This window comes from Cyprinodon tularosa, unplaced genomic scaffold (genome assembly GCF_016077235.1).
Source record: "Cyprinodon tularosa strain WSP-4 unplaced genomic scaffold, ASM1607723v1 ctg810, whole genome shotgun sequence".
Classification (NCBI taxonomy): Eukaryota; Metazoa; Chordata; class Actinopteri; order Cyprinodontiformes; family Cyprinodontidae; genus Cyprinodon; species Cyprinodon tularosa.
Genome location: NW_024039575.1, coordinates 70,134 through 131,081, shown reverse-complemented (window position 1 = coordinate 131,081; position 60,948 = coordinate 70,134). Strand labels below are relative to the sequence as shown.

At 39.4% G+C, this 60,948-nt stretch overlaps 1 pseudogene; it reads left to right on the top strand.

The window, feature by feature from the left end:
* The first annotated feature begins 1,995 nt into the window (after positions 1-1,995).
* On the top strand, positions 1,996-53,254 carry LOC119774414 (annotated as a pseudogene).
* Positions 53,255-60,948: the final 7,694 nt, after the last annotated feature.

The following is a 60,948-nucleotide window of genomic DNA, read 5'->3' as shown; positions in this document are numbered from 1 at the left end:
CTATGGAGAAGGCAAAAAAATAAACGCTTCTCTCTTCAGCATTATAACTTTCATCACAGCAAGTGTTCCTTCAACTTTGTCTCTAGCTGCTGCAAAGCAGAACCAATGACTTACTAACTGCAGACCAATTGAGCTGGATCTGCAAGTGAGGTCCTGAACAATGCCAATTCACCTTTCCCTTTCACCTTTCCCAGAGGTGTAAGTTAAAGATTTAGCAAAGAAAGACCTCCACCACATGTTCCTGTGACTACATGTTTTGGTTTATCAGGTCTGGAGTGCTGAAAGCACTGTTTGAAAAAACTCTGAATAATACTTTCACAAATAAATGAATCTGTAAACAGTTTTGTTTTGAAATGAATCCAAGTTCTTACTCAAGCTGGAATGCTAGCTTTATTGTTGTTTCTTATCCCAAAATACAACTACTAAACCGTTCTTCTATAACCAGAAAGCAATATTTGTTACCCTTCTTTTGACTTTGTGCCCTATACAACAAAAACTTACTTCCTGAATAAACTGAAGAACTTCAGGTTTGAGGCACTAAACAGCACTCCAGCAGTGAGAGCTGTTCCACACCAGGGCAAGGAGGCACTAAGCCTGTATGTAGCTAAAGTGAGGAAAACTCTGAGAAGGGTCAAACCAGGGCTTTCCTTGGTTTGAAGGTGTATGATAACATACACCTTGGCGGATGTACAAGGAGTGTGCAGATCAGCTGGTTGGTGTCCTCACAAACATTTTTAACACCTTGTTTCACCGATCTGTAGTGCAAGCATGCTTCAAGTCTGTCACCATGATTCCGGTCCCTAAGAAGCCTCAGGTCACCTCACTAAATGATTACTGGCCTGTCGCACTCGCACTGTCGACTCCTATCATGATGAAGTGCTTTGAAAGGCACTCTGTTGCCAACATTCGATCCATTCCAGTTCGCCTACCAACAGAACCGCTCCACTGAGGATACTGTACCATATCTGCTGCTTTCCCCCTGAGCATGACACTACAGCGCCTCAGACTGGAAGAAGGTGAGAACAGCAGAGAGGATCATCAGTGCTCCTGTTCCCTCCATTAAGGACATTTCATCCCAGCGCTGCGTGTCCCAAGCCTGTGACATTATAAATGACACCTCACACCCAACCATGTACTGTTCTCCCTGCTGCCCTCTGGAAAGAGACTTCAAAGCATCCAATGCAGGTCCAGCAGTTTCTTTTTGCTTACCATCCAGGAAGTTTTTTCAAATCAAAAACCCTTCCTGCATGGGAAGCAAAACCCCTTCAAACTTGGAAAAAAAGTTTAGTGGATTGTTTTTACCTTCTTTGGAATGACTATGACCTGGATGACTGAGAATCTTCACCACATACAATAATTTTGGAAAAACATAGTTGGGTTAGACATTTCTGCACACAATACGGCAAACTACTCAAAGATGGTGTTGCCACAAATGTCAGAATAAGTGGAACACCCCCCGCCCCATATCAAAGTAGTACGGAAATATAGACAGAAAAGTTTCCCTTTGAGCTAAAATATGGTAGAGATCACAGAAGCAATGCTGCAGTAGATCATCTTAAAAATAGATTTTGAGTAAACAAATTCCTGAAATTGGCTGTTGGAAAGACTGTATCTGTTTGGCTGAAACTCCTTGCAGCCTTTTGGAGACTATAAAAATGTTGTTGCTCTCTATTCTTTTAACTGACAAGGATGTTTATCAACACACATTATATTCTAATGTTGCTCACCCTGACTTTTCATATATCTTTTATGAATGTTGTATCAGCTGCTGATGAAGTACTGTTTTTGATAATGGACCTGCCTTTGCATTACACTTGAGCTTAAGAGGGGACACAGAGACAGAATAAAATGTGTGGCAGAGACCAAGAGGGAGGAGACAGTTTTCACAGAAAGTTCCCACTTTTTTCTCTTGCGGTGAGTGTAATTTTGAAGCTTCCTCTCCTAACCCCCCCGAACAGTAGTAGCATAAAAGGGAGGGAGAAAGTACAAGAGGGAAGGGACGTTGAGTTATCATGAGCATAGGCGTTGTGTGTGATCGTGTGTGTGTGGTTTTTTTGAATGTAGAGAGGCAAACCCCTCTCTCCTTTCCTCTTTCCTTGTTCTTTAAGGGCTTTACCACTACAGCCAACATCCTTAAGCAGGCCACTCACCACAATACCTCAGCTCTTTTGTTTCCTCTAAGATCAGCGCCAGGACTCCAGCGGCTTCAAAGGACTTCTCTGAGAGAAGAAGAGTGATCAATGTTTGGAGTTTGCTCTTGGCTTTCTGCTCAGACATAAATGTGCTGGCTGAGTACTGGAGTTACTACATGGAGCAATCCTCTGTTTATGTTTTCTTTCTGCCTTCACTCAAAAAAACAGGAGGATAAATTTATCCCAAGAAGTCTCTGGATGCAAAAGGAAAGAGGACTGGCCAGATAAGGAGAAGTAAAAGTTATAAAATAGAAGCTGGTGCAACAGGATTTGAAATCAGAAGAAGGTAAAAGAGAAGAGAGAATATACCAAAGTGTAGAACAAATTTTAATAAAAAAAAATACAAGAAAGAAAGGTTGACTAACTCAACCACCTGACCACGTATTGAAACTTCCCAATTCCTGCTTCCATTTACCCTTCTTTTGTGACATGGGTCACCTCCTGTCTCTGACTCTTGTCTACCTGGCCTACCTGCTGACTACAGTGATTGCCTCCCAGCGTCAGCAGCACATCGTGCAGCACGGCGCCTGCACATACACCTTCATCCTTCCCGAGGTGGAGCATTGTAAGCCCTTAAAAGATTTCCAGGTAACAAATACCCTGCAGCGAGACTCACCACCAGAGGATGAGCCAAACAAGAGCCATTCCAAGGACAGTCTAAACCAAGAGAAAAGGCCTTCATGGCAGCAGCAGAAGCTGGAGACTCTGGAAAGCACCATGGAGAATAACACTCAATGGCTTCAAAAGGTAAGATCTCAGAACTCTTGAGCAGAAAGCAAAAAACTTAGTTAACCTGTGAAACACCTATTTTCATAACACATTATTGCATTGTCTGTTTGGTAGATAACAATTTAAGGTGAATTGCCCAATTTTCCTTTTTAAACATCAATTAAAGGAAGTAATGATAAGTAGAACTAAAGGGCTGAAATCCAGCAAACTTTTGCGTCTATGTGCAATTGAGCTCTTCAACTTTTTGTAATACATGTCAAAAGCTCTAACAGACACATTCTTTCAGCACTCCTTAAATGAGTTCCCCTTAAACAGAAGATTTCCTTCTACTCCTTTTCTCCTATTTTTCATTTCATATGTCTGAGTGTTGACATTCAATCTAAATATAGTAAATCAAAGAATCCCAGAACATTGGTGACAGACCTTCATTATTGATGAGCCTGGGCTTTCCTGAATGCTTCCTGTCTTCTTAGTAGACTCCATCCCAATGGCTGGCGATGCATCAATTGGTCTCAACATTTAAAACTCCCAAAATCTTTCTTTGCATGCAACAGGATTTTGTGAATATCTAGTACTGCCAAAAATGTCTAGCACAGTTCAATTCTCTAAATAAGGCAACAAGTAAACATAATTTTTTTTTTTGTGTCCCTACAGGCCAAGGTCAGGCTGAATCTTTTCCAAACTCATTTTACATAATACTATGACATGTCATGGAAAAAGCTGCTTATCTGAGGGAGACACATTTGTGTATGTCGCCTTACTGGACATTTGGCATTTGCAGTTCTACTTAGCTCAGATTAAAGCTGAATTAACTGAAATGATGAGATTAGAAGCGTTGCACAATAGTGGGTGAACAGCTAAGGTCAAAGAATCAGTGTTTTGGGCAATGTAGATTATGCTGTCGGAAGAGCTTATGGTCTCCACTCGTCTTTCTATTATTATCTACACTCTTTACAGAATATTTATGGGGTACACTAACTCTCTGGATGACTGTATATGTGAAGAAGGTGTTGAGGTATAATAACTTTGGGCAAAAATAATGATTTCATGAAATTATTTGAAAATGGGAGAAATTAGCAGAGAAGCAAAAATACAAATTTTAGATAGTTAGACTCGAATTGTATACATTTACGTAATCCCTTATGCCTGATCTTCAAAGAATCCAAACAAAGACTGTAACATTGCTTGGGGAAGAAAAAGAAAAAAGTAAATTCTGTGAGAAATAAGTGCGTGTGTTGGAGGTGGTAGGATTTTTTTCTTCTGACTGATAAGACTAGTGAACCGGCTTGGTTCTGCCACATTTTTAAAAAAAAATTGCATATGCCACTGGCAGTTGGAGAATGGCTTGAAAGAAAGATGAAGTTATAAACACTGGAGATTCAGGTAATTATGATAATTAAAAACTAATGACTACAATGATAATGATAAACATTATTTATAGCACATAGTACAGTACACCATACCTCAATTTGCTACAAGCAAAAGTTAAAAATATCTTTACATGAACACACTCTGATGACATCTTCTGTGACCTTACAAATCCATTCTTTGTGTCAAACATTGCCTCAGAATGTTTGAATATGTTTTAAGCAGACATTCACACCTACTAAATATAGATACAGAAACAGCACCTGCAATCGCTTTCAGGTTTTATTTATTATTTATATAAATCTCAGTCATAAATGTGTTTGTTTCATACATGCAAATCCCTTTTCAGATTTTTGGAAGATCTGTTCTGCAGGTGCAATCAAGTTTGTACTTGTTTTATTACATGTAAACCTTTTAAGGATAAGGCCCATTCATGCAAATTTTAAATGCATGTTTCTTGAAATGTTGTTGTTTATGGTGCAATGATATCTGTTGTAGCATGACTGACTACTTTTCACACATGCTTCTAATAATTATGTTCAATATTATGCACTAAGGGAGGAGTCAGCTAAGGTGGCTGAGACATCTTTTCTGTACAGTTTGCGAGGTGTTCCAGGCAAGACCCACAGGGATGAGGCCAAGGGGTAGTGTCAAGTCTCACTGTTACAATAAAGCCTCAAAAAATATAGAAACAAGCAGAAGCATTAAGTACTCCAATATCGGATGGCAATTGGCTGTGATAACTAACCTGGCATAGCTAGATTGATATGTACAGAACTGAGTTGGTTTCTATGTTATCAGTTTGGGATGGCTGCCATTTAGTCTGTCCTCGAAAAGGAGGGACGTTTTATACAACACTTCGAGCTGACTGGGTGACATGCCAGCTAGTACCCGCCTTCCATAAAATACTTTCAGCCAATCACAGCAGCAAATTGTGACGTTTCTTAAGCTGATAAATCAAACCTTTTCTGAAGGGTTCCAAAAATGTTTGTAATGCCCCAGCAAGGCCCTCCTCACTGTCATCATTCCTACATGTCCCGCTGCAAAAAACACTGCTATATATATATATATATATATATATATATATATATATATATATATATATATATATATATATATATATATATATAGCAGTGTTTTTTGCAGCGGGACATGAAGGAAGGTTATATATATATATATATATATATATATGAGATATGTGTTGTCAATTGGTGTTATATTGGTGTTGTTTTTTTAGATATAAGTTTTCAAACTGCCAGAAAAAGTAGTGCAAGTCAATTGTGCAGTTGACATAATACTGATCAATCAGGTGAGCAAAGAGAACACAATCACAACACATTCTAAATTAAAAGGACAATACAGATATGTCTAGATTTTGTGCCCAAATTTCACTCTCCAGTCTCTGTAACCTTGATTATGAAAATGAATGGAAACCTCAGATCATTGAAAAGAGGGGTTTTAACTTAATACCAGTCCAGTTTTGTTTCTCCTCAGTCCGGGTAAGATGCTCAAAGTCGGTCCTCCAGGGCCGATGTCCTAGAGAATTTGCTGCTTCAGCACATCCTATTCTGATATGTAACAAACTATTAATAGAAAACACAAAACCTCTAAAACATACAGGACAGCAGCCCTCAAGGACCAACTTTGGGCATGCCTGCTTTAAGTCTAGGATTTATTGATGTTATGTTTTGGCAGTTATAACCTTCATCAGACTGATGAGAGCCATACAGTGTGCAGGAACATTTCTTTGAATTTAAAGAACAAATAAAAAAAAGAAGCTAAATATTGTTGCTTGATGTTTTAGACTATATTCACCCTGCAGGTTGATTGAAAAAGAAACCTAGTCCTTGTTTGTACCCCCAAATTGTACAAGAAAATCACCACTCAACCTGTGGCAGTATTTTGTGTATACTGTTTTCATTCAACAAATACACAATAACAACATAGCATTCAACAAAACTATGATCCTTGTAGTTTCTAGGCCACTTGATGTCAAACTTGTTGAGGGAGGGCAACTTTAAATAAACCAGTTTGGAATGAGGCTGCTGTGCGCAGTTGGCGCCAAGTTACAAAAAATTGGAAGTCCACAACCTCACGAACAGGCAGGCGCAGGGTTCACCACAGGGGCGGGGTCAACATGGTACAATGTTATGTGGGCAACACAAAATCTAACATAAATTAATGTTACTAACATTAAGTTGAGTAAACATGCAAACTAAACTACGATTATTCCGCAAGCCACCTTTGTTCTAATTTCACTAAACAAGCACAGAACTTTAGACTTGCGATGAGATTTCTTATAGAACTTCCAAAATGAAGAATTATAATTTGGTGTGGGAATGTTTCCAAGATTGTCCTGGTGTCATGCTATATACTGTAGATGGTTTTAGTAAGTAAACCCTCATACCATAATAGTGAATCATATATCACATTCATCATCCACACACCATGGCAACATGTCACAGTACTTTTTTTCCCAATTATCTTTTAGCTTTTCTTGTGGGGTAGCATTTTTGACATGATGATTTGAAGAGTCTTATAAGTAGCTTAAATGAGATCCAGTTTAAATGTCCTCCAAACCACATAAAAATATCTCTGGACAAATAATCCTTTGCAGACAACCTAATCCACCTAACATCTGGAATGAACACAAGGATTCAAGCCTATCATCATGTTCCCCCACTAAGCCAAAGCGATGCATAATTGATCACACTTTAGGTGGGATTTCCACATAAACATTGCATGACCCCTGAGAGGCTCTTTTAGTTATGCACGAGAGTATTTTGACTTTTGACCCCAGACAGCAAAGCCTTTTCAGCACCTCGTGAGGCTCATTAAGCTTATCTGCATTAGAGCCCTGGGAGAACTGGATAAATTGTATGTGGAAGGATTTTTTTCACATATGTGTGTCCGTCTATGTGTGTCTGTGTGTTAATGTCTCCATGAGGCTTTGCATGGTTCTCATTCAAAGCTCCCCTGGGGGCCACTAGGACCCTCTCTACTCTGTGAGCATTCTGTCCAAGCCCTTTGAAAGGAAACATACCTCCACAGATGCAAAATTAGGACCTCCCACACTAATCCACCATCTTCGGCTCAGAAATCTCTGTGGACTGTATTTATGCTCCAGATTCTTTCTCTTGTATTTCCAAGGAAAGACCCATGCTCCTTTTCCTCAGGCTTAAACCCCAACCTCCTGCCCCCTGTCTTGTCCCCTAGGCATTTTTGTGCCCTAAGGAGTTTTAAATAGAATGTGGTCTGTGTATGTTAGAGTTTATAAGAGGCTGTATAAATTATGCTATTTCAGAAAGCTTGCAATTACAATTAAGTGTTTTTAATATATATATCTTGGATATTTCACCTCCTACATTCAAGTTTTTCATCTGCTTACATTGAAAAAGTGTTAAAAACTACAACAATGCAATGTGTCTTGTTTGGTTTGCCAAAAGTCAAACATCTATAATTGTTCATTTACATATTTCTACTAACATAAATCTCAAATAGCCAACAATTTATGATGCAAAAAGACTTTACAAAATAATTTTTCACCTAAACCTTTCATGTCTTAAATGATCCCGACATACCATTTATGGTAGACAGAATCCAGAGTCATTCCAGCCAACTTTTGTCTGATTGTCATCCAAATGGTTGTAACGGCTTCCACCTACAGTATGTAGTCTGGAGTTTCTGACAAAGCAAATCAGACTCAATTTTATATAAATGGACTTGATAAATCAAAGGACATGATCTTTACAGTGATATCTTCCATTTTTAGATATCAATGCATTTCCTAAGGCAGCTGTGTTATAGTACATTCAACTCTAACTCCATTGTTTGCAGGATGAAACAAAATAATTTTCAAACATAAACGGGAAAAAAATAACAAAAGCCAAAACATTAACAGAATTATGTAGAGTTGGGTACAAAAATGTCCTTAAATGTGAAGTCTAAAATAAAAATTCAATTCATCTAGTACGCAAAACTAAATTAAACAGTTTAAGCTGATTGAATAGAATTTTAGGTTTTTTCAGGGCAACAATTCTATATGCATTGATGATTGATGGGTAAGTTGTGATTTTAAAACAAACTATTAACTGTAGCAAAGCTTGGATTGATTACTTTCAATTTGATATCAGCATACTCAGCTATTCTATGTTCTTTTGGGCCAATGTGATTAACAACGGAAAAGTCACTCTCCTATATCTGCAGCCTTTACTGGTCTTTATTGGTTTGGACACATTTCAGTTGACAATAAAATGAGAGGTAGCTTTTGATATGTATTTTTGTAACCAATGTAATACATTTACTTTCACATCTTTTGTTTCTGAAGACCATATAACCTTATTGAACGTTTTTTTTTTTTTTTTTTTTTTCAGATTCTAATGTTAAAAGTGCTGTCAGGCCTCTTTTTTTTTTGTTTTTTTTTTTTGTATTTTGCATTAATGATCTTTATAAGATAATTGTCTCTCCCAAATGTTTTTGCTAAAGATTTGCATATTTTATAGGTATAGGTATTTTTTCCTCATTTATGTAACTATCATTTTAGGCCAACTTAGAATTATGGAAACCCAATATATGCAGTGATTAATAAAGAAAAGCATTTTTTCCCTGTATAAGAAAAATTTGCAGAACCTTTACATTTTGAGGGTTGATAGGTTCTTGTGGGGACAAATGTACAGTCTCCATGATGAAAAGGAATGCGGGTCATGTTTATGACTAAACTGTGAATTGAGTTTAGGTTGGAATTAGGGTTAGGTAAGAAACCTTGGTTAGGTTTAGTGTTAGGGTCAAGGTGAAGCTGTAGAAATCAATGTAAAAGTCCCAAAAATATTGTGAGACAAATTGGTATCCTACTGTTAATGTTGGTGTTTTCATTTTTATTGTGGACATCTGAACGTTGCAATAGGGGAATGTAACACACTCATTGTAATGCAGTGAAAATAGGGCAGTTTCTTGATGTGGGGAGTAACGTGACGTGACGCTCGGCCAAGGAGGGAGAGCGTCAGGTGTAGAGAGAGAGTGGAGATGCGGAGCAGAAGAAGGATGGAGGGGGAATTCCGACCGGGCAGCGGACGCCGGAGGGGGAATTCCGACCGGGCAGCGGACGCCTACAGCCAGAGGAGTTTGGTGCAGTGAAGATATATGCCTGCAAGTAAACTTGTCTTAAGAAAAGTTCGGGTGTTGGAACCGTGCGAGTGGTGACAGCTGGCGAGCCGCGGCGAGAAGACGGCGCTGGGGTCCATGAACGTTGGTTCGCTCCGATCCGAACAGGTCGAACATTCCTTTCTCTACCCTCTCCCTTCTTCTCTTCTATGGAACTGTGAGTATACCCTGCCACCTGACTTCACCGAAGGCAGCATTGCTTTAAGGAGCCTTTTGCACCTTGGGGGCCCAAAACTTTTGTGCGGGCTGCGGGGGGGGGGGTCTAAACCGAAGGAAATAACCGGTATAGTTTTCCAAGGAACTGTGCTTCAGTTGTGTTGGGGGGACATTCGGGACGCCGTGACGTTATTCCCTATATTTTTTTTGCTGTATGTTTGTGATGATTTTTTCCCCCAAGAGGCTGGGGTAACACTTGATGTTTACTTTATGTGGGAAAATTTGGGGGTTGGGTCTCACCCGGTTTGCTTTTTTAAAATGGGTTACTTTTAAAAATGATCCCAAGAAATTTCATTTTTATTTAAGGGGGGGGGGGGCCCCCCGGGGGACATTTTTGATAGTTTTGGGGGTTTTTTTTTTTTTTTAAATTTCATTCAAAAAAAAGGATTTGGGTTCATAATGAAGGGTTTGGGCATTTAATGCCTTAAAGGCTTTTTGGGTGACAAAATTTTTCTTTTGGGATTACTCCGGGGCCAATTTTTTTTTATGGTCCCGATTGTTTCGTTAAAAAAAAAAAAGCAATTTATTTATTCCCTTTTTCCTTTTTTATCGGGTTTCCCTTAGTTTGGGAAGCTCTAAAAAATAAATTTTTTTACCCAAAAACCGGGGGTTTTTTAAACTAATTTGGGGGGGGGGGGAAGAAAATCAACATATCACACTCTCAAGGGCCTATTTTAAAAAAAATTCTCCCTTTCTTAACCTAAACTAGAGTATTAAGTGATACAATAGAAATTCTCTTTAAAGTTCGGGGCGCTTACTTGCCGTACCAAAACGCCCCGAATATCGGGTGTTGTTATTAGCAAGCCCATTTTAAAAATGTCAAAACCCAGAAGAAGGGAAATCAGCTCCCCGGGGCGCAGTTTGGGAAGAACCCCAAAGAAAAGGTTTCAAAAAACAATCCTGGGAATATAAAAGGGAACAAACACCCACTACTTGAACAGGCCAAAAAAGATCAAAAAAAAGGCTATGGAAAAGGGGGCAAAAGTGGGGGGCTTAAAAGAAAAAAAAACCCCTACTGTTTTATGTAAGAGAGATGGGAAAGTGCACGGGATTTCACAGGCAAAAAAGGAAGTGATGAGCAAGTATAGAAGAGTGGATTGCTTCAATTAAATCAAAATTTTTTAAAGTATGTAAAAACCCCTAAAGAGGAAAAGGGGGAAACCCTAATAAAGCAACCCCATGAAAGGAGACAAAAAATTTAAAACTTTTTAACCCTATGCTGGGGAGAGTACCCCCCACAAAATGTTTGAGGCGGGTGTTTAAGGGCCCCTTGAGGGGGTGTAAGGGGGAAAAAGTCCCTGTGGGGCAAAAGGCAAAAGAGAGTTCTTGACTGAAAGGGGCAAGTAGCTTGTGAAAAAAATTGGGGTTTTTTGCTTATGATCTCAGGAGAAACTTAGTCGTTTAAAAAAGGCCTGAACGAAAAGCGTTTTCCAAGACCCCGTTTTAGGTTCCATGGACCCGTTTGTGTTTGGGGGGCTTTTGGGAAAACCCGTTCCCTTTAAACGCAGAGGGGATGAAGGGGCAAAAAGGGGGGGAGGGAATTTTAAAAATTTCTGTGAGCTCATGCGGGCCCGCCATTGACTGGTGGGGAAGGAAAGGAAAAATGTTTCTGTTCAGTAGTCCAGAAAAAACCCCCCAAGGGGCACTGTAAGCGCTCTTCTGCTGAAAGAAACTTTTGTTGGCGGGCCTGTAACTGCGGGCCGGCTGCCCGAATCCCATAAAAAAACTTGCGGGCAAGACAGGATAAAATTTTTTTACTGCACCAAAGAGTGGGGCAGGGGCAATACCCCCCCAAGGGGAAAAGGGAAAGGAAGCCCCCTCTCCCCGAGCCCAGGGGGCCCGGCCCCTGATCTGCTATACCTTTGTGGTAAACCCGGGGACTTACAACCCCGTAACTGCCCAAGAGAAAGGGGGCCCTGCCCCAAGTTTTTGCTTCAGTTTACTGACCCAAAGAAACCGGGAAAAAACCCAAAGCAAAAAAAGGGGCCAGCCACTGCAAAACCCACCCCGGGGTTCCCCCGATCGGGTTGGGGGAAAGGGAAGTTTTTGGGGACCCCGCAAAATCCCTTTCCCGGCCCAACTTTTTTTACAAAAGTGTCTGTTAGTTTGGGAGTGGGGAAACCTGCGGCTTGCTAATACGGGGCCTCAAAAGTACTACTTTTTTTGGAGGCTAAACTTTAAAAAGGCAGTTTGAGGGAAAGCCCCGCACTGGGGGAAAAAAAACTTTGGGGGTTTTTCATTTAAAAAAAAAAACTTTTTTTTTTTTTTTTTTGCCCAACGGTTTTTGGACTTTCCCCATAATTGGGTGTCTGATTGCTGATGTTGAGTGCCTGGGGAAAGAAGCTTCCAGGGGAAATTGTGTTGGTTTTTTTGGCTTCGCGACGAGACTGAAAGCAAAAGGTGGGGCCTCGGGGCATACGGGGAAAAAAGGTGCTCGGCAAATCTTGACCAAATTTGCTGGCCAAAAGGAGGGGGTTGAAGCAGTTAGAGAGGCAGGGGCCACGCGGAGGGGGGTGCGACCCCCATTGTGCCCCTTTTGTGGAAATGGGCAAGGGGGGAGCAGGGGGTTTGGATGAAATTTGGGAAAGGGGAATTGGCTTTGTCAAAAGTTGGGGGTTGGGGGGCTGTCATAAATCCCCCCCCCAGTGAAAAAGTCATTGAAGGCGCTGCGGGGTGTTTCCAAAAAAAAAAATTTGCAGAGTCTTGGTGGGGCTTCACCCAGGGTGAACACGCCCCCGGGCCCTGTTAGTGCCAACGTTTTAGAAACCAGTGGGGGGGAAAGGCCCCACCCGAAAATGAACCCAAGCCCGAACCCCATTTTTTTGGCCTCCAAGAGCAAGGGGTGGCTGAGCTTGAAAGCCAACAAAGTGCTTCCCAAAGAATTTGGGGTACGTTTGAAGGGGGAAAGGCGGGTTTAAACCCCGGGGTCAAAGCCTTTGGGGGGACCCAGGTAAAAACCCAAGCGGGAAAAGGAGCCAGGGCTTTTGGGGGTCCCCTGTCCCAAGCGGGACCTGCGGGGCCCTTTCCCCACGGATCGGGTACATCACTTAATCCCCTTTTAAAGAGAAACCGCGGTGTTTTTCAAAAAACGTAGGGACTAGGGGTACCCCCACTACCTTTACCCCACTGTTTTCCCCACTGCGGGGCTCACCCCATTAAAAAAAGGACATGGGCCGGGGTTGCCCCCCCGGGGGTGTTCCCAAAAAGGGTGAAGCGGGAAATGGGCGGGAAATCTATTTTCCCGGGATTTGCCAAGGAGACCCTGAAGTCCTTTGGGCTTTCCCCGGGCCAGTGGTGGTCAAGGGAAGAAGATGGGTCGGGGAAAACGGTTTTGGTTTTTAAATTAAACCGAAGACTAAATAATTTAACACACAGAGTTTCTGTTCCCCTCCCCAGAGGGGAAAGGGGGCCCTTTGGAGGGCCCTGGGCCAGGCGCAGTTTTTTTTCCCGTCTTTTGGCCCCTTACCCCCGGGGGTCCCCTTTTCAAGTAGCGGTAGCGGCCCGGGATCAGGAAAAAAACGCGGTAACAACACCATTGGGGGCTTTTATGAATGGACCCCCCCATCCATTTGGGCCCCTGAAAGGGCCCCCCCGCAACGTTTCAGCGCCTAATGAATTGGGGGCTGGGGGAAATGGCCCTTTTGATGTGTTCGATTTACCTGGACGATGTTCTCGTGTTCTAAAAAGACTTTAAAAAATTTGCAGCGCTTGGGGATCTCTTTTTTTGGGGTTTCGGTTGCGGAAAACATGGACTCAAATTAAACCCAAAAGAAGTGTTTCCTTTTTCGGGAAAGGGGGTTTAAAGGCCCTTTTGGCCTTTGTGGTCTCGGCAGAAGGGGTTCAAGGGGGGGTTTAAGGGAAAAAGGGGAAGGTACGGAAGACTGGCCCACCCCGCAATCTGTAAGGGAAGTCCTTTCAAGTAGGGGGCTTTATGTTTTACTAAAAGGGGGTTTTTTTCCCCCCTTTTTGGGCTAAATTACAAGGCCCCTACATGCCTGATGGGAAAACAAAAAAAGGGGTGAGAAAAAGTTTGGGGCACAGCCATTTAAAGGGGAAATGAGGGGTGCCAGGTTTCCCTTTTAAAAACCCCTCAAAAGTGTCTCATGACTCCCCCATTTTGGGCCAAACCCTGATTTTGGGCCCCCCTTTCATCGTAACCACAGAGGGCAAAGGGGCTGGGGCCTGGGAGCGGTTTTGACCCAAAAAACCCGGAGGGGCTTCGAGCGGGTAAAATTGCTTTCCCCGGTCGGGGTCGGGGGCTCGGGAACGAAATGACCGAAATTTACAGGGGGGGGGGCTTTTAAAAGGGTTTAGAGTACTTGCTCTAAAGGGGGCAAAAAAATAAAAAGTTTCGTGACCTACGGTTTTCTTTTTTTTAAATTCACAATCATTATGACCACAACCCACTAAGAAACTTAGATACTTGGGCCAACCCAGCGCATTTGGGAGCAAAAATGGGGGGCCCCAGATAGCTAAATTTAACTTTGGAATTTCACTAAAAAACCGGGGCCGGAAAAAACCAAAAAATACGGGCCCGGGGGCTCTCTGTACCCCCGGGGGTTTACGGGGGCCAGAGGTTGAAACAGGGGAGAAGGTTTTCCCGGGTCATAAAAGAAGATGAGGGGGCTCCCTTTTTCTGTGGCCAACTAGGGTGCTGAAAGGCGAGGGAAATCCATTTTTCATTCGGGCAGCCCAGTCAAAGGGGTTGAGGGGGCGGGATATGCGGAAGCAGCTGGGGGGGGAATGCGGGGCTAAAGATGAAAAGACCCGAAAATTGCCCAAAGTTTTCTTCATTTGAAAGCATGTCAGAAGCCAATGAAAGGGGGTTTTTTGGGGACAATAAAATGGCCCCACAAGGCCGGGGGCTTGTTGGGAAACATGGGACCGTCTAAAAATTTCCAACATGGCGCCCTTTTCCGGTGCCCTGGGGACCCCGGGGATGGGGAAAAAAGACGTGTATCAGCTGGTTGTTTGAAGTCTCTGCAAAAAACAGTGTTTGAAACCAACTTCCCATGGGGGGCATTTCAGTGACAAGGGAAATTTTTGAGGCCCTTGGGCGGGGGCCCTCCCTTTGGCCCGCATTTTCTAAAAAACTAAAGTGCGGGGGCACAGCAATGAAAGGGGCGCGGGACCCCTCTCAAGAACTTTTCCCCCAAAGGCTCGGGGCATCATTGACCTGCACCAAGGGTTGTCGCCCCTTTGGGAGGTGCTGGCAAGGGACAAATCCCCTTTTTTGGACCATCGGTGGGGGAGGGTGGGGGAAAATGCCCTTTTGTCCCTTATGATATGTTACAAGGGTTTCCCCCTTTGCGGTCTACCAGAAAACCAAACACCAAAACCCCCCGCCAATGAAAATTGTCAAAAAATTGGGTTTTGTCTATTAAGGGCTGCCCCTTCTAGACTACATTCCGCCCGGGGGAAACGGTCCCGGAAAATTTTTGAACCCCGGGGCCATTAAAGATCTTGTCAAAGGGGTTTGGAATTCCCAAAACCCGGGAAACGATCCATACCACCCCCGGGGGAAACCCCCCAGGGTTTGACTTTTTAAAAGGAACAAGGCACGACATGCTCAATCCCTACCCCATTTGAAAAGAAAAGGAACTGGAGAGAATATCCCCCCCAGAGTTTGCCCGGGGCTTTTTAATGTAAAGGGTTGCCCCAAAAACCCTAAACCCGGGGGGGAAATTTCCCCCTTTTCTATCTGCTCTTGGGGGGGGACCCGGGCTACCCCCCCGGGACATTTTGGGGGGGGAAAAGGGTTTTTGGAAAGGGAGTGAGGGGAAAAACCCCTTGAAAAAGGGGCCCCCTGGGTCATCACCAGCGATTTGCAGACAGCGGGCAGACGCAGTTTGGGAAAGCGGGACGGATGCCCCAAACCAGACAAAAAAGGATGTTTTGTTTCCCCAAAGGGCTCGGGGGGGGCCAAACTTCCCCCTAGGGGCCTTTGGAAAACAGGGCCCTTTCTGGGGGAACCCTTCCCCCCAAGAGGCAGAAAAAAAATTCAGGAAAAGATGGGAATCGGGACCCCTTCCTTGGGGTTTGCACAAAACCCACTCTGATATGCCAGTTTTCACCTTTTAAGCCAGAGGCTGGCGGCCCTCGCCGGTATCCCAAAGGGACCAAATTTAAAACCCCTTCACTTTCGAGGGGCCCGGGTTTTGCGGGAAAAAAGTCCCCGACCCCATCTTTTCAAAATGGGGCCCTCGAGATCCTTTGTCGGGAGGATGTGAAAAATGATTTATGTCCCAAACATCGCACTGTCCCTGCCCCTCCTAACCAAAACCCTTTGGCACTCCCCGGACCCCCCCACATGCGGGCACGCCCCCAACCCCACATTAAAAACCAGGGCAGGGGGACACGGGACATAGGGGGGGAAGGGGGGAAAAATGGGGAAAAATTTTTCCGGGGGTGAAAGGGAAAGACCACAGCAATAAAATTTGGGGAGTCAGAGCATCTTTTGATGAGGGGAAAAAGATGAGTAAAATATTGATGGGGGGAGGTTTAGCCTCTGCCTACTAGGCCTCAGAGAAGTTCTAGGGGTCAGCTCCCCCTTAGATTCAAAGACTATGTCTTGAAATATGTGTATGTTCTGTTTTGCTGTTACGTGTTCATGTTCTTACCATCTACACTACTTTTGTTTATGTTTGATGTAAGGTAAAAAAAAGGGGGAAAGCTCCCTGGTGGCACACATGGACTATAGTGTTCAAGTGGACATTGATCAACATGGTCCAATGCTGTCAAAAAGTCTTGGTGGTGGCAGGGTTTGGAAGGGGGGAATGTGGGGAGTAACGTGATGTGACGCTCGGCCAAGGAGGGAGAGCGATAGGTGTAGAGAGAGAGTGGAGATGCGGAGCAGAAGAAGGATGGAGGGGGAATTCCGACCGGGCAGCGGACGCCGGAGGGGGAATTCCGGACGGGGCAGCGGACGCCTACAGCCAGAGGAGTTTGGTGCAGTGAAGATATATGCCTGCAAGTAAACTTGTCTTAAGAAAAGTTCGGGTGTTGGAACCGTGCGAGTGGGGACAGCTGGCGAGCCGCGGCGAGAAGACGGCGCTGGGGTCCATGAACGTTGGTTCGCTCTGATCCGAACAGGTCGAACATTCCTTTCTCTACCCTCTCCCTTCTTCTCTTCTATGGAACTGTGAGTATACCCTGCCACCTGACTTCACCGAAGGCAGCATTGCTTTAAGGAGCCTTTTGCACCTTGGGGACAGAACTTTTGTGCAGCTGCGGGGCGGGGTCTCACCGAACGGATAACCGGTATTCGATTCCAAGGAACTGTGCTTACAGTTGTGTTGGTGGACATTCGGGACGCCGTGACGTTATTGCCTATATTGTTTTGCTGTATGTTTGTGATGTATTTGTATGCCTAGACTGGCGGTAACACTGATGATGTTTACTTTATGTGGGAAAATTGGGGTTGTCTCACCACGGTTTGCATTTTCAAATGAGGTTACTGTTAAATGATCCAGCATTTCAGTTAGTACGGTCCCGGGACATATTTAATAGTTTTGAGGGTTTTTTTTTTTTAAATTTCGATTCAAAATAAGAGTTTGGGTTCATAAGGAACTGATTGCATTTAAGTGCCTCTGAAGGTTATTTGGTGACATAATTTTCTGTTGATTACTCCAGGCCAACTTTTATTTTATGGTCCGATTGTTTCGTTAAAAAAAAAAAAGCAATTTACTATTCCATTTCCATTTATCAGTTTCTGAGCTTGAAGCTCTAATAAAATATAATTGTTTATCCAAACTGGTTGTTTATTCTAAGTTGTGGGGGGGGGGAAGACATCAACATATCACACTCTCACAGGCGCATACTTCAAATAACTTCTACGCTTCTTAACCTACTACTAGTAGTATTAAGTGATACAGGATAGAAATTCTCATGTAAGTTCAGGCGCTTACATTGACATGAAACTTCTGTTAACAAGTACTGCTGGGAAAGGTACAGTATTCAAATGAATTAAAATCCGCAGGGTTTGTTACTACGCAGCCAGCCTATAAATCTATTGTTGTGAAAATGAAGATTTATAGTTCAATTCCTACTTCCCCTTGCCAGATGTGGAAGTTTGTCCAGGTTGCTTACATTTTGGTGTATATATATGTGCATGTTTTGGACTAATGTGTCAAAGGGCTGTAAGTTGTTTGTGTGCCTAGAAATGTGCTTTTCAGGTTCGAGCTGGTTAATATTTCAGTTGGCTTGTTGTGCATCACTAAACTATCCAGAGAATACCCCAGCTCTCGCCTTTTTGACTGTAAGCTCCAGTTCACCTCTTACAGCACTGATTGGGATTAACAAAACGAAAAAAAAAAACCCATCAAAGGCTGAAGTTTATGATAAATTGTGAAAAATTAAATGATATCAATACATCCAGAAAAATTAGAGCCACAGTAATTTGTCAAATATAAAAGGTTTTTCGGGTTACCATGGTGTTTACACACATGGATAAAAATGTTTTTACCCATACTTAATGAAAATAAAAGAGAAAATCACAAAAGCTACTGTTACGATATTTCTCGTCAAGAATATTGCACTTATTTAAGTGTCTTTTGTGTTTTTAAAAATAACTACTGGTATTGCTATTTTTTTTACATATTCTAGTTACAGAAAAAACATTTCGACTTTTAGAAAGAAATATATATTATAAAGGAACGCCTGAGGAAGCAGTGAGAGCATCGTCTAAGGTATGAACAAGGTCATGATAAGATTTGTTTAAGATTAACTCAGGATTTACTTTTATTTTTTCACTTTCTATTTAATAGGTTTTGCCTTAGTGGTGTCAAAAGTACACACATTTGTTATTTAAGTAGAAGTATAGATACAGCAGTTTAAAACACTCTGGTATAAGTTGAAGTATCAACTTGACCTCTTTACTTAAGTAAAAGGGAAAAAGTATTTGCTCCAAAAACTACTTAAAGTATAAAGTAACCTTTAAAAAAACAGCCAGATGCCACAATATGAATTGAACGCTCAATTTTTTGACTATTTCAAGAAATTCTTTGAGATAGGGCCAAGGATGAGGGAGGTCTTGTCGGTCTCCGTCTCCATCTCCTGATACGCTCTCGTCTGTTTTGACCTTTCAGACATTTCAACATCTTTTTTCTGAATCCAACGTTGTAGCATGGCATAGACAATTCACGTTTACAGTTTGAAGAACACCTGCTTGCTTCTGATGATTTCCTTTGGCTTCAGCACAAATTTGAAGAATAGCTAACCAATGAGTGTTTGCGTTATATGACTCATTCAATTGCACTAGTTTTCACAAGATGTGGATGGCGCTAATGATCTGCATTGAATGGCGCACATGACGTGAAATAAATATTTATAAACATTAAACTGAAGCCAAAAGTAACGAGTAACAATTCTTCTAAAATATGTAAGGAATAGAAAGCACAGATACTTGTGGAAAATGTAATGAGTAGAATTCAGAAGTAGGAAGAAAAATAAGTAATGCAGTAAAGTATACGTAAAAAGTGTAATCAAGTACAGTAACAAAAAATATGTGTACTTCGTTACTTGACACTTCTGCTGAGGAAAGACTTTTTTACTATGACTACAATTTAAACCAAAAAAAGAATCTTCTTGAATTCACTTTCTACTTTAAAGAAACGGAAGAAAAGAGTTTGGATATTGAATGATGTCGGGGATGAGCTAAAAACTCTGTAATTGCCTTATAGCTGATTCTGCACTGCATTGGGAAAAAAGCTAAATCCTTGATGTCACAGAAAATAAATATTTGTAATGGTTTTGTCATAGTTTGGTGTTTAGCGCTCAACAGCATGCAGTTAGAAAAAAAAATGTTGGGGTGAAATAATGTGCAGGATCAAAAAAATCAGCATCCCCTCTGCTGATGCGTCTTCTAAAAGGAACTGTATGTAAATTTGTTACCTGAATATTGACTCATTAAAAAAATATATTTCTCATAAAATCTGAATAGAAGCATGATAAATAGTGTCAGTTTAAAAAGGGGTAACTTTAATATTTTCATATGCTTAGTTATAGTTTAATTTATTGCTTTGTCTATTTCAGTAATTTATTTCCTTTTTATCTCATTTTAGATTCAATATATTCTTTTTACTTTACTCTTGTTGAAATTTTATCTTTTCTACCAGGTTAATTATGTGCTTTAAATTATGTTATATATGCTAATGAGTTTGAACAACCTGTCCATATTTTCATTTGCGCTCATTTCATCTGTTTGTTTAAGCCATTAAAAGTGGACTGATTGTGGGTAATGTTTACATACGCTGCTAAGGAATAGGAGTCAGGGAGCTTTGTTATTATTAAAAAAAAAAACAATTTAAGACAAACTTAGCCCTTGAAGCCAAGTGTATCATATTTGATACATTTGGCTGATACAATATTACATTCATCAATGTAATATTTTTGTTTTTGAGAACTTTGACTTTCATAATTAGACACAAGTAGTGAACAGAAAGCGTATAAAAGATTTTACAGAAATGCCTAATGTATCGAATAATGTTGCAAATAACTGATCTATTTTAACGTGTTGATGTTTTCGTTAGAAAGTTCAATGACAACTCTAATTTAAAAAAAAAAATGCCAATTTCCTGTCAATTATTTCATGGTACAGGCTTTAAATAGTTAAGAAAAAATGCTGTCCCTACTGTGAAACAAGGAGGAGATTCTGTTATATTCTCAGGATGCTATGCTATATTTGGCTAAGGTTGTCTACTATGAAATCTGAAGACTATCAAGGGATTCAAGAGAGAAATGTTCTTCTCGGTGTCAGAAAGCTTGGTCTCAATTGCAGGTCATGGGTCTCATAACACTATAATGACCCAAAACAAACAGCTAAAAACTCCCAGAAAGGCTAAAAGGAAAACACTGGACTCTTCTGAAGTGGCCTTCTATGAGCCCTGACCTAAACCCTGTTGAGCATCTCTGAAGGAGCTGAAACATGCCGTCTTAAAAAGGTGCAGAAATCTAATACGAAGTTACAGGAATCTTTTGGTTGCAGGGATTGCCTCAAAAGGTTCTTCATTGATTAATTTTTTTTTAATCACTCTGTTCAAGCATTGTTAAAAAACAATGTTTCACTTCAATTTCTTCATTCAACTTTTTGAACATTGTATATTTCACTTATGTCAGGTTCAAGTTATTTCTGTGACCATGCTGGGTTTTTCCTTTCATTAAATGAGAGATACTGACAATTTTGTCATGTGTATTAGTACTTTAAAAGATTGCAAGCACTGCATGAAAAGTGGGATTTTCGTCAATATACGGCACTGTAGATTGTCGTGGAACTTCAGGTTAGCGGCAGTTTACGGCAATTTGCAGGCCTTGCCGTAAACTCCCGTAAATTGTCAGAAATTGACGTGGAATTTCTTAGGCAGTGTTCCCCCCATGCCTCCCCCCCATGGAATTCTAGGGGAGGCTTTAACATGTAAATGAACATGCTGTGAGCTATACAAATGCAAACCAGGGTTGCAGGGGGGGTTTTACCCCCCCTGCAACCCTGGGTAAGAAAATCTCTGACACAAAGAGATCAGGTATAGCCTCTTACATTTTAGCTTGAATTGATTTATTTAATTAAAGTATAGAGACCAAAACAGATCTTTAGCTGACAGAGCAATAAATTTAGAGCAGTAATTATTTTTTTTTAAATTTGCATTTAAGATAAAAAATAAAATGTTGTCTGTCAATATGCTCAATTCACAATTACTTAAGTGGAAAAGTTTCAAGAAATGATTCTGAGATGATTCACTTTATAATATGGCGCATTATCCTGTTGGAAGTAGCCATCAGAAGATTGGTACACTGTGGTCATAAGGTCATAGGTCAGCATGCTAAATTGGTTTTAAGTGGCCCAAAGTGTGGCAATAAATATCCTCCAAATAGATGGTAGAAATAGATCAGGCCCAGTATAGCCTAATTATAGACTCTTACATTTTAGCTTGAATTTATTTATTTAATTAAAGTACGCTAGATTACTGTGTATGCAAATGTTATGTAAAAGAAAATACACAAAATAATTTACTTCAAAAATTAGTTTTAATCAGAATCAGTTGGCTGTAATGGTTAATTTTTTTTTTTAGATTTCCACTTTTTTTTTTTTTTTGTTATTGAATATATAAGAAAACAATAACAATCTCAAACAACAAGTCAATAACAAATATTTCAATACAAGAAGAAATATCACAACTCCTGCTTTTGAAAAATAAAATTAAATGCACAGGCTGGAACAAAGTATAAAATAAAATAAATAAAAATAAATAAAATAATAATAGGGTTTAAAGTAAATTAATCAGTGGGGACTACCAACTGAAATTCTTCAATTAACTCAAACAATTTAATTGCATTTAAATTCTGCATCTTTCTCAGACATCTTTTGAAAAGGGAAAGTTCATTTTTGAGAGCAGAGATTGGGAGGGAGCATTTTGCATAGCGACATTTATGGATATAATACTTTGTTACAATTATTAGAATATTGATTAAAAATTCCAAATTTTTTTTCTTTAATGGATAAACCGAATTGAATGTTTTGCCAGGAAATAAAATCTAAATTTATTGTTTTAGAAGACAGAAAGGTTCGAAGTTGATCCCATAAGTTTAATACTTCTTTACATTCATAAAAAAGATGTTTAGTTGTTTCCAATTGAGTTGTACAAAAGCCACAATTCTCAACATTAAACTTAAATCTCTCTCTTAAAAACTCATTTGAAGGATATATGTTATTTATTATTTTAAATTGTAATTCTTTATATTTAGGAGGAATTGGGAATTTCAAATAATTTCTCCTAATTTTGACTATCATAGATTTCTTAAAATTTTGTTAGAGAGCTGTGCTTTTTGTTCTTCCTGGGTACATATTATTTATAGAATATTGATTCAAAAACTTGTTGTTGCATTTATTATCTCTAATGTCCACCTGCTCAAATTCAATCTTATGGAGACAAACAATTGCAATTGCAAACAATTTATAGGTCCATTACCGCCACCTTCCAGAATGGAGCGACGCGAGCTCTTCTCGCGAGTCCTTCCGTATAACAATGACGTCGTATGTGATTGGAGGAGCCTGATGAGCCTTCGGCCCCATCGTCCAATCACGTGTGAGCTTTTGTGCACTACGACTTCTCGCGAGACCAGCATATTAGCAGACATGTTTGTGTTACTACACTTAGAAGAACTTCATCTCCATTTACCGTGTTTGTATTTTGTTGTTACGTGAACAATGGCTGCACGACGTCTCGCGTTCAACTCGCCTCCAACTGCTCTTAGTCCACAACTTTCGGCCAGCCCGCAGACTGACGAGAAGAAACTGCTGATTGCTATCAGCGGACTGTCTCGTCAGCTTGCCCAACATACTGCCGACATGAATGAACGCCTCACTCAGCTGGAGAATTCGATGCGCTCCAGGTTGTAGTCCATAGAGGACAAGATGGCGGCTCTGCAGTCGAGAAACTTTGCAGGATATACGAACTCGAGGAAGAGAAGACGGGTGAACAACGCCACGCTAGCGGTAAATATATGTTCGATTACTGGTAGCTATACTAAAAGCAGCCTAGCTTAGCTAGGCAAGCTAAAGACAACCTAGCCTTACTAGGTAAGCTAAAAGCAGCCTAGCCTAAAGCTTTATTAAAGTGTATTTTTTGTGATTCACAGGAAGCAATATGCCGTCTTAACAACTCGGAAACTAATTGCAGGCGCTATGAACCGGAGCAGGGGTAAGGTTTAAAGAATATGCGGTAAAAGGACATGGATACGGATGGATACCGACCATAGCTGTACTTTTTTTTTTTTTTCACAGACTACAGTCGCCTCACAATGAGGCGGTGACCTCCTATTTGCTCGGATTTGCACGATGTTGATAAAGACAACATTGTGTGTATGTGACTTGTTTTAATGTTTTCTCCTTCCTTGTTACTGTGACTTGCGTTTGATTTTTTTTATTTTTTTATTCATACCACTCTCATTTAATTGTTTTCCAGCTGCCTGTAAGACGTATTATGAGACGGTATGCAGGAGCTTCAGATACACGCTGCTAGCCAGCACGCTGCGTGCGGAGGCCGCCAGGCTATCTGCTCGGAGTCGGGCCAGAAGAAAGAGAGTAAGACTTTATTTGGTGACTATTTTTCAGGTGCATTGATAGATGTGTTGTGTCCATATGCAGTGCGCTGATTCATTGTTTTTTTTTCAGCTGCTGAAGGCGAGGCAGAGTGTGCTATCAGATGAGGAAGTGGAACTCTGTAAGTCCGCCACCGTCGACCTCATGTCCGACGAAGAAGATGGCGTCGTCGGCGGTGTCTCTGGATGGATTGTACGGTCGCCGCCATTTCGTAGGCCGGATCTCACTGAACTCTGTGTTAAGCTGCAGTCCCGGTTAGAAGCGATGCCGAAGTACAGGGCCACGCACAGTAGGCGTCTGCACATCGGACCTGCCTCGGAGGGAATGCTGCCTGTTACCTCCAACCCCGAGGAAGCAAACGGACCGTTCACGGAGTTGTAATTTTTAGATACGCATGTGTTTGGATACGCGTTGTATATAGTTGGGTGTGTTTTAATAAAGCTCTTTCTTTGCATAAACAGCTTCCTGGCAAATCTTCATTTCCTGTATAAATTCATTCATGTCCTTGATGGTAGCATAATAATTGTGTAGTAGTGTAGGATAACATAAATACACAGCATATGAATGAATAAATATATGAATGAATAAATATATGAATATATATATATATATATATATATATATATATATATGAATGAATAAATATATATATGAATAAATATATATGTAAATATATATATATATGCCAACCAATCACGAGCGACTTTACTTGTTTAAAAGGAAGCGGTTCCGTCCAATACTCAGTAAGAAAATTAAAGCCTGGCGTGGCCACGTGTGGTTTTGCTGCCAATCACGAGCGATTTCACTTGTTTGAGAATAGTGGTTTCAGCCAATACTGAGAAGGTTATTCAAGCCAGACCTGGCCAGCCGCGCGGGTTTGCTGCATTCATATGCTAATTAGGGCCATTAGTACAGCTGATCGCTCTCCACATACGTCAGAGTCCGTTTCCGACAATTTGTGGCACGACAAACGCGGACAAGCACGGGTTGCAAATTGTCGGAAACTGACGAAAATCAGGCAGATCTGCGGGAGTTTACGGGGGTTTACGGGGACGAAAATCTCACTTTTCATGCAGTGAAGCATTTTACGATAAAAGTTAGCAATGAAGTTGTAAACTTCTTAGACTTGCTAAAAAAAACAATGTTTTAAATTAAATTAGCGTTTTAGCTGTGTTTTTTTACCCTTATATCTATCTAAATGGGGCTCCATGAATCACAGTCATACAGCAAGAAATTCAGCAGATATCTTTCAGTGATATGTAATCATAGCAGAAAGAGAGAGCGGATTCATTGGCTCAGGTATTAGATAATCACATGATTCAACTCCTAAGGTTTTCTCAGCACTGATCCCTCTTCTGAACCCCTTAGGCATAGTAAAAATGAATTACACTACACCCAAAAAGAGCTTTATCTGGCCACATAGTGCAGCTTCTGACAGAGCATCAATTAATGCAGCTGGCAAGGGATGGGGATAAAGCCTATCAAGACCTTCGGATTGAGTTCCGGCACAAAGGCTGTAATGCAAAGACTTGGACAATCAACTGATAGCAGCTTGAATTTGTAAGTCTGATTATAATGCAGGGATTTGGGGTTTTCTGGAGGAGATGGCTTTAATCCATGAAGTAATCTTTTCAGATTCTTTGTTGTGAACAGATTTGTCCCCCTGTTGTCTAAGTTGTTCTAAACTAGAATGATGTAAGGTGTTATTGCAGGGCAAGATAAAAAAAGGGCCACTTCCAAATGGGGTGAAAAATCAAAGGGATCTTATTGAGAAAGAGAAATAAATCAGCACTAAAAAAAGAATTAAACTGCAGATTTTTTTTTCTTGTTTTTCTTTTTTTCTACATGGACTAAATAGACCTAAAACAACATTTACTGAAGTCTCATATTTTATTATAACCTCCTGTTTATTTATATTTGCTTTTTTTTTATTTTTTATAAGAAAACTAAGCAAATGATTTTGTTCACTTAGTTATTCTCAAAATGTGTGGATAGCTCATTGGCTGGATTGCAATGAATGCTTTATCATGAGATTTCATTTTGCAGTTTGTGATATAATAATTCAAGTTTTATCCTTTTTTTCCCAAAAGAGTTTTAAATAATACTGTTTCTCAGTTAGTTAATGTGTTTACTTTAGTGTTTCAGTATAAAATGCAATAATGAATAATCATGTTACCTTCTTCATTCTCTCTTGAGCTGTGATTGATCATTGGTTCTGGAAGATATTTCTTGGAGCCCTAAATAAATTCCATGCATCATTTTACCATTCTCTTATTAAAAAGTAAACAATATTCTGTCATTTTTTTAGATAAGGCTCACATGACAAGTATAAAGATAAGGAGACCGTCTTTGTCAAAATGTTCATACCCTTTTAGTTCCTCCTACTCCGTCTACCTTTGCCCCAGTCCCAGACCCTAACATGTTTTCTCTAGGACAGTGATTTATTTTCTTCAACTCATCTGCCCTCAATGTTTTTATAAGTTCTCAGTCTTTGGTTAAGAAAAGGGTTCTGAGAGAGCAATACTGCCAATACCCTTCTTTACCATGGACATGGGGCTTACAGGGTTAAGACCAAAGTTAGCTTTCTGTAATGCAATTGTTTTTTAAATAGGCCATATTTGTATTTTGTTCTCATCTGACCCACCTTAAAAACCCTCCCCTCCACCCACCTCAGTGACAACTCTTTTCATAAACGAGAGAGATGTTAATAAACTATACAGAAGACAGAATCCCCCGGAAAGCTGCTGGACCAGATTCTGTCTCTCCGTCCACCTAGAAGCACTGTGCTGATCAGCAGTCTCCACTGTTCACAGACATTTTTAAAACCTCACTGGTGACATCTCAAGTGCCAACCTGCTCCACTATTTCCAAGAAGCCAAGGTCCACAAGACTTGAGACCCGTCACATGACCTCTGTGGTCATGAAGTCCTTTGAGCGCATTGTGCTTTCACACCTGAAAGAGATCACTGACCCCTGAACAGTTTCTTCACATCCACTACCAGCCTTATCAACAAGGCCCAGAGACCCCCCCTGACACTGATATTGCCTCTCTTCCTCCCCCATTCAGGACCTAGAATCTAAACCAATGTAGCGTCTCTAATTGTGTCTATTTTGTATATACAGTAGTACATGGCTAGATACTATATATCATATATAGCATATTGTATGTTTTATATTGTATGTAGCAATAGATTCTGTATTCTGTATATATTTTTAGCTAATTTGTCTGCACCATCAACACAAAGTTAAATTCCTTGTAAGTGCAAACCGACTTGGCAATAGATCTGATTCTGATTCCTGCTACATGATTTGTCTGTTTTGTTTTTCTGACTTTCTTTTAATATTGGCGTTCTTCCTGCAACTCGTACACAAAGGCAACATTTATGAAGTGCATAACAAATTTTACAAGAAAGTTACAAAATCACAAGGCTCTTTAAACTAAGATGTGGATGTGTGCAGCTCCCCCATATTTTTTTGTTCTTTTGCTTGTTTTTTTTTTTTTTTTCTGATTAATGCCCTTCTGTTTAGTTAAAGACAAGCTTCCCCACAACATTATCCCTGCCCTGTCTTGTTTGTCTTTGGTCTTAATGATGCTGCTTGCTGCTTCGCAACATGTATACTAACTTTTTTGGTTATAATGCAACAGTCAAAAAGACATTCAGCAGCTATGAATACTTTGAAAGCTACAGTTAATATAAGGACCTGTTAGTTCCCAAAAAGGCCCAACATTTCCTGATTCCAGAAAAGCTCTTGTCGTCTTTGAAATAATATACATTTGTCATGGTTTCTCTCCTTATAGCTAGAAAACTTCATCCAGGAGAATGTGCGCTCTGGTATGGAAGAGATAAAGAGGGCGACTGTGCACACCCAGACAGCCGCTATGCTGGAGATGGGAACCAACCTGCTCAGCCAATCGGCAGAGCAGACTCGCAAATTGACAGATGTTGAGACCCAGGTGAGAAAGTTAAGAAGATGAGAATAAGATTTTTTTGAATTAATTGTTTTGTAGTCAAGTCTAAAGAAAATTAGCATGGGTCGTACATGCTCATGAAAAAAATCATGTTTGTGCGAAAGCATTTTTGAAAGTATCAAATTAAAATGGAAATCAGAAAATCTGCTGAGAAGCCATGCCCAAAGGTGTCGGCAGCAGCTGGTATTTACTTCCACAGACTTTGACACAATGAGCTGCAAGTAGTGACTGACAATAAGCCAATTAAAACATAAACCTCAGTAGCACAACACAGATGTGATTTCAATCATACTAGACTTGTTATTACAGATTGGGCTGTTTTGCTGTTACTTTTTCTCTTATCAAAGGTTGATAAAGAACTGAAACCTGTATAAATATTCAAGTTAGATTTTCCTCGTTGTGTTTTATCTGCAACCAAAAACTCTTTCAGGGATCAGTAGGGACACATTCTAGGATTTGTAGTTAAGCAAGGCTGTTTATCCCCAAAGGTGTGATTGTAAGGAATTCACAGCTGAACTTGGCCTTTTATACCGAAGGTGTGATAGGCTTATGTTTTTTAACCCTCTGTCAATCTCTAGGTGTTAAACAAGACAAGTCGCCTCGAGATACAGCTGCTTGAATACTCACTCTTTACGAACCGCCTGGAGAAACACATTCTCCTGCAGACTCAAGAAATTGCACGCCTCAGTGACAAAAACAGGTGAGCAAAGTAAAGCGAAGTAAAAGGAAGTTTAATCTTCAGGGTGGCTATGCTAAGCCTTAAAGATAGGCTGATCCGCTCAGTCAACTTGGCACTCTAAACGCTGCTGAGGATGTGCTTTGGACATCTGGGGAGTGGCGGCCTAGTGGTTAGGGTAAAGAGTTTGGAATCCTGAGGTTCTGCGTTCGAGCCCCACTCCCATAGACTACCACTCCGTGTCCCTGAGCAAAGACCCTTAACCCCACACTGCTCCCTAGGGGCCACACAATGGCAACCTACTGCTCTCCAAGGGGATGGGTTAAATGCCAAGAGTTAATTTCGTTACTCTGTACTTGTGACAGTGTAAAGACAATAATAGCTGGGGGGAAAAAAAGGTTCAACTCAGTTATTTATTTAGCGTCAATTCACAATACGTTATCTCCAGACACTTTACAATTCAACCAGATGATACAGTGAATTTGATTAAAAGTTTTCTAAGGAAAACCAGTTGATTGCATCAACTTATTGACTCGCATGCAATCCCTCACACTAAGCATGATTTTAGCGACAGGGGAGAGGAAAAACTCCCTCTTAACAGGAAGAAACCTCCAGCAGAAGCAGACTCATGATCGGCCATTTGCCGAGGCCGACTGGGGTTCAAGGAGACGGAAGCAAACACAGAGCCAGGCAGACGAGCTCTGAGCCAGCTCTCATGTCAGAGGATGAATAGAGCACATCCAGCCTGTCACAGACAGAGAAACAGGACTAAACTGAAAAAGAGGCCAAGTTCGAACATCTATAAACAAAGGGGTTGATGGCAGCAACACAGCTGATATTTCTCTCCAGGATGGCATCACAGCCAAATAGGAACAGACAGGATCAAGCTACTATGAGAAAAAACAGTGAGAGGATAGGGTTAGAGATTGAGCTAACAAATTCTGCAGAGTGGTAGAATAGAGATAGAATGAAGCAGAATTATGAAAAAAATGGTCCCTATGTCCTTCAGCAGTCTAAGTCTATAGCACCATAACTATAGAGATAGCTCAGGATAACCTGAGCATATCTAACTATAAGCTTTATCAAAAAGGAAAGTTTTAGGCCTACCCATAAAAGTTGACAGGGTGTCTGCCTCACAGACTAAAACTGGTAGTTGGTTCCACAGGAGAGGTGTAGGTAGTACCCTATTTGGATGATTTTTAGGCATGTCCCATAAGTAGAAATCTCTTTGTTAGACACAAAACTCACAGTTTATTTCCAAAAGAAATTTTTGGGTCCACCTCAATAAATATAAACTACTTAGATGGATAATCTTATGCCATACTAAATATATATGATGTCTTCACTGAATTAATCCATGTTTAACTCCTTTTAGCATGCTGCAGGATTGGTGTCACCAAAATGTCAATAGTAAGGTAATTACCGGAACAACTGAAGATCACTGTTACAGACTGTATACAGTTCTTTTAGTCCTCAAATGATGACCAACAAGAACAAAAAAAGAAATGGAGAAAAGCAGTTGAATACAATAATTCCCTGAATGCATGTACCAGGGGTGTACTTTACTAATTAATTGTATTTAGGGTATATTTTGCAATATAAGAAGCAGCACTTTGAGTTAGATTGTGGATTTTGCCTTGGTAAAAGCAATGGCTAAAAAAAAAAAAAAAAAACTGCCTATGTGCTTGTGTGGGCAAACAGGGAAAGGCATAATTCTCCCCTAATTGTAAACACCAGCCATAAATACCCTTCATGAAACACGTACTGATACAATTATAAAATTATAATGAAACACCTCAACAATTTTTCACAGTGGGCCACTAACTTGTAAAACTCCTCAGCACTGGAGACGTATAATCCTATGATCAAATGGGTAATGCTTCTTAGTAAGGGCTTTCTTTAACATTTCTCACAGAACTATGAGATTATCTGGGTTATAGACGGAGCAAAAGGGTGCAAATATTTATCAGTCTTTGTATCCCCTTGCTTATCTTTCCAACAATCTGCTCGATGTGACCTACAGGGGATCATGCTACTCTGCCATCAGCACTTGTTACAGATTCCCTCTTTTATAAATCTGTGGTGCCCTTTAATTCATCATTGTTTTGTGATGATGACATGGCTCTGATGTGTAAATAAATGTATTTATCTTTGGAAATTCAGGGGCAGAGGTGGCTGTAGGTGCAGCTATAGTAGTTTAAAAATAGTTTCTGGGGATTCTGAGATGTTTCTGAGCTCCTGCCAAGCTAAAAATGGGAACAGACACATGTTTGTTTTCTTAGGCGTTGCATATAAAATAGTATCAGCAGGAGGCAAACCCAACTGCAGAGGTATGGAGAACAGCCGTCTAGCCATGTATACTTTACAATTTAAAATAACAATAAAAAAAAAAAAGAATACCATAAGCAAACTATGAACACTTGGCTGGTCTGGTTTCTATACTCTGACTGATTCTCAAACTTGAATGCACAAAGCAGTGAAAAAATTGAAAGCACACTTTGCTGCTTTAATTGAGTTATTTCCCGTCAAAGCAAACATAAGTAGGAAGCAATGTAAAATTTTATTTGGATCGATCCATCAACGCCACATGCTGAGTGGATGGTTAAAGTGGGAGACTGTGGATCCATGCAGATTGTATGTAATCCTTGTCTGCAGAGACCATTGAAGTAGCTTGTTCAGTCTAGGTGGTTGGATTGTTTCAATAAATAACTGTTTGCGACTCATTAGTCAAAGCCATAAAGATCAAGCTGCTAGAATTGATGATCTTCATTTAGCTACAATGTGCCACTCTTGCAGACACACAAAACACACACAAACAGAAACACACACACACCCACACACAGATATATTACCATAACTACTGCCAGGTTGATGCCTTCAGGGCATGATGGAGTATTTCGGCATACTGAGCCATCTGTGAGCGCGGCTGTGGTACAGGTGTTTATATGATGTTAGCATAGTGAGACAGTTTTGCAGAGTTCTATTCATCATCCTTAGTTAAATTTGCATTTTTTTTTAAATATCTGCTTTAAAAGTTAAATGTAATGCACCTCCATCCACATGTATTATTTATTGCAAATAACCCTTTGACAATGCTGTGAAAACTAACCTAGTTCTTCTTTAGCTTTCTAGAACAAAGGCTTTTAGCACTGGAGGCACGCTATGGGAAGGAGCTGCAGGATTTGCTGGGTGAAAAACAGCAGCTTCAAGATGTTCTGGAGAGGCACAGTCACTTGGTCAGTCAGCTTGAAGGTGAACTTGAAAGCTCAACACTCAATAGTACTGCACTACAGAGGCAGCAGGCAAGGCTGGCGGACACTGTTGAGCAGCTGCTCACTAAAGTCAGTCAATGCAATGGTAAGGCTTTGTGGGTACTGTTTGGATTGACACATCCACAGACATTTTAAACAATACATACAAATGTACACAAGAAGAGCAACTCTACCATAACAGACAGGGAATTTAATCTAGGTAAGGTAGTATTGGCTATGTAAATCTCAATTTAACTAGGCAAACTTTAAACAGTTTCAACAGTAAACTCAGTGCAATGTGGAACTGACTGCAAAAACCTTAAGTAATTGTAATTCTGTCCAAATGTGCCACTGTGTTTCTGCAGAAATTTCCAGAAAGCCCAAGAACAAGAGACAAACTTTCAAAGACTGTGCTGAAATTCTGCGGTCAGGAGTGAAAGAGAGTGGATTATACAGCATACGACTGCACAACTCAACACAGGATGTAAAGGTATAGAGGATTTCTTCCTTGTAGCTATAGATTATTTTCATATTTTGAAACCACCTGATTTGAGTTCAGTACTGCCTTGCAAAAGTAGTACTGATAGAAAACATGTTTAAAGAGATTTTCACATGCATCATTTTAGTTCAAGAGATGCTAATTGGTGTCTCAATCTGACTTCACTCTGTTGGTGGAAACATAGAAACATTTTTTTTGGAATCAGGCAGAAAGCACTTGGCTTCAGGGATAAACAAGTTGTTGACCTTTTCTTTCAAATATCACCTGACTGAGAGTGACATGTAACTTTTTTCCGAGGACTTTGTCTTTTTACTTCTTAGTTTAGAGAAATGAAACCAGTTGTATCAACTACATTATGTTTGCAACAGTAAGACACATCCATACACACTGTATGAGAAATGTACTGCATCAGGGTATCAATAAATCTTGAAAGGGAAAAAAAAAGTTAACATAATTTCAAACTGAGGCTAACTGAGTTTTTGTTGCTGAGGTTGCTAGATATGCCATACTATGTAAAAGAAATTAGACATAATAAGCAACTACAGCCTTACATTCTTCATGTGATATGGGGAAAAGGTTTGTGCAGCTAAGTGCTATGGCAGAGAAGCCAAGGAGTTTTCTCCACTCATCTGGAGGAGCTGGCTCATGCTTAGTCAACCGTGGCATCCAGCAGCAGGCTATCGCTTCAGCAAATCACATCCACTTGTCTTAGATTGGGTTGCCTTTCTTACAGCTTAGCAGAGGGAAACACAAGAAAAAAAAGAAAAGAAACAAAGATATCCATAAAAACAGATGTTTGTTATGCATTGCTTTTTTCTTTAGTTTACTGTTGGCATCATCTTTTTATTACTGTGTTTTGTTTTGTTTTTTTCTCATAACCAACCAGGAGTTAGGCACTGGTGCCATGTGTTTCCTGCCAGCCGGGGCAAATGTACATTTTCCACTGACATAAGTTAGCGAACCCCTCCCGCACCCCCAGCCTTCTTACCTAAATCAAGGCTGCTTTCGGTGTACAATTCCAATTTAATTCCAGAATAGAATGTCTGGCCAGGTGGGTGGTGGTATAAAACTGGGCAAAAGCAAAACAACCTATTTTCTAAGCAGTCACATTTTTTTTACCACTTTCAATAGTTACAAAGCTGTTATAAATAAACTACTGCATCACGATATCTTTTCTATCAGAATATTAAGTATTTTTCAGGCTCTATCCAGCTTCTACATCCATGAATGGGAAATGTTGTCTCAGCATCATGGTGTCACCATGCTTTACAGTGGGCCTTTTGGATCATATGTGATGTGCTATATGGCCATATTTAGAGTTTTGCACAACCAACTAATTAAATTTTGGTCCTATCCAGCCAGAAAACCTTTTTTTTTCAGCTATTTAAAATATGGATTATGGAAAACTGCAAACACAACTTTTTTGTTACTCTTCCTAAATGGATGCAGTTCCTTCATGACTTCATAGAAAAGACTGCTGGGATATTAGAAGCTACACAGTATTATCATTCTCTACTCTTAAGAATTGGCTGAAGGAAGTTGGCAGAAATATATATTTCTGTCATTTCATCCATCCACCAAACATCTATACCTGCTTATCTGTCAGGATCACAGGGGGCTGGTGTGTCTATCTAAAGCTCTTTTTGGATGATAGGTGGGGTAGATCCTAAACAGGCCACCAGCCCATCAGAAATTTCTATTATCTCGTATTTATTTATACATTTTTTACACATTTTATTTTATTAATAAAGTCGTACGAAAGGGTTAATATTGTATTAATGATGCCAGATTCAACTGTAAAACAAAATCTACTTTTAATAAATATTCAGTATTCCAAATTGAGATAACTGGCGATTCCTCAATCCTGCTGACAACATTCATGACTTAAAGTGACAATGCTATACAAAAATCCAAATAAAGTGCTCAGGAACAAAACAAATTATACTTTCCAAGTCTGTTGATTTAATTACACATGTTAAGCCTAAACTGATCCAAGAAATAAAAAGCATTTAATCTTCCGCCCACCGGGAAAATTTGCTCACTCATCTTATTACCACTACAGGAGGCTGGAGGACGTCCAGATGAACACTTCAGATGTCTAAAACAAGTCTAGATTTCCAAATCTGTCACTCGATGAATAAGTACAATTCTTCTCTAGCTCTTCCTGCAAACATCTGCATCTGCAAAATGTGGAGCCAAGAAAGAAAAAAAACAGTCTGCTGTAACCCAAAACGTTCAAACCTCCTCCTCAAACACCCCCAACCTCCCATCCCCACTCCTGGGATACGTGAACAAACTGGGATGTTAGTTTTTCCAGCCCATCTGGGTCATATCAATGTGTGACACCCTGAAATGGAGGGTTTCCCCATCGTTTTCCTCGAGCTTTTATGGAAGTCCTCAAATAACAGAAATGCTGCTGTGCTATTTATCCTATCTCTTCATAATATTGGGTTAACTTCAATGATGAGTCTTCTTGTTTTCCAAGATATGATTTTGAGAGTAAACCGAGTTTAGCCCCAATTGCACTTGGCACTAAATAAAGTTAGAGTACCTTGAAAAAACTAACTCATAGCTTTTTGACTTTATGGGTCTTTATTACATTTGCCACACGGTGAATGATTTGGGCAGCAAAAGAGAAGAACAGAAAATTTGCAGTGATGCACCTCACAAAGAAAATCTCCATAATGATAAAGAAAAGCCTTAACAGGTCAAATTTGTCATTAGCCACGTAGGAAACAGCACATTTAAGAAAAGATTTTGGCCAAATGAAAACTAAATTAGAAACTTTGGCCCATAAATAATTCCCCGTGTGTTGTGTGAGACAAAACAATACCCATCACCCAGAGCAAAGCATCCCGATAGTGAAACATGTACCATCGTGCGGCAGAGATTCCTCCTTTTTTGTATTTTTTTTTTTCATTTTCCAATTTAACAGATTTAAACACAAGAGAGGTCCAAAAATGTCTAACCAAAAACCACTCTGACCCTTGTCCCTCTGTCCCATATCCCCATGGACCCCACCTCCCCACACACACAAAACAAAACTAAACAAAAATCCACAAAGAGGAGTAAAGTGGGAATCTACCTTTCTATGCAACTTCACAAAATAATATCTATCTTTTTTCCTTCATTTCACTTCTCTTTTTTGTGTTAGTCTATCAAATAATGTGACAATATTAATTTGAAGTGTGGTTTTTATTTTTGCGACACAGTATGTACAAAAGTAAAACATATAATAATTCTGATAGACGAGTCAAAGAGTATTATGTTCCCTAAATTAAGAATGTTGATAAAATAATTTCAATCTGTGCAGGTCTGTCAAATACAAAGAGTCCATTAAAACATTTTATGTTTCAGCTGCTAAAGAGCCACACTGTATAATTATCTAGTCCAGGCATCCGCAAACTCGGTCCTCAAGGCCCCCTGTCCTGCAGGTTTTAGAGGTTTCCTTGCTCCAGCACAGCTGATTTTAATTGAAAGCTGATTAACAGGCTTTTGGTCTACTGCAATCATTATAACCAGCTGTGCTGAAGCAGAGAAACCTCTAAAACCTGCAGGACAGGGGGCCTTGAGGACCGAGTTTGGGGATGCCTGATCTAGTGGACACAAATGGATTAACTCTCATCAGCTGGTTTGAGACAGAACAGATTACAGATGAATGTTTATGTTCCTCATAGAGCGAAAGTGATTCTAGAAATGTGTGATTAGATGCTCAAACTTTCTTAGCCGATATATCTCACATTTACTCAATCTGTCTATAATGCCAACAACTTTTAATCGAACTTTTCAACCTTTGTCTACCAGGATCAAGAGATGAGATCAAATTTTTTTCTTTTTCTGCGCAGGTGTATTGTGACATGAAGACCAGAGGTGGGGGGTGGACAGTGCTGCAGCATCGAAGGAATGGCTCTGTTGACTTCCAGCGCAGATGGGAGGACTACAAAACGGTACTTTATTTAACACATCAAGGATGCATCACCAATGTAAGGTCATGTAGAGCAACGCTGCATTACTGCACAGGAGGTTTCAATAACTGTCCATGGGTGGTTTGGCATGAAAAGGCGTGGGAGAGCGGCTCTCCTGTGATCCCAGGTGACCTGTGGTTGTTGCATTTGGCTGCCCTCATGTTCCCTACCACCCCCTATGTTTTTGCACCTGCTATTGCTCTGTGTCAACCCCCCACCCCCACCCAAAGAAAAACGAACACACACACACACATTTCTCATACATAAACACTGATGTTTTGCAATGTCTGACTCACAGCGTATTATTATTTGCATCAGTCCTTAAGATTGCTACATTTTCCTGCAAAACAATCTAAAGTGCGCACAAGAGACCATAAAGTAGCATTAATGTTCTAGGTCTGTCAAAATTGTTTTAACACTTGTAACTATGTTTTGCACAAAATCTAAATTGTGTTTTGTTAGATGTGATTATAAAGCTTTTAAAATAAGTGAAATGTGCTCTGTATGCTTTAGGAAACCAGTAAATAAATTGCAGGCAGTCCCCTTAGACTGTTAAATTACACAGAACAAATGTGCAATGCTGGTTTTGACTGGATGTAGTGTGTTTCAGATTGGCACTGACAAATCAACTGCGACTGGACAAGCTAACAAAAATAGAGCTAAAAAACACACACACCCAAAAAAAAACTGGTAAACTTCTTTCAAGTTCAATATTTTTTCAAGTGGTTGATAAACCTTCGACTCCAGCTGGGAGCGTGGGAGCACAGGGACCCTATGGATGGTGGATAGCGATTGCACTGAAATGCTTTTCTGTCTCTGCCCTGTCTCAGAAGCTGTGGTCAGACTTTATCAAATGCTGCACCCTGGGGTTCTCATCAGGTGATAAACGCTATACGCCTCCTTGCAACGTATCTGCTCACAGTCAAGAGAAAAAAACAACAGCTAGACTTGTCATTTCCAGAAGTACTCCTAACCCGACAAACTTTATACTCTCAGAGGCATACTAAAATTTTTTATCATTCCACAATAAAAAGAAGGAATACAAGCTGAACAAACTGATGGAAAAAACATGTATAAATGTGGAGACAATAAGAAATAAATTATAGGCAAATTAATAATTTTGAGGGTCACTCTCTTATTATGTTCTAGTAGGATTTAATTAGATATACCAAAACAATCAATAGGTTTCATCCTTGCATTTTTTTATTTTGAACATCTTAGAGAGAACAATTTAATCCAACATTTAAAATAGAAAATAAATCAAAGTTATGGCCATCAAACAGAAGCGGCCAGTAATCCCATATAGCCTTTATGCAAGAATGCAGTTTTAGCTCAAGCGGGTACAAATTAATAATAGACATCACTTTGAACACAATGAAACATGGCGCTGGCAGCATCACAATAAACATAAAAGTAGGAAGAAACCCTGCTGCTGCAAAGGACCTGCGCCTGAGTGGCAAATATGCCTTTCTTTATGTTAGTCTGTGATAAAATCGTGATGAAAGGCATTAGGTCTTTGGCTGTAATTCCACAAAAGTAAAAAAAGTTCAACAGATGTAAATTTTTTTGCAAGTCATTTCACATTGTTACTCTGTATTAGGGTTCTGTTACACTGTGAATCAGTTTTAGATGAAATCAACTGCTGCATTTTCTAGTATCTTTAAGCTTGCTGATAATTCTTTGCTCCTCATGTGGGAGGTGAGAAGTCCACCAGATCCCAGAGAGTGGAAAAAAAACAAACAGTGGTGATCAACAGACACTCCTCTAAGCTTAGCATACTAATAAAATAAGTTGAATTTGCTATTACAAAAAAAGGCAAAAAGAGATCAGCCCAACAAGAAAAAACAAAAATATGTATGCCTACCAGCACATAGATATGCATCATTAGTGAAAAGAAGACACCTAAGCATGGCATAGAACTAAGCCTAACATAGAAACTGATACAAAATCTGTAAAGCTTGTCAATAAAAGCATAGAAAATAGACAACGAATCCAAATCGACTATACAGACTATGAAACATTATATGTATTGATCTTCTACATATGCAAATCAAGTTGTATTAAGGTTCATGGGACTTTGTTTCCATAATCCTTTAAAGAATTGTTCCAGATCATTAAGATTAGCAGTCATCCATTAATGTCTCCTTGTTGTTTCAGTGAAGTTAGTATCTGGAATTTAACTTCGCCAGCACAATAATACCTCCTGTCCTTTTGGTAGCCGCTCTGCTGCTGATTTGCTAATGGCTTAGGGATTATTATGCTGCTTTTTGATCCATTTGCAGCCAGGCTTCAGTTGTCAGACAGATTGTCAGGGTAAATGCTTTGGTATGCAGAGGAGTTCATGTCTGAGTCAGTGGTTGCGAGGTGTCCAGGTTTTGTGGTCTCAAAACAAGCCATCCGACCCCCCTGCTGAGCTTGACAGTTGGTAGAAGTAGTGAGTGCTGAAATATTGTTTGGCTTTTGCCAAATGCACTCTAGCAAGACATCTCTGCATCTGGCTCATCTGTCCAATGGATATTCATCCAGAAATTTTGTGGTTTGTTCAAATGTAACCTTGCAAACACAGGCTGTGATTTTTTTTTCTTTTAAACAGAACAAAATTTTCTGCTGGCATGCAAGCATTACAAGTCCAAAAATTCTTCTTCTTTTTTTGGCCTCCTTTAATGTCTATGGAGGTCTTTAAAATCTATCTGGCCATATATTTCTATAGCCTGGGTGCCATTCCGAACTTAGTCCCGCCCACAAGGTTTGAGGTCGGGAAGTTCGGTCTGGCATTGCTCCATAGTAGCGCGAGTATGTTCGCCCACCCTCTGGCGATCCAATCAAATTGTCAGGGCGGGCTTTATACGATGATGGACAGATGATCAACAGTAACGTAATCAACCATGTGACCAAAGCGCGCTTGGGTGACAACAACAATGGCTGCCGCCGGAGAGTTGAGGTGAGTAGATTCTGCTATTAGGTCTGTTCTAGAAGATATCGACAGCAATTTAATTTTAAAAGAGGAACAGAGAAACGCGATCAAGGCTCACCTTCTTATTCTAGGCGTGAAACTGCATGCTTTGATTTTTGTTGACAACAACTATGCATCGCTTAACATACGTCACGCACTCCGTTGCTCTTATTGGTTGTAGGTCTATCCAATTGAGTGCAGAGGCATTTTTTTTCCTGGTTCGTTCAAAACACGCCCCATAATCACAGCTCTATGGAGCAGTATCAGACTCATATTCTGACTAGAATTGAGTAGGACTACGTCAGGCTAATATTTCTATAACATTTGTGTAATTCTGCAGGGATTCCCCCACCCTGTTCTATTTTAGTACTTTTTTTTTAATTTTTTATTTAATAATCCTCATTGTGAAATTTTTGTATTTCGATGCAGATCAATTATGATGTATTTTGTTTTGTTATCCCCCCTCTAGCAGTGTTTCATGACACACGTAATGGCTGAATTCATCAATAGTGGCACAGTTGTTTTATTTAAGCATCCCCTTATATAGTAGTTTCTAAAATGACCAAACAAGTTTTGTTTTGCAGTATATTGTAATCACACAAGTTTGTTACTCAAGGGTATTTGATTTGCAGCATATAAATGCAACTTATTCCCTTTTTTCTTGCAGAAACTGAATGAAATGCTTTAAAACAACACTGCCACTAGTTATAGTTGTTTTTTTTTTTCAATTTATAAGTCATCTTCATGTACTTTTTTTTAACAACCACTGGATAATGAGAGGGCTTTAGCCTTTTTCCAGCAAGGTAAATAGAACCATGGTTTTGTATTCAACATTCTTTTAAATTTAGTCCATTTATTTTATCAGTACTGCTACAGAATTGCATAAAAGCCAAACAAAATACACCTTAATGACCTGATAATAACATCACTTAATCTTATTGTGCACCATAAAGAAGATTCCGTCACATTTTCCTCCTAAATGCTTAGAGTTACTGAAAGTGCAGTGGTGTAGGTTTTATTTATTTAACCAATAAGTGGAACCTCACACTGTGTGTGGACCTGTGGAATCAGACGGTCAGGTGATCATTAAGAACAGGAAATGTCATTAAGTGGCTGATTTTCTCTATAAAGGATAACACTTCCATCCCATCCAATCCATCCCAATACATGTACCATTTAAGGCAGGTGCAATAATAAAACAAAAACACCTTGTTGAGATAAAAAAACAAAAACTTTATGCAACATGAAATGTACTTTATTAAGTTTCGAGAATTAGAGAATGGTTAAACTCATCACATGATCAAGTTTAAAAAAATACTTTGATATAATATTTTTACAGCAAAATGAATTATTCTAAGGATTTCAGAAAAAGAAGTGCTAATTATTTGTCTTGTGTATGGATGTATAGTTATACAAACTTCACTTCCCATAATGCTGTGCGTTTAGGCGGGGCTGCGTAAGGTAAGGTCCCCCCATTAAAGGAATGCCGTACCACCGTTGTGCTTGCTTCCTGGTTCTGCATGCTCGCTCCAGATGCCCTTGCTTATTGCATGCTCTGCACTGGAAATCTTTGTATTTGCGCTCAGCAGCTTAGTTTGTAGCTCTTTACTGCAAATTCCATAAACTAGCTCAGGGGTGGGCAAACTTTTTGACTTGCGGGCCAGAATGGGTTCTTAAATTTGACAGAATTTGGACAAGCAATGTCATTAATTAAACCTGGGGATTGAAATGTATAAAAAAACAGACAATTTTCACGACCATAAGGCACACCGTACTAAAAGGCGCAGTCTCAGTTATGTGTCCCATTTCTGTATTTAACACACACATAAGGCGCACCGGACTATAGGGTTTTCTTATATACAGGTACATGTCCTCTACTACCTTTAAATACCTCTACTGCGTAATTAAAAATACAGCGGGGGCAAAACTGAGTATGACTGTGCTTTATTCATGTATTTATTACAAAGTATTAATCAAACCTGGGAGCTGGCCGTGAGACAGACACATCGCTGATGACACAGAGCGCTGTGATCACTCCTAAATTAACTTAAAATTTTGAAACCTGCCACGGAATATGTTCGCTTTTATTGCCGGTATCCTGGTGCCTGCAGTTTAAATTATTTAGATGAAAAACACCTGCCAGCCGCCGCGGTGAACCCGGAGGCTGCCTGGCCTAGAGGCTGCTGTTGAAGGGATTTCTACTGGCGGTGCACCGCTGGTATGTCGGGGTCTGAGCGCCTCCGACAGAAATAGTATAGGCAGGATGATAATCTGGATGAACTGACTGCAATTATGAAGTTTTCAGGTGGCCTTTCTCACTTAAAAACATATTAAAACTACTTTATTCCCACTGATCGCATCAAATATAGCTGCAAGATTTAGATTATTTAGATGAAAAAACACCTGCCAGCTGCTGCGGTGAAACCGGAGGAGACCCGGCCCAGAGGCTGCTGTTGAATTAATTTTTCAGGTAGAAAAATAGAGCGGGAGCAAAACTGAGTATGATTGTGATTTATTCAAATATTTATTACAAAGTATTAATCAAACCCATCAAAGTCATCATCCTCTGTTTCTGAATTAAACAGCTGCGCTAAATCAGACATGCCAATTTCCCCTTCTTCGCTGTCAGAGTCACTTTCCGTGCTGGGCGGCTCCTCAGAAATAATGCCGGCTTTTGCGAAAGCTTGAACAACCGTGCCAGCAGACACGTTACCCCAAGCATCAACAATCCATCCGCAAACTGTGGCGTAACTTGCGTGGCGCTGCCTTCCACTTATCGTGAAACTGTGGTCTCCGTCTGTCATCCATCGCTCCCACGCCGCTCGCAGCCTTATTTTGAACGGCCGGTGTATACCGATGTCGAGCGGTTGAAGTTTCTTTGTCAGACCGCCCGGGGTAACGGCGAGCACAGCGTTCATTCAGTCACAGATTAACAGCGTTGGTGATGCGTGGAAAAAACCACCTGGTCTCCTCACATACACCTGCCTCAGCCACGCTTTCATCATCTCCTCATCCATCCAGCCTTTTTGATTTGCCGTAATATCATTTGTCATCAGAGCGCTGTGTCTGTCTCGCTGTCAGCTCCCAGATCAGCTTCTCTGATTGGTTGATGCGGCGCCTCCAGCAGCAAAACTTCAATTTTTCCATCTCGAGCAGCAGCAGCGCGTTTCCGACGCGTCAGATAAACGCTCCCGACGCGCTGCGCCTACTGCTCAAAACGCGCTGCGGGACCTTTTGCTGCGCCTATACGCGCGTCAACCATTGACTTTGCATGTAAACTCGCTGCTTCTGCTGCACCTGCTGCGTCCGGTTCACACCGATGTCAAGCGGTTGAATAACAGCGAGCACAGCATTCATTTGTTTCACCATGTTTTTCACATCAGCTGTGAGATGGGCACGCATGGAGTCACAGATTACCAGAGATGGTGATGAGTGGAAAAAAACACCTGGTCTCCGTACATTCACCTCCCTCAGCCACGCTTTCATCATCTCCTCAATGAGGAGATGAGAAGTTCTGCATGGTGCATGGTGGTCTCAAAAGTCGCAGTTACAACACACATAGGGCGCACCGCACATTTTGAGAAAAAAAAAAAAAAAAGACGTTTATGTGCGCCTTACAGTCGTGAAAATAGGGTAATTTGGACAAGTTCGGCGGGCCGGATTAAAAAGCCTAACGGGCCGTATACGGCCCGGGGGCCGTAGTTTGCCCGTGTCTGAACTAGCTGGTCCCTGAGCTGCTCATCCAACTTGTCACCAAACTCACAGGTTGTTGCAAGTCCTTTTAATGCAGCCACATATTCAGCTACAGCCTCTCCGTTTTGCTGCTTTCAAACGCGGAATGAGTAACGTTCACTTAACACATTTTTCTTCGGCACATAGTGTTCCCTCAGTGCTTTTAACAAGTCTTCTAATGTGCAGCCAGACAGCTTTTTTAGTGCAAGCAAGTCTGTCAGTAATGAGAAAGTCTTTGCACCTACTACGGATAAGAAAACAGCCCTTTGTTTCCCTCGCTCAATTCCTTTTGCTTCCGCAAACTGTGCAAATCTTTGCTCAAATGTCTTGAAACTTTCATTGCTTTCATCAAAGCACAAGCCTGTTTCACTGCTGTACACTGCCATCCTTGTGCTAGCTTCTGCTAACTTCACCGTCATTCTAGCATCTTCGTTTCACTTCCAACGTGATTAACTATTCCACCCCTCGTCGCCAGTGTGTAGTGTCCGAGTGAGGTCACGCACACATAGATGAAGGCAGAGATGAAGCTGCTGAACATTCATTTGGTTTTATTAAGCTTCTGCATAGTAATACAGGTAGGGTATACGTGTTGCGGCGGTACGGCGCTCCTTTAATGGGGGGACCTTAACTTACGCAGCCCCGCCTAAACGCACGGCATTATGGGGAGTGAAGCTTGTATAACTATACATCCATACACAACAATATGAATCTGCTAAGGTAAGTTTTATGTATTGCTCAAACTGATAGATTAAAATACTCTTAGGTTTTCTTTGAGAGAGTTAAAAAAAAACAATTTTTTTCTGCACTGTTCGAAGTGTGGCACTTAAATTACATCCCAGATGCAGTCAACTGTTTTAACACAACAGAATGATGGATGTGCATGCCTTGAAGTGAGCTAAATTTTCCTATTAATTACAAAATAACTTGCCAGACAGCTGGATACCTTGGTGAGAATATTTACTTCATCTATTGTTTTGTTTTTTCTGTTTGTGTGGAATCCAGGGCTTTGGAGAGCCATCGGGGGAACACTGGTTGGGAAATGATATCATTCACAAGCTGACCAGCTCACAGGAATACAGTCTGCACATCCAGCTCCGTGACAGAGAGGGGAATGAAGCCTTCTCACATTATGATCGATTCTACATAGACAATGAACACAACAACTACAGGTAATATGACCTGCATTTTTTTCTTATTTTTTTTTTTTGAAGGTTGGGGGGCTGGCGAAAAGTCAATTTGTAACTTGTTTTATTATATGTATATATATATATATATATATATATATATATATATATATATATATATATATATATATATATATATATATATATATATATATATATATATATATATATATATATATATATATATATATATATATATATATATATATATATAAACTGCATGGGTCATATGCTCATTGTGTCAGTGCTAGATGCTAGTTGCCTGTAACTCTGCATTTTACAAGTGTGACAATAAGTAATATTGTTCTTTCACCTTATTAGGAGGTCTTCTTTGAGATATTTTGTGTTTTTTTGTGTCTGGCAACATGCACACTTTCAGTTAAGGCTTTCTCCTTGCCATTGCTCTGTATAAAGGACGCCTTAAAGATTGCACACCGAGTATTCCTCTTAATATTTATCCAATCTAAGACTAAGAATTGCACAGTAGCTTTTTGGCTTTTAGCATTTCTTATTTTCCAGTGATAGAGTAATGCTGATTAACCAATCAGGTTTTAAGGTACCGTACTTGACTACTGTAGGTAACATATAGGTATACCAGAGTAAATAGGACTTAATACAATGAAAACTATACTTTCTAGATTTTCTCTGTCAGACGTTTTGCAAAGGAAACACACATAATCATCAGTTTGCAGTCAAGTTATGCCAGTGACGTAATTATTTTCACTCAGGTGTGTGAAAGCAGAGATACATATAAACATTGCAGGACAGCAGATATCCAGGACTACAGTTACAGAAAAGACAATATGCTGATAACTTGCATCGAAAAATTGCAAAAATCTTTCTTCACACCCACAAGTTTAACAAAAATACTTAAAATGAACAGATAAGTCAAGGTTATGTCATGACTTCTTGGCCTTCATCTTCCTTCCCATGTCCCATCAGCACCAGCTGCTGCTGTAATTCCCCACAGGGAGCCATGTTTCCCATTGGTTTAGCTGAAACTCAGCTATAGCTGCCACTGCCAGGAAGTGACAAGTTAAACAAAGCCCCCTCTCAGTAACCAGACAATCGCTAACAGGATTTTGTTTGGATGTGCTATTCTTTTGAAGAAAGGGAATTTTACGGTAAATTTAATATAAAGTCTGGGGCTTGCTCTGGTTTAGTAAGTGCTTATAAAGGCTGAGGATCTGAGTGATGATAAATCAAACTCATATGTAGGTCAAGGCCTTCAAAAACATCAAAAGTGGATCAAATTCCTTTGCCCTGAGTTTTTTCCATGTAATTAATGCAATAAAATTGTGTTTTACCAGTTTGCTTCAAGCTACTCTGTGTGGGACAAAGCTCCTAAATCTTTCCAATCACCCCTCTTCGCTCACTACATCTGAGATCACATTTTGTTTAACCTGTACCAGTTTTATATGCATGCTGAAACTTCTGGATTGACCCTGTGGGTTTATAAAATTACTCCCAAGCCATATTTCCCGGTGCTCAACAGGAAGTCGTCTGGACAAATCCCCAATCTCAGCTGGATTCAATGCACTCCCTGGAGCAGAATGGAGCTTTACAGCTTAAATTAAGTTAACAAGATTCATACATAAATTATTGGTTTAGCAGAAAACCTCTTCCTTTGAGGTTCCAAATAAGTTATCCTTTTAGTGAAGTATGTGGTTGACATTATTTTAATGCAGCATGGGGTTAAGGGTCTTGCTCAGGGACCCAACGTGCAGGCTGTGGGGATCGAACCAGATACTTGCAACCTTTTCAGCGCACAAGCGCACTGCTCTACCCACTAGGCCAGAACTCCATCAACCCCAAAACCCATTTAAGCCTGGGAAAAATTAGCTGTCAGTAGCAGTGGGAACAGCTCACTGACATGTGTCTACTGAAACTTAAACGACTTGGCAAGCGACGTGTTAAAATCACCTCAGCTCTGATTGGCATGCTATGGGCACACTAATTCCAGGTTGACCCTTTAATTTATGTGATACCTTTGAGCGCAACGTACGGATGTCAACACACCGAGCCAGTCATGTCTGATCTAACAAGCCGAAACAACTCTGTTTGGATTCGATAAACATGGCACACCACTGGTGAGAGGGATTACTTCTAAACTTTAATTAGTTTTAAAAAATGTACTTTTACCCTTTTACTTGAGTAGAAAAGTACCCTAAACTTTTTGTCGTTTTTACGACACCAGTGGCTCGTTCTTCTGACAGTAGGCTGATAGGAAAGGGGGTCTGAGACATGCAGCAAAGGTCCACAGGCCGGATTTAAACCCGGGTCAGCCGCATCGAGAACTAAGGCCTCCGTACATGAGTCGTGCGCGCCAACCAGTGCGCCACCTGCACACCGACAAGAGTATTTTTAAACAGTAGGATTTATACTTCTACTTTAGTCATAAATATTATCGCTTTTGACACATCTGCCCAGCATGATGGTGAAAACAGTCACACAGTGGTGAGGGAACAGAGGCCATGCAGCTTACCAGCAGGGGGTTATACCCAGCTTTTTTTGCTAATGGGAAGGGAGCCAATGTTAGTGGGTCAAGCAATGCTTGAAAAAAAAAATGGTTAACCCGCTTGTTTCAGTGGGAAAGAGGATATGGAGATGTATTCTCTATATGTTTCTCACTTTCATTTTTAAGCTATTCAAACTGATACATAAGCTGTTTTAAAATTATGGTTATATTTATCAAGGAAGAGAAGCTATCTGACACCCACTACCAACTGCTTATTGGTTATTCATTAATTGCCTTTAAAATAACAAATCTTTAAAAGGCCTAGTTAAATTTCACTGGCCAGATTTTGATTACTGACAAATGTGTAGTAGTAAAAAAATCACTAAAATATGAGCATTTGAAAACTAAGGCTATGCTAAAATATTTATTACAGCAACATGTTATTCCCAAGAGCCATCCCTACTGTGGCGAGGCTTCCCAGAACTAGCCTGCCTACCAAAATTACTCCAAGGGCATTTAACATAAATAATCCACTACTCGTCTCGATTGCATTAGTTATACTCAGTGTTCGTGGTTCAACAACAACCTGACTTCTGGCAAAAATAGCCTCTGACTAGGCTTAAATCTGACTGAGATGGTAAGTAGTCAAATGGGGAGAGAGGAGGCCAAAATACATCCACCGAGATGTAAAAGTCTCATTGCCACATATTACCAACTTTAATGGCTTCTTTTGTCATTAAAGTTGAAACAAAAGGTTAATAGGTCTTAGAGACAGTACTTAAACCATTAACATATTTGAATAGCATTTCTCTCTTAAATAAAATCATTCTTTGTATTTTTATATTGTGGCAGATAATCTTCATGTTATATTATAATTAGTTTAATCTGGAAAGCAGGACATTTGTAAGGGGCAAATGGTTTTCCACAACATTATTTTCAGATTGGATGTCCTGTAGCTTCTCACTAAAGTGCCCAAAATCCCTGACCCATTACAACAAAAAAAGGCTTTCTATTGGGGCCTCTAATGAAACTATAACATCTCTTACTATTGCATCATTTTTCCGCTCCCCACTGCTGTCAATTCCCATTGCTGTCAAGTCCAGGCTTTACCTCGCATCCCTTCAAAACATGTTGTCCTGCCCTTTGAACCAACAAATTCAAGAGGGAGGTTCTTCATTTAGTAATCACAGAGAGAGTGCCTCTGGGCAACAAAAGGGAGACACAGAAGTGTCGGAAAACTCAGAAGGAGACCTTGGCTCTAACTGGAACAGAATTACAGGGGAGGAGAAGAGGCTGTGTAGCTGGACCGACCTCCTCAACCACTCTCTTCAAAGCAGCTCTGACTTGCATTTGGTTGGAAGAATAGACACAGAGAACAGCACATGTACACTCATTCAGACTGCATTGTAAAGATGGCTGGAACATGGACAGTAACACTTTTTAACTGGGTTGCTTCTAAAAGCAAAGCATGTAAGGAAATAATGAGATTCCTTTTGGATAGTTTTCACACTGATGTTCAGCAACAATATGAACATTCAGAGGGGCTTCCAACGTTTTTGCAAAAAAAGCTTTTAAATCCCGCAGTTGCTTTCATGAATATATAACCAAGTGTTTTTGTAATTGTATTTTTTTATTACTCTTGTCTTTGAAGAAGTGTGTTTAATTTGAATATTTCATGCTGCAAAGCAAAGAAGAGCTTTATCTAAAACTGCACCTCTTTAATTTGATTCTAAATGTTAGAATGAAAAAAAGCTTAAGCAATGGATAACACCATGTTTAATCTTCTGTTTTCTCTCTACATTAACACCTGTTTTGGTAATGAAGAAAAATATTATGAGCATAGACATAGTAAAACTGTTTCCACCTTTACTGTGAGACTTATTATCATGCTCAATTTAGCCAAAATTTTGGAAGACATAAAAAAATAAATAACTAGATAAACAACTGCAAAAACACTGTCACTCATCTTTAAGATTAAGCTTTGTTGGAGGAATTTTTAATAATTTCAGGATTTATTCTGACTGAGGAAACACCTAACATCTATTATAGAGAATCTGGTCTGCCAGAGATGAAGCTTAGCATTACTATTAAAATTTTAGAACAGGGAACATAAATCATATATTTTCTTTTCCCTCATATCACGGTGCGTCCACACCAAACTTGATTCTAGCAAATTTTCTGCACAATTAATTTGTTGCTGCCTGATTGAAATTTTACCTGTAATTAGTGTGGCTAACCGAGACAAGGCTTCACCCTATCATCAAATAGGAAGATCTTTTATCTGCTTACTGGTTTCAACTCAAATTTTAGCTGTGGGAGTCATGGTGGTGTATTTACTGTAGTAAGACCTGACAATGGTTCCAGCATTCTAGGGTTCACCAGATTCTCCGGAGGATCTTGAGGATCCTCCAAAGAAGCTCCAAGGAGGTCTAGAAGCTATGGCTTGCCTGAATACTTCAGTCTAAGCAGGACACAAAGCTGCTTTCCTGTTTTATGGGACAAATGGAGCACCAGGGCCTGGTATAGGTAGCTGATTGCACCAGTTCTGGGGCTATGGCAGCAGGAGAGCGGACCAAAGGGATGGAAAGAAATAGCACCAAAGCCACGCCACAGAGGCAGTTGGCCAGCAACAGCTTAAAAGCTTCAACTTAAAATTTAATGATGAAAAATTCCACAGTCCATCTAAGGGTTAAATTAAAATGGCTTTTTAAATCCACCTAAAAAACTCTAAAAGCATTCCTTACTTCACCTTATGTTGACATTTTCTCTGTTGCACTCTTAACCCTACGCCACATTATCAATGTGTTCTTCACTTCTATATAGTGATAACATATAAATCACTTGTTCCGTCATATTATTACCTTTGGTGTGATTGCACCATCAGAATTGGCCACCTCCACCCACTCCATCACAACCTCCTTTTTCCTTTTCCAAAATGCAGGGCAGTAAAGTATTTTGAGGCAAAAACCATGCATAGCTGCTGGACTGGAGATGTCTACCCACATATTCTCATGCTTTGACTATGACATCTACTTAGACCACAGAGAGCAGATCAGCTCTCTGTGGTCCGGTGTTGAAGGAGATGTTTGACACCTTCTAGACACATGTCATGTGCCATCCTGCTCTAAAACCTGCTCTACAAATATATTATAGACTCACTAATTGATCTGCTGCAGTTTGGCTACAAAGTCATGAGCACTCTGTAGCACCTTTACCCCCAGGAATCTATGCCAGGGGCCTGGTGATGGACTCAATATCATCATCCCAGTTCTGTTGCTGGACAACACTCCCAGATAAATATGCCTGACTCTACCTTCAGGTGAATCAGACACTTTGTGGCAGTTTGGAAACATCATGTGGAACAACGGGAACAGTTTTTATAAAAAAACAGGACCATCAGTAATTGCCCTCCAGATTGTGTTCTTTCCACACCTGCTCCCTTCCCTCTACACAAACAGTTACATATCCAGCCACCAGTCTGTTAAGATCTAGAGGTCAGCGGATTATAGCTCGCTCATTGGGCAGGGAGCAAGAGAATCTGACCATCATGCCAGAACAGATTTTAAAACAGTGGAAAGAAGACTCATATACCAGACTATAAAAAGAGCACAGCCTCACCCAACCCCATCATCCTTTCCAACTCTTAAGTACCCAATATAGACTCTTTCCACTTCACCTCGCTTAACAAGAAGGTACAGCATAGAATGTACTCGATGCAGCAACTAAAGACGTTTAGCCCACCAAAGACATTTAATTTCAGAGGCTACATCCTCCAAGGATGTGGTCTACCTTGCTGGGTCCTTGGAGGTCTGTGAAAATAAAGATGCCAGAAGAGTTCTGGCTTTGGATTCAAACGGGTCCAGCCTTCTCTGTCTTTCACTGTCTGTATGCTCTGTTGCCTAACAACTGTGAGAGTTGACAAACACAGCAGGAATGGATTCCAAACTTTTTACTACTCTTTTAGGTGCTAATAACATTTTTGAGCAGCAATACCATCATTGAGAATATCAAATGTATAGCCCCCACTCTGCACAGATATTAGAATCTGAGCTTAAATGTCAGCCAGACCCATTTGCACAGGGACAGATAAAACCTTTCAATAAACCAAACATTACCCACCACTTATCTGACTCAATAACCATTTATACAAGCTATTTTCATAAATTTTAGATGGAACTATTGACATACTTGTATTAGAAGAAACCGCACTTACAATATTCATCACTGTTTGGTGCTATTTATCATTTTCCTATGAGCATGGAGCAGCCAGCTTGCTTGGACTCGCCATGTATCACAGGACACCCAATGCTATGTACGATACACTGGACCCATCCTTCATGATAGGCAAAAAGAATGATTCATTTGTAAGCTGCATAATAATGAGTTACGCGCTATCACATAATTGGCCAACAAATCTGGCCTTCGCAGGATGAAGCCACTGAATTGGAACTCATCAAACGATATGGCACTCCTACTTTGCCATAATTAATTCTTTCCTCCTCCATCATGACGTGGTGCACTGCTGCTACCACCAGGGACAATTTGCAGCACATCATTGCTCAATAGGAAGTGTCAGTGGCTAAAACCTTCCTATTTTTCAGCAAATGTACACCTTCAGGACCCAAAGATGAGCAGTTAAGATTGCAGCTGATCACTCCTAAAATGGACCCAAAATGTTGCTGACTCTCCCTAGTGGCAGGACACTGCTGTTTCTTAGCAACAAAACATCCTATAACAAAAACAGTTTTTTACTAGTACTATCTGCTAGTTGCATCATTAAAAGCTCTGGGTTCTTCACTGAAACGTTTTTGCTAAAGAAGAAAATCAAAAACAAAAAATATGTAATGAAAATGTCAGCATCTGTATATATACATACTTTGTGATGTATGTAGTGGTGCCCTTCCAATTCAGCTGGCATTGTTTAAGTTATATATTCCTGAATTTATGTATAACAGCTGTATGTTTGATAGCTATGTAAATCACCATATCACCAAAACAAATTTCTTGTGTGTAAAACACAACTTATCAGCAAAACTTTTTCTAATTTTAACCACTTCAGAGTGTGAACTTTAAAAAAGCATTAAGAGAAATACAGTTTTCAGAGACTTTATTTATGCAGTGACATATTCATATAACTCAGACAATACACAACTGTGATTGCCTAAACCAGCACTTTAAAATCTGTAGGAATTTATGGACTTTTCTTGTTTTACATTACATTAGATTTCCTTTTTTCTTTAAGATAAACAGTAGATGCGACTGCACCTATGATTGAACCTAGGAAGAAAGTTGAACCCCTTTGTTTTAAACAAATTGTCTTGCTAAAATCTTCTAATATCCTATGCAAGGTCATATTATGATTTTATAAAACCAAGTTAAATTATTCTGGTACTAATTTCAAAGGGTAAGTTTAACTTTACAATGATAGTAACCATTATCAAAAAACAAAAAAAACAAAAAACAAAGCTAATAACCAGGCGGAAAAAGGCTGCTGAACCACATCCTGATCAGGATCACTTTTTTTTTCTTAAACTTTTGTTGAGTTGAATGTAAGAATTGAAAATCCATGTTAGATTTAGCCTTTTAGATGTTTTGTGGAGTTTTCAAATTTCAGGTAGGGTTTTCAAATTGTTAACATGTAAATTACTTAATTACAAGAATGACCTGAACTAAGACAAAAGGCCAAAACTGTAGGTTAATTTGAAGAGAACTGGTAAAGATCTGTTTGACTTTGAAAGGCAGGGTTGGTGATGTTGCCAGATTGAGAAGCTAACTTACTTTCCCCAAGAAAGAATGAGCATTCAGATCAAATCACTTTCTTACTCTAAGTTAAATTGTCTGCATACATATGCAGACAGATTGTTGTACCTTTTTTTGTAAAAAAAAAAAGAAAAAGAAAAAGAAAATGTTTTTTTTTAGTTGAAATGTATTTGGTGTGTAATCATCTTTTTTTTTCTAAAATTAGCAAGATTTAAGTGTGTTTCAATTTCAACCTTGATACCTAAGATTCAATGTATTCCATGTATATTCAGTTTATAACACTTTCCAGACATTAGCTTCTGTCATGGTTTTTGATACCTCTTTTACAAAAGTTGTATTTATTATTCTCTTCTGTAAAAAAAAAAAATCTAGCCTTCACGTCGCAGGATTCAGTGGCACTGCTGGCAAAACCAGTAGCTTCACCCACAACGGGAGTCAGTTCAGCACCAAGGACAGAGACAATGACCGCTGCACTTGCAAGTGCGCACAGCTCGCCTCAGGAGGTACGAACCGTCGATCAAATGCTGCCACTCATCTGCCCTGACTCAATCTGTCTCTCTTTACAACCCATCTTGTGGGACATTTTTATTCCTTCTCTTGTAAATGTCCTGTGGAGCTTTTTATTTTCCCTCTGCTCCAGTATAAAGTTACTGCTACCTTAAAGCTGTACCTTTAGGTATTAGATTTTATGAGCTTGAATTTGACTGATTGTGACTTTCTCCTTGAACTGACTGCAATTCTCCCTCTGCAGGATGGTGGTTTGACGCTTGTGGCCCTTCCAACCTGAATGGCATATATTACCCCCGTTTCCTCCAATGTAGTCCGCTTCAACGGCATTAAGTGGTACTACTGGAAGGGTCCAAATTTGATGGCAACCATGACAACCATGATGGTTCGTCCGGCTAACTTTAAATGAAATAGATTCTGTTGGATGGATCCTTTTGAACCTAATGTTACAAATAAATATGATAAATAATGGCCATGAACATATGTGATGGCAGCAGAAGACCTCCAACTTCAAGTCCCATCCTGTTTGTCCATTGGCTGAAAGAGGATTTCTGAAAGGGTTCTCCATATGTCAACATGTTGTAACTATGTCATTTTGCACATGTCACATTTTACCGCTATTATTATTTTTTTATCTAAAAAATTTGGAACAGATTTAGGTACTAAATGAAATAAAACTTATTTGATTTAAAATATATATATACATTTAAAACACAAAATCTTAAGAGAATCCAGAGATGGGACATATTTACGTATAAGGCATGGCAGTGTGACTAAAACACTTGGGTGGGTCTTGCATGAAAACAATAAACCAACGATAATATTAGAAATTGTGGTGTAACATTTAGTATCAAGGAGCATTACAAGTGAGATTCTAAGTTAGACAAAAAAAAAAAAGTAAAGCATCGAGTAAAGTTTGTTAATGACCACATAGATAAAGAAGACAGATCTAATGAGCTGTAACAAGCATTGTTAAGTTTTATACATTTCAAGGTATTGGAAGTGGTCCAGACATTTGAATATACATGCAGTAAAGGCTTAAATGTTTTGCATAATGTAATTTTGTAAGTACAAATGTTACTGATAAATAAAACAGGGGAACAACAATGTCAACATGACAAAACTGTAGAGACAGAGACAAAGTATATTCTGTGATGTACAGTGGTGGTTGGATTTAAGAAAGAAAATAATGTGGTATAGAGTCCAGAAAAAAGCAAAATTCTGCCTTAAAGATCCAAAAAGATGCAATGCATTGCTTGCAGTGTATCATGCTTTTATAAATATGTTTTTCTTTTTTATAGTATGTAAATGTTTTTTGTTTTGATTTTGAAGGAACCATGGTAAGAAATGTCCAAGGATAAACATCTTTCTCATAAAGTTTTCTGAGAAATAAGTCAGATTTAGAAATTGAAATATGTTTTTCAGGTTACTAATTATAGTTTAAATAAATAATAAAAAAATTAAAAACACAACGACTGTAGAGATGGATATAGCAGTTTATAGACTGCACAGCAGGGCTGTTCAACTAAATGACTTAGGGGTGCACAGTTACTGAAAGCTTAAGGCTCACAAGCTGGATATCAATTCATTAGTTCTTCCATAAGTAAAAATTTACACAAATAGGTAGTATAAGAATGTTCCCTTTAGATGTGTTTATTTTAAAGCATTACATCATAAATCAAATAAAAAGAGGTACAAATTTGAAGCGTTCCCATATCAGATTTTTTTTTCCTTAAAATAAAATTCATATTTAATTTCTTTTAAGATTAAAAATGGTGTATGCCTCCAATTAGGAAATGTATTATTCTGACGGTCTAAATTGCCAAATGTTTCTTAAATCTCATTATGAAGCCACTGGAGAAAAGGTTGTCTAACTAATTTTAATGACAAAAGTATTTAACCTGAGCCAAGTAAGAAGTTTAGGATGTGGGACAAGCAACATAAAGGGGATCCCTCTTGAATTTAACACCAAAAGAAGACTGGCCACTATACCTTCGATTGTAATATCATGCCAAAATAATGCACTTCATCAGTTTGTTTCATCAGACTACCCTGTCCTTACACAGGCAAGCTTTACTGTGATAGACCAATGGGTAACAACTTCTAATTCAAGTGTTCAAAAAAGTTTAATCTTGTGTATAAAACTGTAAATCAAAAAAAAAAAAAACGATGCATATATTTGTGTAAACCTCGCATGCAGGTTGTCATTAAAAGCAAACATAAACATGAAGCTCATGTCATTCCAGCCCAAAAAATGTCAGTTTTAGTCATTTCTTTTCACACAGATAATATCAGAAAGGTATCAGGCCACTTGCTTAACAATTAGTAGTTGTGACTTACAGTAATAGAGTGTAGAGTGCAAACCACACAGACATAGGTAATACAGAAATGGAAAGCTGATATGATAAAATCAAATATCTCTTCAATTATTTTATAGTCTAGGGAACTTTAGGCCACCCATGCTTGTAGACTAAAATATTGATATTGATCTAATTCCTAACTGACCAATAGAGAGCAGTAAAGAAACAGACTGAATCATACATGAGTGGACTAGTGCTTAAGAGCTTTCTATACATACACACCCACACACATATATACAATATATATATAATCAGAGAGAGAGAGAGAGATTTTTCTTTTTTTTTTCTTACTGCACCCATTTGCTGGCTGGACAGATTTGAGCTGCTAGTTGAATAGCCCTGCTGTACTGTCTTTTGACTAAATGCATAACTAAAGTGCTAGCTCAATTTATGGAAAACAAAAAAATAAAATAATCTTATCCAGAAAATACTGCACACATCATCAGTGTCTTCTAAGACTGAAATGTATAATGTACAGTGATGTGAACAAAATATCTTTGTTTATATTGTACAGTATTGCATTGTGGTTAGCTTTAGTAATCCTTTTAATCATTGTCAGATGTTGAAAATAATGTGCCAATATTTCTTAAAGACCGCAAAAATTAAATATAAGTTGCCATATAGTGTATTTTGTAAGTGTTTTGTCAGATTTAGAGACTGAATAAAACTTGAGTAGAATGGGAAGACATTTTTGAGTAATTATCACAATGCTTATGCCATGTAACAATGGGTCATTTGACATGTCAACTGTGCTTTAGCAAAAAGTAATAGAACATTTTAACATTTTTCTAGGTATATTATCCTAAATAGAAAAAATCCATCCACCAATTCACTTTTTATGGACCTAAAGTGAAGTTAACATGATGTCATTATCTTCTTGTTTCAATAAAATGTATGTATGAAACATTCCTAGGGATGTGAATGTTATTATCCCAGCATTACCACAGACTAACAATACATTATTCTTTTGGTTTAGATACAACAGCTCACCTCTTAAAGGTACTTTTAGAGTCTGTCTTGATGAGGGTATTGATTGGTTTAAAAATAAGACCTTACGTTGATGATTGGTCTAAAGGTTTGTACTGTAGTACTTTTTAGAAAAAAAAATAGTTTAATGAGGGCTTTTTTGTAGCCTATGTCACTCAGCAACTCAGTCTAAATATAATTCGGATTGCACTTCAGTGGTTTATCATTGCACATAACAAACCTATAAAGGACAACAACTATAACTGCCTTTGCCCTTTAGTCTATCCCTCAAAGGGTTTTTCTCTATAAAATATCCTAATTCCTTCAACATACACACACAAACCTCTCATAAAACTTTATTTGTTGTCATAAAAGTACATCATACCCTTTCGCTGGTCAGATTTCCTTAGAGAGGGAAAGATTTTTAAAAGCATGGGGGGAAAAAAATGTCAATTTGATTTTAATTTTTCTTAAACTGTAAAATAGCAACAACTTAAAAAAAGAAATCATATGGAATGCTTGCTGCCACCCACAGTGCTACAGTAGGTGTTTGTCTTCGCATTAACTATGTCAACTTCAAACAGCCACACACGCTATTCGGCCCAAGTGAAAACGCTGCTTTGCAGCACTGATCTGATGAATCATCCAATAACTCTGATCCCTGTGGTGCCCATTAGAAAGCGGATGGGTTGCACCTCAGCACTCCGTAACCTGCATCTGTCAGCATACACCAGGGAGCTCAGCCGCTGCTAAGTGGAGAATGACTCATGAGAATGTGGAATGGCCATACCTACAATATGGGATAAGTCCTGAGCTGAGCTTAATTTGCAGCAGACAAGACAACGAGCGAGAGCCACTAAGCGTCTAATATTCTCTGTGTGATTCATTTCTGCAGCTGCAGATTTAATATAACTGCAGCGATGTGACAAAATGTGTAGGTTAAAGTGTTGCCTGTAAAATCTTGTTGATTTGACACAGTTTGTATTACTGTCATTGTCAGAGGTACATAACAGAACACAACCAACTTCTTTGAATTAAATATTCCAATTAAAAGAATATTGTTAGAGATTTGCGAAAGATCTGCATAAATAACTACAGAGGCAATATATATGGGAGACATGCAAATATCATTATAAGTATATCCAGAGGAAACACCTTGATATTTTTATAGTTGTGTATGGGCCTTCTTTGACAACAGACCTAAGCCATTTAACAAACTGCATATGTCTAAAAGCTGCCCCACCCATAACTGCACAGTACCTGCACTTGCATGCACTGACCCCTATGCTAAACAAGTTTATCACGACCTCCAAGGCTTGGACAGGTGATAGATCATAGCAGGGGGAGGCAAGGGGTGAATCCATCAAAAAGACTTTTATAAAGACGGCTTGATTTGGCCTGCTAACTCAACAAATGAAATGGTGTTCAGGTCCAGTGAAGCAAACCAGAGTGTGGGTCAAATTGCTTGTAGGCTTGTCTTAATACCAGTTTATTTGGTGGATGTTTTGTAAGCAAGACAAAAACACAACTACCTTTAGCTATTTATAATATTGTAAAATTAGTCTGTCACAGTTTGCTAATTGTGTGCAAGAATAAAGAATTAAAACAAATGGACATTTGTGTTTATTTTTTTTCTTTATTGTTGATTAAATCAACAATTTTGTCAAATATGTTTATTGCTTGGTTTATCAACAGAGCCCTTTAAAATTGGGATTGGAAGTTTTCTTTAGCAGGTACAGTCTTACCTGTTCACTTTTATAAATCCATATTTCTCCATTTCCCATCCATATAAGACACCTGTATATATTGATATGCTGAAAATACAGATATGAACTAAAAATAGTTCCATCACTGTGTGGCAATAAAGCTTTGAACTAATGCTAGGAATGATATATTCCCTTATCAATATGTGGTCAAAATGTTAGGGGAGATTATCAAACTTTCATATTTTGATTAAGTGTATATAAAATACTGTTTTGGTGAATAATTTAATACATTTTGTTTTTATATAGCGCAAATTTGAGATGACTATAACTTTGCAGTGCAGCTTAAATCTGCTCATGCATAAAGGGATGAAGTGATAGTCTAGAGGAAAACACCTGTTTAATTGGGAGAAACCTCCAGCAGAACCTAAGAAAAAAATCTAAGCATCCATATACAGTACCTTGACTGACTAGAGGCTTTAGTACTTTCATTGAAAACAAAAAATAATAGCTAATGTCAGACAACGGCTCATTTAGTGGCTGATCTAGGAGATCTACACATGAGCTCTGAGCTAGTCATGAAATACATTTAATGAAAAATAGATCCCATAAGAGTTTGTTAGATAAGAGAAGACAGAGCCATGTTTGGATCCATGACTACTACGTGTAACTTGCATGCCCTGGTGAAGGGCAGTCCTCATCAGAGGAGAGCATCTCTGCAAAGTGTAAGGAAAACTATAATCAGCCATTATAATAGCCACAGATATATAATTGTTTGTAAACACAAAGTGTGAATCAATCAGTTATTTGTAACAGTGGAAGAAAAAGTGTTTTGTATTGAAAGTTCAGTGTACGTTTTGTATCTCCATAGCATTTAGAAAGAAAGACATAGCTATGATGAAATTACATAATATTCGACACAAACATAACAAATAATATATAACAAACAGTATACCCCCCACCACCCCAAAATAGTGCTGTGATGCTTTCAATTAAGCCAATCCTTAGTGATATATTGGAGATTACCTTCTAGTATACTTTAAAACATTTCAATGCTATGACCTTCGCTGGTCACTTTTTTGCCTGAGTCTTTACACGCTTTCTTTGCAAATGTTAATAATTGTCTTACCAGGGAGGACGCCTAATTCAAGATGATTTAATGTGATAAGAAAAAATTAAAAATCAGCTTGTCAGTGAGCAAAGGACAGGAAGAAATGACAGGCATCCTTACACACCCACTCTATGTTAACCTGTTGTGCACATTAACCTACATGAGCACAGCGTAACCTGAGCAGTTTCTGCTCTGCTGGTGCTTAAAGACTTGCCTGAGGATTTATCATCAGATGTGGCTAAGACAGCTAGATGCAGAAAAGAGAGAGGAGAAAAAATGTGGGCTGCAACAGGAGAGAGAAGGTGAGGGAAAAATAGAAGGGAGAGATTGTGCTCATAAGTCCCATGTCTTTGATTCATAAGTGCTCTGATGGCTGGTCAGGGTAAGGTTCAGGCACAGCTTTTTGGCAAAACCAGGAGAAAACAGAGGGCATGTGACCAGTTTTGTAATGCTGTCCTTGTTTGTTGGTTTACTGTGTCAGCATGCAGCACATTTAACAATAGTCATCGAAAAAAAACAACAACACTGTCCATATTTCATTCTGCCTCTTGTGATACATCATCTCTAATGTCTCTGAAGTTTTTCTTTATGGAAGGAGAAAAGGCAAAACAGCTGCTGTCGAATCACATTTGAAGAGGATAAAAGAAAGACATTTTTTAAAATATCCTCCATTGGCCACTTGGGGGCACTACGGGCACAAACACTCTTCTTTTCATAACTGCACACAGCTGCAACAGCGTCTGGTTCTCCCTCTCTGTCCTGCTATCACAAGTCTGCAAGATATACCTCTGTGTTCACTAACACATATTCTACTATGTGATAACGCCTTCAGCAGATGGTTAAAGGAAGGCATTATAGGACATTACAAAGAAGAAGGGCTGAGCAAGGCAGGATCTCATGAAAATATAACAGGATCCCTCATAAGGATGAACAGTTTAAATCTACAGGTTACTTTGTGAAAAGTGATAATCAACAAGGGTTTCTCTGATTCTATGCTGTTGTAAAAATAAATTAAATATACCATGAGATTAAGAAAGTTTTACACAATCATGACTGTCAGAATCATTGCATAATAGTGAATTGGTAATTTTCTGTATTCCTTTTACCACTGTTAACTTATTAGTCACAAAGACTTCACTGGATCTTACCAGCATTTCTGTTAATAATCTGTTAAAAGACTTCTTATGCTGTTGTTTATTTTTTTGTTTGTTTTTTGTCCAATGCATGTTCTGTGTATAGAGTAACAGCTTGCCTCCAGGATGAGAGCAATGACTGACTGAAATAGGTGTTTAAAGCTGGGCGGAGGGAGACATGGCTGTTGTTGAGCTCGCTGTCTGAATGACGGCGCGCACTGATACGAACAGAGAGAAAATAGGACCAATTGATAACGACGTGTGACTTTTTCCACTACAATGTTTTTGGGATGCAAAAATATCACTCTTTTGAACACATAATGTTTTGGGAAGAGAAAGGTTTTATTTCGCTGTTCCTAAAAACCTGCCGGACTACTTTCGGCTTGACCAAAACTGGACGAGAACTCTGCTCACAGGACGCTGCCAGGGGTAAGTCAGTGTGATTGCATGCCACTGGTGATGGGGATGCCATACAGATTCATGTCAAAAATACCGAACTATCCCTTTCAAATATTCTTTGATCAGTACAGATGTGCTTATTAATCTTTGACGATCAGCAATCACGACATATGATTCAAGATTCTTGATTGTATTGTGACAATATGTCAAATATAAAAGAACAAGAGATGTGCTCATACCAGCTAACGGCTGCAATAGAGCTGACATATTTTGGGCAGCAATATTTTTGCAAAAGGAAAGAGACCATTACAAAGGGACAATTCTGCAATGTATATGAAAAATGTCAGCTTTAATTTACTTTGTGATAAAATAAAAATGTTTTTTTTATATAAAAATAGGCCATAAGGCATCATGGCTGCTTAGAAAGGGAAAACTCTAAAGGTACATTCACGCCGAAAGAGAATGTACGTAGCAACTAGTAGAAAGTGATTTTCACATCATCCCTATGCCAAGACAGTTTAAGGAGCAAATAACAGCCAGTGATGCAATTTTCAGTGATAAAAA